Genomic DNA, 58,839 nt, shown 5'->3' with positions numbered 1-58,839 from the left:
GATTATAAATGAATGCAAACAACCATTATTTTTCTAAGTTCATTCACATTGGGATTCTTGCCATCAATGTGTTTTCATGTTGTTCAATGCTATTTTAAACTGATTATCACTGTTGGAAATAAACCCGCTTTGTTTTTCTGGAAAGCTCACTACACTCTTTTTCAACCCTGAAGCTACTTGGCTCTAAAATTCACTGCACCTGCAGATTTCAAGGAGAAGGTGCGCTAAGATAAACACTCAGTATATTTAAATTTCAAGATCTCATTCATTTCCACATACATTGAGAGGTTGTGCATGAAAAGCTCTGGACTACACAGCTGCAACACGACAACAAACGATGACTGACCTTTACACACTACTTCTTATGCCCTGGCATTGATGGTTTGCCAATACCAGCCCTTAAGAGTAGTTAATTTACAGAATGGTCTTACCCAAATCAACATAAAACCAGTAACAGAGAGGGCACTTATGGACCAAACTGTACCTGCACACCAGTTTTTAGAGTTGTAACAACTCCTTTGGCATAGCCAGAGCGAAGAGAAATAACAATTTTACCTTCCTTTGACAAAGAGAAGGAAAAGGTTTGCAGTAGTAATATAGACAGACAGCACAAACTGTATTGACAAAGAACACCAATGCTGCATTAGATTGGTTGGTTTGTAGTGAAGGAGAAAATGAGTATTGTCTGAAAGTAAAAACTGAGGAATGCCTATTAAAGTATCGCTGTATTGTTCTGTGAGTAAAACTTGTTAAAAATCCACACATGAAACTCCATTTCAAAGTCTCTTTTATAAAGGCTGGGCCAACAAATTAAGATTTACAAGAGAAATCTTCCACCCAATTTTATAGGAATAAATTTTTAAAAAAAGCTGTGAACAGACTTGCATCCTGGGATTGCCAGATGTCAGGTAATCCCAGGTAAGAAACTGCAGAAAAATAAAGGCTAAGGTAAAAGTCAAAACCACTTTTCACACCCATTATTACTTCAAGAATGCTTTAGACTTAAAGGTCATGTATTAAATAGACTAAATTACATGTTATTTTCCATGCTCACAGAGAGCATAAAGGCCACAGATAGTTCTGAGATTATTTGTATGCAACAGATTCAATTCCATAATTTCGGTTTTCTAAAAAATAGTAAGATTTGTTAAGACAGTTAAAAATAACATAATGAGAGCATTCTACAGCTTCTTCCAAACATTTTTTCTACATATCCTTTAAGGAAGACATCCAGTAATTGCTCTTTTGGTAAAGCATAAGTTGGCTGATCTCTGAGCTGCTTTATTTAACGTCATTCTGTAATTTCACACATGGAGAGATTTGGGGGAAATTAATTTGACTTTTACTGGTAACAGCTAAAACAAATTTTAAACAAAAAGTACAAATATTTTATTTACTTGCAACTGATATTAAATTTTTATGTCTTTATTGAATAAAGATATTTTTTAGAACTTAAATTTTATGTTATTTACAAGAAAATATACAAGGCAAGGTTAAAATGTCACATGTCCATTACAAAAGTGCACAGCAGATGCTACTGGGTGTCCAGCAAGGTCCCTTCACTCACATCCAACTTGACACAGAGCTCGTTTCCTTCGGACCCTGTTAAACAATAAGGGCGAAAAAATTTACTTTCTAGGTTTGAAAACACATATTTACATAGAAAAGACTGAATTGAGCTGCAATCATTAATGGTATTTGAAAACATCCACTTGAAAACAGAGTTAAGAGAAAGGACGGCTACTGGGTTTTAATACTATTTGTCAAAATAGGTATTTTCTTTTCCCTCTGGAAGTTCCACCTCTCCCACTCCTAACTGCTAAATACAGTTTTCTTAACAGAGCAGTTTTCTGCTCTGTAAATGGTAGCGGAGCGATGTTTTTTCAAGTGGATTTCTTTCCTTCCTCTGCTAGGAATGCTTCTCCCCTCTCAGCTGTCCTTTTCCTTGCATCCTGTCTGACGGACTTCCAAGGGACCGACTGCACATTGTATCAGAGTTTTTCGGCTCTTATCCTTCGACCTTGCTCGCTTACGCATGCTGCCATCAAACACATCAAGTGATCCAGCATGTATCCGTGCTGGTACGTGTAGCAGGAAATACCTCTGAGATACCAATCTCAAGAGTGGAAGCAGATGGACATCCCTGCTAATGACAATTTTCCCATTTCTCCCATCGCAGTTTTCTCTGCCAAAAGAGCAGTGCTTGAAACAAAACTTCCAGGATGCTCAGTTTTCCCTTTAAATGATGACTGACCTGAAATATTTTTTTGTTCTTCACTATAACTACAAACACATTTTGGCATGAAGCAACTCAAAAAGGACTAGTCTCTGCTGAATAGAGAGGACAGGCATTGATTCCCCCCCCTGCAATATAACAGATAGCTAAGTAAGAACCAGTCATTACTTTTAAACTTCCCTGTTACAATCGTTAGAAGGAGAAAATTCTCTTTCTAAATGGCTTTACAGTCTGTTTGCAGTGATTTTGGGGAAACATTTTCCAGGGCTCTAGATGAAAACCACTGCCACTCCTCCATCCATACCCTCTCCACCTTGCATTTCCCTTTTCAGTCCTGGTCCCACTGCCAAACATCACAGATGCAGCACTTTGTTCTGTGTTGCTCTCAGTACATCCGAAATAGGAAAACAGCTGAAGTTCCTAGTTGAAGTATTTTTCTTCCTTTCCTCTACTGAAATCTGGGCCAGTGATTCCCTTGCTCTGTTCCCACCAGCTTCAGGCATAAGGAAAGGGGAAGCCCAGCCCTCAACTCTGCTGTTTCACCAGGAGCAAAGGTGGTATTAAAGGTCCCTCTTCAGCAGGTGGTTATGAAACACTGCAGAGCAGTCAGGCAGTGTCACAATTACACAGAAAAAAAGAATGGATTAAGAAGTACAAAACTTGATCTTGATTTGCATTAAATAGTCTTTTCTTGATTTGTTTTTGAAGAAAAAATATTTTACCTCGTTAAATATACACAGTTATGGAATCACAGCAGGGTTAGGGTTGGAAGGTGCCTCTAGAGGTCACTTGGTCTAGACCTCAAGCAGAGCTACCTAGAGATGGTTGCCCAGGACCATGTTCAGACAGCTTTTGAACGTCTCCAAGGATGAACACTCCACAGCATACCCAGGGCAACCTGTGACAGTGCTTGGTCACCTTCACAGTGAAAAAGTGTTTCCTGATGTTTAGAGGGAACCTCTTGTGTTTCAGTTTGTGCCTGTTGCCTCTGGTCCAGTTACTGGGCACCACTGGTTCTGTCCTCTCTGTACCATACCCTCAGGGATTTACATAGATAAGATCCTCTGAGCTTTCTCTTCTCCAGGCTGAACAGTTCCCACCTCTCTCAGCCTCTTCTCATTGGAGAGATGCTCCAGTTCCTTCATCATCCTCATGGCCCTCCACTGAACTCTCTCCAGTATGTCCAGGTCTCTCTTGTACTGGGGAGCCCAGTCCTGCACACAATATTTCCCGATGTGGCCTCACCAGCACTGAGCAGAGGGGCAGAATCACCTTCCTCAACCTGCTGGTAACACTCCTGATGCAGCCCAGGATACTGTCAGTCTTCTGTTCAACTTTGTGTCTATCAGGACACCCTGGTCCTTTTCTGCAAAGCTGCTTTCCAGCTGCGTAGCCCCCAGCCCATCCTGGGGTTGTTCTTCCCCAGGAGCATGACTTTGCACTTCCCTTTGTCGAAGTTCCTGAGGTTCAGGAGGTTCCTGTAAGCCTGTTTCTCCAGCCTGTTTAGGTCCCTCTGGATAGCAGCAGGACCCTCTTGTGTATCAGTCACTCTTCCCAGTTTTGTGTCATCATCAGCCTGTCCCATCATCCAGAGCATTAATGAAGATGTTAAACAGGACTGGAGCCACAACAAATACCTCCCTAGGTACTGGCTTGCCTCCAATTAGACTTCATTCCATTGATCACCAGCCTCTGGGCCTGACCAGTGCTTTAAATGCCACTTGTTTTTTTCCATCATCAAGTGATGAAAGACCAGTGTTCCTATATATATATGTATATATATACACATACACTATTAGCTGCTGTATCTATTAGTGGACACAAAACCCATTCAGCAGAGTAAAACAGTAAGTCTAAGGTCTTTTTTTCAGCACGCAAGTTTCCAGGCTACTTCCTTGTTCCCTTGGTCAGCTGGGAAACAAAGCTGGGAAACAAGCTCTTTTGCTTGTTTTTAACTGTCTGAACACTGGCATGAGGAGGGCAGCTACAAAGTAGGTCAAACATGCTGAGCCAGCCTCATTTCAGTGGAAACAATGGAAGGTGTCCTGGCTTGTTCCGATACCTAATATTTGTTTCTGTTTATCATGCAAAACACATCACTGCTGGCACTTTGCAGTTTTCAGACACAGGATTCATGCAACCAACATTTATTGTTAGTGAGGCATTTTTTTATTTGTTGGGTTATTTTTTTTCTGTCTAGCTAACTAGCAAATATCTCCTGCTTACTATGAAGACCAAACTGTAAAATTGCTATGTAAAACCCTGTAAAGGTTTGATATACATAAGTACAAATAGGAGATGGATCCCAAACCTAGTGATATGCATTTATATAGCAATTTCTCTTGTGCAAATTCTGTCTCCTTTATCTGGAAAGTTGGAGTTAACATTGCAGTGACCAAACTAGGGCTAAGACATCCTCCTGCCAAACATTCTCAAGAAAAATGCTGCAGCTTGACATGAGCTCTGCATGCAGAATTCCCTTCCTGAATTGGGAAATGCACAAAATCGAGTGGAGACAAATCAGTCAAAGAGAAACGCACAGAGATCTCGACCACTGATTGCTCTGTTGAATTCTACTGAAAGACAGCTCATACTTGCTGTATGCTTGACAAACGGCCCTGGGCTGATTTGGAAAGAGCTAATTAACAAAATGTAAGTAACCCAGATTCAAATACTAGAAAAACACAGATTCCCCCCAAATTTAAAATTATTATTACAAGGGAACAACAGCCAAAATGCACCAGTGACCAGACTCAATAGCAGCTAGAAGAATCCTGCAGTTCTTGAACAGAGTTAGCACATACCTTACTCAGCTCTGGAAAGAGTTCTAGAATCCCAATGTCCAGCAGAACATAGGTTAACTAAAAGAAAACAAATAAAACTAAGGACACTTCAAGGCAACACTACTGCTTCTTATTTTTAACTCTGAATTAGAGCCCACTCCTCTGCTATACCAAACATTCACTTCAGGAAATCCTGTGCCAAAAGGCAAGTTTCTCACATGTTATGAGTTACCTGTTTGTTGAGCACTGGTTGCTGCAGTCCATCAAACAGAAGCCTGATGCCTTCATATTTAGCCTCTTCCCCAATGCACTTCCCTATTAAATCTAGACCAAATTCCAAAGCCAAAATATACAAGTCACGAGGAAGCACTGTAAAACAGCTGTATGATGCAATTATGGTAGTCCAGTAATTATCAACAAAAACCCCCCAGTTTAAATTAAATAAAGAGTTCAAGTTTTATCTATCTCAAATGGTAAATGGAAAAACAAACACACTTTTGGTTCATCTTTTTTTCCTCCCTTTTCTTCAGGGCTGCACACCTAAGTAATTATTACACTTTTTATAAATCTATTGTCCTAATGCATGGTTTAATAAAACACAATCTGATTTTTTAAAGTTACATTCTGATTAAATGGGCTTCTCTCCCCTCGTCTATACAGTGTAAGGAGAGCTCAGATGTACCTTCTGGCTTCATGGTGTGCCTTTTTTAACCCATTTTTCATCTCGATAAAATACAAAACATAGGAACATTCTAAAGATGAAGAAATTATGATATTAAGTACATTTGTAAAGCTCTTGATTTCCATCAGCATGTCTTTATTAATTACTATGCTACAACTTAGTCAGCAACATTTAAATGACTAAACGAACTGCTGGTTTTTTACACCTAGTATTCTGATCAACTCAAATCTCAGCAGCCCAAGTATTATTTGATTTGGGAAGGTAATGTGACTGTATTTGGGTTATATATCTGCCTGAACAATTAACCACACTTATACAGACAGTCATGAAATAGAGAACCTGGAATGTATCTCATCATTTCTTCAAAAGTCTGCTTTGCTCGCCTCTGTTTATCCTGGAGAGAGCGAGGCTCAGTGTTCTCACAGAACACGGCATCTGCAGCAAAAAACACATTGAAAAGAAGTCTTTAGGCAGCTACACATCACTGACATATAAATGTGTTTTGGATTGTGGCTTCAAAATTGAGTATCTTTTCTGTATGACCTTGATTGGAAGGAAATTCTAGCCTTGCCAGATCATAGTCTTTTGCTTACATTACCCTGATCAAATCCAGAATCCCTGCTCCTATGGAGGTCAATCATCTTTTCACAATTTGTTTCCATTCTTTTATAAATTTTAAAGCACTATCTTATAAGTTTGGATCAATTCTACTTTAGGTTAGTTATGATCTCCTAACTCACAATTTCCCTTATGCTTTCAAACATATAAGCAGTATCCACACTTTGTGCCAAAAACACTGTCTGGAACTGTCAAAAATTTCAGATTTACCTATGAACAAGAAAGCAAGAACCGCTGTTCATCAGAAATAACAGGTGCTCAGTTTTGGTTTTAGGCTCTGAAAGACTTACTCCTGTCTTTTTTTGTCTTTCACAAGTTTTCCTTTTGGCTTGATAAGAACAGAGCTGCCTTAATGCCAGAGCTTCTGCAAGATTGTGGTATTTATTTAAATCAGACTGCACTCAGGTGGAGTTGTGTGGACATTTTTTAGATTTTTTTAACCTCTTTCCCCTTTCCTTATTCGAAGGTCAAGAACAGTTAAGCCCTCTCAAAAGCCCACGACAACAAAGGGAACAAATAAAAGAAGAAACAATAAAGGACTGTGATGTAGCACAGAAGTGAAGTAACTTAAAAGACTGCATAAAACATTCATGCTGTGATACATTAAACAACCTTTATTTTGTTTTTGTTGTTCCTTGCACAGCTTAGCAAATTACTACTCATAATACTTTTTTCTGTAATCATCACTAACAGACAACATGGCTGACTCAGCATCTTTCCACAATGAGCTTTTGCAGTCTTTTTATAGGCACACTTGATTTTTAAAACTCCACTAGCTTAGTAAGCTTTGCAGAGTTTAGTACTTGGAAACTTCAAAGAAAGGATTTCAAATATCAAACTGAAGCAGTACTTTTACACCAGAGATTTAACTATTACTAACCTCTCAGCAGTGTTATCAGAGAAACCAACCGGTGCTCCTCAAATAGTTGTTCTAATTTGTAATGCAAGTAATAGTCTGTGTACAGTTCCAAGGTATTTTTGAAGAGAATTCTTCCTCCCATCAAGAGATGATGCAGCCAGTCAGGAATGCGGAAAACTACCCTACCTGCAATGTTACAGAGACAAATATATATGAGGCTCTCCTGATACTCTTGACAAAGGAATCATTTATTCAAAAGTAAAAAACAATGATTGCAAGCAAGCAATATTTTAGTTTTGTTAGTGCAACGCTGAAAAAACTGGTATTCTCCACAGTGCTTATCAAATACTTCCTTTAGCTATTTTTATTAATTAAATCATTCCCATTCCCAGAGTGTATGAGCAGCCTAGGCACACCTGAGAAAAGCGAAGGGACCTACTCCCATAAGCTCATAATACTGAGATACAGAAAGAAAGAGACATAACAAAACAATTAAGCAATAATGAATGATAAAAAAAATGACATTCTCGCACCACAGTAAAGTCTTCTAAGGAATGACTGTGTCACTAAGTTGTATACTGATATGCTTGAAAGTGCTGAGCTATATATGAGTCCTACAATAGAATTTGATTGCTTACCAAAGAACTTCACATTTGGCATGAAGTATATGAATAATTAAGAGAAATCACTTCTTACCAACATACATGAGGTAGTCATAGACTCCTTCTACAGTCATCATTTCCATGAAGTAGTTCTGATTTTGTCGCCTTTCTGTATTCTCAGACCGGTTTGCATTATTCTTGAATAAATCATTAAAAAGCTAAAAATAGAAACATAAGACTGACATCATTTGCATTCAAAGGCAAAAGGATAGCAATCAGTCCTTTGGGTTGTTTTTTTAAAAAGGAGAAGCTTCTTTCCAGAGCTTTCAAAGAACTAATCACAGGCGTCAATTCGTTTCATTGTTTCTGGGTTTGTTTTTCTGAATTCTTCACTTTCCAATAAAGAGCATGGCACATGTTGCCAAGTTACACAACCAAAATACCTGGGTTCGGAACAAATCAGCAGGGTGTCTGAGACATTAATTCATGAGTCTTTTTGTTCCTGCTACCTTCTTCCAACCTAAACGATTCTGATCCTATGACACTGAAGTATTTCTAAAAGTTCCTGTTGGCTACCATTTTGAAATAAATACAATGGTTTCTGGACAAAATATACAATTTTTTTTATGTAGAGAAATACCTTTTCTCCCTGCCAGCTTGATTATTTACAGCAAAAACTTCATAAATCTTTTTAAGTTACTAAAGTTTGGGTTTCTTTACATTTATATAATTTCTCAATTAATATTCCTTTAGCCTTCTATTTTCCAATGTCATTACACCCCTCCCTGATCCCTCTATTTCCTTGTTTTTGGTTCTTTCTTAAAAGATATTATAATCCTCGCAATACCCCAAGAGGCTCTTCCCTGAACACCATAAGGGGTCCCATACCACCTAGGCAGTACTCCTTGCCCCCTCTGCCCTCAAGTCTGTGCATTCCAGCAGCTGTAAAGGAAAAACTCTTGGAATCCTGACGCTTTTCATATTTAATACCTAGCAATCTCTATTAACAGTTTATTTTAAATTATCTTATCCCAAAAATAGTTGATCTAAAGATAAAATAGTATTTATACAAAATACTCTGTATTACAAAAAGAAAGTTCAAAAGTTTATGCCAAGGTCCTAAAAAAAATATTCCAGAACTAGAAGCAAAGGCAACATAATCATAGCATTCCTGTGTTGAGATGATTGCCACTGTCACAGGTTTTTCTTTATCGCTCCCAAATTAAAATTAGTTCCAAAGAACAGGAAGTAATTTGCTTATATGTGGTTCACTTTCTGTACAGCAATTCTCCCTGAAATAAATAAAGCCATAAAACATGCAAATCACAAGCTCTGAATCATGCAAGTCTCTAAACAGAATGCTCTGCACTCTTAGGAAAAACTACATCAGGACATCTGGCAAGACTCAGGTTATGACCTGTACTTCTTCAGGCCCTCTCTTTTGTTAAGTGCTAAGCTGCTGGTATTATCTTCAGAAGGTTCACTCAAACTAAACAACACCAGGTTATTATATAAATTACATGAAAGGGCAAATATGGTTAATGCACTGGGGGATGACTGGTATCCAGGAACGCAACAAACCTACAAAGAACACGTAATTATTCACGCCTACTGTATGAAAGCGTCCCTGGTATGTTGTTTAAAAAACCCTGTATAAACTGAAGTCTATATCCTCCTCAATATTGAAAAAATCTAGCTGAATTATGGTAACTTAAACAAGAGCCTCCTTTATTTTTTAGATAGACCCCATGACCTGACAGAGGCAATACAGAGCCAACTCAAAGCAGCCCATTGTGCAATGTAGACACAGGTTCAGGAGTGTCTGGAGGCCAAGCTAAATCATTAACAGCAACCTGGTAGGTGACCTATAAAAAAAATCAAACATGAAGGCCAGCTTAGGGCAAAGCTTTTAGACTTCCAAACGCTATTTCATCCCAAACCAGAAGCAGCATCTTTTGAATGATGCATGTATCTCTGCACATGGATAATCTGTCTTGCACCTTAAATATAAGGTTCCTTGATCAGAGTCAAGCTTTGAAAGCTCTGACTCTTGCATGTGGCATTTCAGAACGTAACAGCAGTACAAGGCATGGCAAAACAGCCGAGCCAATGACCAATTTTTATAAAGTACATTTTTTATACTATTCCAGTGAAAGTGAATATTCTATAGTCATTTGCAATGCACGGCAGCAGCCATAACACAAAGTGGCATTACATCTCTACTTCTACGTTTTGTGCTTTCCAGAATTTCGCTTCTGAGGAAATTCAAGTGAAAAATATAACAACTGGTTATCTAACACAAAAGTTGAGATTACATTCACAATTCAGATAAGCACAGGATTTTGCCTTGAATGTTTCTCTGCATGCTAATATTTGAGACTGGCAAGACAAGCCTCAATGCTATCATTATTCACAAGTATCTTTAAGATTAAATAGTAATTGCAATTATAACCATGAAATATCTTAAAAGTCGTTGGATGAGGAAATTCCATGAATTGGTATTGATTAATAATGGGAGTCAAGCTCTTGAAGCAAGTGAAAGATATTAAGAAAAAGACCAAAGCAACCCCTTGTACAATAGGCTATCGCACCTTGATGGGAAAAACGAGGAAAGTAAGCATGAATGCTCACATAAAGTGCCTCACAGGAAAAAAAGAAGTTACGCAACGGTTAGCAAGCACATATGCAAACATACACCCGTATACATTCCAGCACAGGTGAGGTGTATAAAAGCAATACCATGACTATGAACAATACCCACAGCCATTGGCATGAACCTCTCCCCTATTTTTCCTGCTCATTTGCAAAGTACAGAGGATTATAACAAAATGGTAAGAAGAAACAATGTATGTAGTGCCTGAATCACATCAGTCAGCATACGGAAAGGCAATCATGTCTTCCCCCAAGTAACTATGCATAAACATACATTATACTATCGGTGTTCCAAAAGCAGATTTTATTGCTGTTGGCAGGCCATCACAAGACAGCAGAACAATGCCTTTGTAAGTGTATTTTGCAAAGTCTGTATCACCTGAGAAGTTCTGACCTATTCTAGAAAGTATGACAAAAGTATCTTCAAAAGATGCTCAAGCTTCTTACAGACCTTCTGAACAGAAACATGGCTGGGATAGCCAGAAACACTGTTAGTGCCTGTAGGAAGGGAGAGTAGGGGTTTCTGTTTGCTTAGTTTTTTTTAACCAGGCAGTTGGTACCTCTTTCAATTTAGTGGATCTGATAAAGGATAAAATCCAATTGCTCCCAGCTATACTATGGTTGACTATCCACATTCATTGTGTATTTTTAACAAGGAGTCTTTTCACCAATATTTAAAACACACAAACATACAGAGGCACCAGGAATATTCAAAAGGAAGCAGCATGCAGAAAATCTGACAGAGCACTAACAAGATTTCTGACTGAACTCAAGCTTTCACCTGCCCTGACAGACCTTCAGGCATTTCTTATTCAGCCTGCTGAGGTAGCCTGGGTGTACCCTACTCATGGCAACAGAGTTGGCAGCACCAGCACTGGGGAAATGTGCATTGTATTCTCAGCAGATTCCAACATGTTGAAACTGGAATAAACAGATCTGCTTCAGACAAGGTATAGGAGAACACTGTGGCAATAAAAGCATCAGCTGGAAAGCGACTCTACCATTTACCAAAAAACCGAAGAACTTTCTTACTATGAGATAACATGCTTTTCTCACAGATGGGCACTCAAAAAGACCAAAACTTTTGTCTCTCTGGCTGCCTGCCAGATCCCCTCATTGACTCCATACAGGTAGTTCACACAGTCCTGGTAAAGACATCCACCTCCATCACCAGGAGTGAGGGTGCCTGGCTACTGCACAGCACTTATGTCAGAGAATCACAGAATGGTCTGGGTTGGAAGGGACCTCGAAGTTCATCTAGCTCAAACCCCCCTGACATGGGCAGGGACACCTTCCACTGCACCGGGTTGCTCCAACCTGCCATTTAACAATTCCAGGGATGGGGATTCCACAGCCTCTATGGGCAACCTGTTTCAGCATCTAACCACCCTCACAATGAAGAATTTTTTCCTAATATCTATTCTAAACCTACTGTCTTTCAGTTTGAAACTATTTCCCCTTGTCTTGTCACTAAACGCTCTTGTAAAAGCCTCTCTCCAGCTTTCCCTTCAGGAATTGGAAGGCCACACATCTTCACAAAGGTGTCATGTTCTACCAACAGAAGTGAACTGCAGAACTGAACAGGTAAAGTCTATGCCAAACATATTTGGGGAGTAGGGAGGGGTGCTACTCCAGCCTAGCTCTGGTCTGGCCTTTGAACTGAACACCCTTGGTGCCTGCATTCCTAGTCAGAATTTTCCAGTTTAGTTGCATCTGAAGTAAATTCAGTTAATGAGTTCTAAGACAGCTTCCTAGTATGAGAAGAAGTGTGACATGCAGAGGTGATCAGGAGATTTACTTCCAAAAAGCATCATTGATACAAACTAAAGTGGTCTGGCAGATGAAACCAGTGTTGCTTAAAAATCAAATCCAGGAAGTGACAAGGTGTAAATGGCCCAGTGTCCTGGCACCCAGCACAAATCTTTTCCCACGTGTGGGCTGACTTGAGAAAGAGAAAACTATCTTCCAAAGAAGGCACGAGCACCCCAGCAAATCAGCAAGAGGGATGAATTTCAAATGTGCATGGGAAAACTCAGCAGAGACCATAACCCAGCATAACCTGGTTTATCAGATCTCTAATAATTACCATTAATTGTGTGAGTGTGTGCACCCTGGCTGAACTGATAGATGGCAAATTAATGAGAAAGTAGATGGCACATGAATACCTCATGCATACTCGCCTCTGCTGGTCAAAGTTAGTACTATAATTTGAGCACAGATATTCAGCATCTGATCACAGAACTGTCTTGCAGCCTCCCCCAAGGCAAAGTGTCTTGAGTGCCCATCATTAAATAATAATCACAGCTCTGCAGGAGATACACTGAAGTGTGAAAGTTTCCATCCATTTACAGCAAATGGCTCCCCAAAACAAAACAGATTTCTTCTGGGAAAGAAAAAAAATATTAAAAAACATATGCAGAACCAATTATTCATGAAAGAGCTAATTAGAATAAAGGTGCTTAGAAAAACAGTGAACTCACTCTGACCACAGAAGGTGAGAAGGAATGGAGAGCTGGAGCTAGCCTCATCTTTTTTGCTCTGTGCAAAGAAACTCATATCCTGTGACAAGAGCATCTGCTACAGGCTAAGCAGCACTGCCAGCAACAACTTGGCCTCAGAATCTACAAACTTGTGTCTCCAATGAACTGCATACACGGCCACTTGGTCAGCAGTGATACAGAGGTTTCTCCCACAATGATATTTCTGAAAATGACACCCAAAACCAGAAAGCAGTAAAGATCTATGTTTTGCTTAAGGAAACTTCAGTATTCCAAAAGAAAAGCCAAAGTACAGATAGCTCTTTGCTCTCCTGGGATCATCATGGTTGAAAACCATTGGGAAAACCTCATTTCAGAGCCTGAATTTCCGTACACATGTTCTTTTACAAGAATAACATGCTGACACTTCAAAGAATGTGTTTACATTTTAACAGAGCAATGCTTCAAAATGCAAAGTTGGTAGCTCAGGTATTTAAGTATGTTAAACATATTAAAACTGCTAACTTCTACAGTTCTTGTCAGATCACAATAAAAAAATTATCTGATTGTTCATCCTCTGCTGTAGCGTGCTGTCAGCTGTTTTATAAAGAACATTTGAATTATTTATGCATGTACCCTGTTTCTAGCACAAGTCAAAAACTCTACATCCGATTTTTAAGACTGCTGATACATTTATACCCCTCTGAATAGAGAGCAATAGCAAAATATCTTAACCTTGGAAATAGTGTCCAAGATGAGAAAGAACTTGAAATGAAGGATACTAATTTTGTGTATATGCACATGTAAGCTAACACTAAATATTGGCTGTAGTAATTCAGCCTTCATGTTCAGAAGATGAAACCCAAACAAATTAATAGATTTAACTGCTATTGAACTTAATCAGTATAAACATTTTGTGGCTGTAAATTCTGTAAGTGTCATAACACTATAAAAATGTCCATAGTGAAGGAGATCAAAAGGTCCATTTTTTCAACAGCCCATCACTACCAAGAACCATAAATGGATCCTGGGAACAATCATCCCAGACAGTACTTTTCACCAAATTCTTCCAGTCTCCAATTGTTTTCAACTAAAAAAAAAAAGTTCAAGAGCTGGATTCAGTCTCTCTATAGGTATTCACCCCAAATACATTCCCTTTTTGTGAATTTGTCCTGTCTCACTGCATAGTTGTTTAACCTTCAAGTATTCACAAAATCTTTTTGCAAGGAGTTCCACAAATTTACTAACCATTGCAAGAGCTACCACTTTTTGTTTTGAACACAACTCCTACCACCTTCATTTAGCGCCTCTTAGTTTTTGCAGTAGAGAAGAGAGGGAAAGAAAATCCACCCCAACCTTTATCCCCTGTCCTCTCACGCTAAGCATTAGACTTCAGACTATCATACATTTCCCACTTATCACTTTGCAAAATGAAGTGTCCCAGCTGACACTTAGTCATAGAAATATTTAGGTTGAAAAAGACCTCTAAGATCATTAAGTCCAACCGTTAACCCAATACTGCCAAGCCCAACACTAAACTATGTGCCACATCTACACATCTTTTACATACCCCTAGGGATGGTGGCTCCATCACTTCCCTGGGTAGCCTCTTCCAATCCTTGACAACCCTTTCCAGCATGAGATTTTTTTCCTGATGTCCAAACTAAACCTTCCCCGGAACAACATGAGGCCATTTTCTCTCTTCCTATCCCTTGTTACTTGGAAAAAGAGACTGGGACCTGTGTAGTCCAGTCTCATATGTAATTCAACTCCTCTTCCCAAGCAAATGAGATAGCAGGAAAGCACATACTACTGAGCTTTCCTTTAGAACCTCTCACATGGTGAAGTGTATGCACATTCCATATTTTGTCCTGAACCACAACAGCTCTGTAGCACTGAGTTTGGGTCTTTGAAATCTGAGACCAGAAACAATATTCCTCTCTAAATTCCACAAATACACGATCACTCTAACGCAGTCCAACACAGAAATATGAAGACTAGTGTCTTTCTAAAGCCCCTGAAGCTAGCAGAAATCTTTACATTACGTTTTACCAGGCTCTAACTACAAATACAGGAAAACAAAGAAAGGAACTATCTTTACCTGCAGACAAGTAAAAGATTGAAACTGGTAAGTGCTAAACTTTCACTGTGCCAATGTTAGAAAAAGTAACTATGCACGAAGTGATACAGTTAACCTATTATGAATGTCAGACAAGGATGAACACTTTGAAGGCAGATAAACAGGTACCTTGACAATTTGGCTTGTAGCACTTCGACAAGTCACATTTTCATCAAACACTCAAGCACTTCACTTTGAAAAGGAAGCTTCCTAAAGACACCAAAACATTCCCTGTTTTACACCTTTGCTTTCCCCCCTTCTTCTCCTCTCTGTACTTCACAGGCTCTCTACTTTGTTTCCTCATCTCCAAATATACCAAGATGTAAAAAACAACAGCAACAACAAAACTACAAAACTTGCCCACAAACCTCAAAAATCATTCAAAGGTATTTATACATCAGACGATGACAAAAGATCTCTCTGCTACTATTCTCTCTCTTGTATGAAATGGCAACACAAAATAGGTAAATTTTTATATTTATGAGAGGTTTTTTTGTTTATTCTTTCCATTTTCATGGTATGGTCAGTCTTCCCCACTCCTATGAAGTGGGAAAGGAACATGACTTACTATACCTTCTTATTATTTTCAGAAGTGGGACTCAAAATGGTAAGTTCAGGCCTACTTGGTTTAGGCTTGGGAGATTCACAGGAGTTGATAAAATTCATGATGAATGGCTCCAAATGTTGACCTTTCTGAAAAAAAAGATACGAGTGACCTGTCACTTGAATAATTATAGGAAAATGAAAACTAAACAAGAAAAGCATTTTCAAACAAAGTGTTGGATAGCCTGTAAGTTAGTAATCTTGTAAAATTAGTTACTGAAGTTATTTAGTTATTATTATGTTGGCAACCTGAAAGAATTACTCACCTCTTTCATGAGTTTTCCTGGAACAGATTTTATGATTTTACCTATAATTAGAAATAAACAAAAACTTTGTTATCACTGTCTGATTTGAAAGACCTTTTTCTCTGCTACATTTTAAGTACTTACTGTCTAGTCATTACTTAAAAACACAATAATATTTTAAAATCTGATTTTTTTTTATTTGGCACAAAAAGCTAAGAAAATAGTCTTGTGCATAACCATCTTGTAACTTACTGCTTAGTATTCTTCAAGAAAAGATACTTAAAATATTAAAAATATACAGATTATTATCTGAGTACTTAAAAAAAGCTCTTGCAATAAAGTATTGTAAGTCTACCTTTTAATTTTTTTAGAGGCTTAAACATAAATATCTATATATGCATATATATATTTATATACATGCATATTTTTTTTATATATATGTGGTATATATAAAAATAGCAGCGTAACAGCAGTACTACTACAACACCAGGTACAGGTAAAATTCCCTGTCCTTAATTCTTCATAGAATCATAAACACTCATCACAGAAGAAATCAAGATAATCAAGATTCTCCTCTTTCCATGAAAAGATCAGCTAATCTGGAGGGATTCTGGGGAGATTCAGCCTCAAAAACCCTTCTGAGTAAAATTTTATAAATTGGACAGGCTACACCTGTGGCCTTAAAAATCAGCTCTTCTGTCCTGATAAGGCTATCAGGATATGGCACAGTAACTTGGAATACTGAAAAATGAAAGTGTCCAGGACTAGTTTTATTTTAAGCATTACATTTACTGTAATACTTTTTTATCTACATGTCATTAAATTTGAAATTTATATCGGAAAGTATGTAAAATGATCAGATGATAATAATAAACACTCTCATCCTCATAAAAAGCCCTACTGAAATGCCAAGACTTGTTATAGTGTTGTTTATGGAAGTGAAGCACAGTGTCAGGCAGGAAATGCATTACAGTAAACACCATAATTATAAGCTTTTTTTAAACAATGTATGGTTGGATCTAGAAGAGAGGTCTGAAACAAAAACAAAACCTTTCAACTGGATGATGAAAAGTAAAATCTCATTCAACAACTCAAAAAGCACATTAAGCCCCAGCAGGTTCACACTAGGACTAGGAGATGCAGAAATGCAGTGACAGTTCAGACATGGCTTTTGGTACCACACCAGTGCCAGAACAATAAGTGGTACAAGACATGACATTGACCTCACCAGCTAAGGCCCACTATTCTGAGACAGCTACACTCCAGTCAAGCTGTAAAGTCACACTGCAGTCTACTTTTTTCATTTATTATGAACTCTTACATTAGATATCACAAATCTTGCAACTTCTCAATTTCCATTTGACCTGCCTACATCACACACACACACCACTGCCTCAAATCTATTAACTAGTTCATGTTAAAAAAGATCTTAACATTACCTAAGACTAGAAATATCAAATATGGTAGCTTTCAGAATAAAATAAACAGATTTTAATCAACTAAAATCCAAAGACAGTTTTATATTAAAATTCTTCATACCATCTCATCTGTAAACAATGACTGACTCATGCAGATTTGACTTGTGACAATGCCATAAATCTTCCTGAATGATGAAATTTATTAAGAGAAATCTTATCATCTTGCTTTCTGACACAAAAATTCAAAAGCAACCACAAACACCTTTCTTCATAATTTCAAAAAGGTCTTTTTTCTTCAAGAAAGAAGTATCAGCATATCTTCCTTGCTGAGCTGTAATTTTAGGGGCTGTGAAGGAGCAGAGTTCTTATTTTCCACATCCACAAGAATTATCTATTCATTACTACTATCATTCAGAGAATCACAGAATTCAATCACAGCATCCACAGTATTCCTATTTGTCAGCATAAACAAGTAGTATATTACATACCAAGATTCACATCAGGCAACATTTTATCAAGAAACTGAGTCTCTCCTCCATTAGGGGACAGGAAATCAGCTAAAAGCTGGCTGTTACTCAGTTCTGGATGTTGTAGAAGTTTCTTTGAGACAGAAGGAAACAGAGAAGTACTTTAGTCTCTAAAAATCAGTTTCTCTATAGCAAAAATATATTCAAAGAGCATTATATTGCCATAGATATCGTCATTTGCAATAGATTTCTGTTTTCAGTCACTTTAACAAGTTTTATTTGCCCAGCTGAACCCTTGGGCAAACTCTGTAACTGAAGTTCTTGGAAACAAACAAAAGAAGCAGATATTCTTTTACTAGTTTTGTATCATTAGTTTCAGAATATTCTTTAGTCCAAATGTTTTTTTGATACCTGCAGATATTCCTGAAACTCCTCTCTCTTGGATTTTAAGAACTCATAGTTCTTGGGGCCAATGATTCGCTTTGAGGGAAGTTGAGCATCAGGAAACGTACCTAACAGAGATAAACTATTCTTGTAATGCAATAAACACTGGTTTCATTGTACCACATGATAATCATAAGGAATGATAATCACAGCAGGGGAAAAGTGGCTTTCCAGATGACGGAGAACATACCATGAAATTCTGTAAGCTTCGACTCAAGCACATAAAATTCTAGATACCTCCTGTAGACAGACCAGTGTTCAGGTTCATGTCCAACTGGGGAAAAAAAAGTTAAAAACCAGGTTTTATGCCACCAGAGAGACAAATTAGCAAAAGGAACCGTATGATGGATTATTACAGGAAAAATCTCAGTGCCCTTAGTCCCCTATATTGTAGTAACAAACTTTAAGATACTTTTAGTGTTAAACTGAAATGCATAACTAGACAGATAGATGTGGTAGACAGATATGGTACTAGCAAGGCAACTATCACATCATTTAGGGGATTCCTAAAATCTAAACAACTAAGTGCTCCATAACTTCAAAATTTATGTGGGATACTATGTTAGATCTATTTTCAAACTTTTAACCAAATTATTTACAGAAATAGTACTTGTTGAATGCAGTCCTCTGTATCATCAGCTTGAACATTGATCATTCTTAATCCTGGAAGATATCACTAAATAACTCTTAAATACTTTCTGCTTATTGTGCTACTTATTAGTCTCACTAACACAAATCCACACAGCCTCTGGATGATGCTGTTTTCCCTCACTTCATATGGATACATTGCTGTCTAGATACTGATAAATTAACTGCAAGCCAGGACGGTTCCTAATAAGCAAAACATTTTAATTTTCTAAGAACTATATTTTAAGGTTATATAAAAAGTTATTTATTTCTCATTATTCCAAAGTTCAGAGTAGGTGAAATAAAAATAAGCCAGGTGCCTGTTAATGTGAACTGTAGGATAAATATTTTTGGAAAGAGAACATCTCGAACTCTGGCACAGAGTCTAAATAGAACTGATTCATGCTGAGGAATCAGTTCTCAGCTTGCAAAAACGAAATGTGATCATTTATTTCTCAAACACATTTCCTCAAAACTTTCAAGCCATTATTTCAAAATCAGAACACATATGCAAAGCACACTGCAAGAGCTATCAGAGGAGAGCATGCTATAATAATTTCGAGTTCACTTTTAAATGACACTGTTTTTCCACAACATTGCATACCTGCCCTTCTATCATTTCTCTCTACATCAATGCAGAATACAGGAATTCTCTCCTTTCTGTCTTTTCTTTCCAGGGAGGGATCATCAAAAAAATCTACATATGGGATGCTAATTTTCCATGCAGCAAGGTTGCGGGGTGTATTTGGGGTAGTGACAGCCTCCTCAGGAGAATCATCTTCCATCACCATAACGCCTTCTTCAATCTGTAAAGATTCAAACACAAAGATCTCTATTTTAAACACAAAGATTTCCGTTTTAAACACACAGATTTTCTACTTTAACTGGTACAAGCAACCTCTCCAAAACTTCTATAAGGTAATGAAACATAAATCAAGTTTCAAGTATGTGTCACTAAGTAATAAAAGAAAAGGAAATCATTTCATTAATGGAGTTCCCATGTAGATTAATTTCTGGGTTTAGATCTGCTGTAAATTAATTTGAAATTAGCAACTTTTAGTGAGATCAGAAAATTTTTACAGTGCTATCAAGTTCCACAGACGATACTTCAGGAAGAGGGAGTGGGACACAGAAGTACTAAAGGAGAGACAGTTGGAAGAAAAAAAAACAAATCTATCTAGAGTTCTAAATTGTCGAGTGCTCTCACCTTCTTCTGAAAACAATTCTGAACCAGGTGAATAATACAAACTCACATCTACACTTTTACCTTCAGGCTAATAAGCATGGGAAATAAGCTAGCAGTTTATCAAGGTGACGAACACTTAAATGTTTTGGTTGTTAGGAACAGCTCAAAAGATTGAACCGACAGACACTCTGTAAAAAATAGGTGGCTACCTACAGCTTCTGACCAATTCCTTCCTCTTGCCTTTTAAAATTTTCCATTTGTCCCCCAATTGTGCTTCAGATAACAATGTCCCATGCAATAAATTCTACCATTGGCTCTACTCATGGCTGTTTACATGGAAGAAAAGCATTGAGGGAGACACCCAAGACAAATGAGAAAGGACTGCTGGCTCCTGTCCTTCAGAGAAAAAGCTGCACAGACTAACTTGACAGCAATTTCTCCACTGCTTTATGGTTTTAAGGTCTTGTAGCAAACTTCAGAAGAGCCACGTATGCAATCCTACACATGCCATTTTATAAATGTAGGTAATAAGGCATGGTAAGTTTTTAGAGAAAAATTCATTTCCTACAAAAAATGTCTGACTGCTACTTTAAATAATTCTATGTACTAAGGCAATAAGCTCAGAGGTACACTAACTGGGAATGTGGCCTGGCCTTTGAATGAATACGGGGAATACAAAGCAATTTAATCAGAAGCCAGCACATGAAAACTTTGTAGTGAGGATGGCAGAAACTTAACATTTTCAAATAAAAAAGGAAAAAAACCAAACCACCCCAAATCAACAAAGACACTTTTACTCACAAAGTCATCTTCTCCTTCATTTAAGTTATAGTTCGGCAACATTGCTCCTTCCATTGCTGAACTCTTGAATACACCTTTTATTTTGTTCCCTATTTTGCTGATTCCAAATGATTCTCCTCTCTTCTGTGTGGTCCTAGAATCATATAAGCCACAGTTCACAACACAAGGCATATTATTACACAGCTGCTCAGTAGGCCATTGCACACCATTTGCAGATAAGACAAACAACTCTATAAACAAGTAGACAATATATTTACAGTTCCACTTAGGTTAAAATTTATTTATTTATAATTCTGTTCTCTGATCAATCAGCAAAATTTCTTGATTACACTTTTAGAGAGACGGGATTTCCATATGTTTAACCACAAGAAAACTCTTGGAATAGTATCCTAGGAATTCAGGACATAGAATAAACAATTAGCTAGGTAAAACAACTTTGTTTTGACAGCAGAAACTGTGGTATTGCTACAGGCATGCACATCGAGAAGGTCATTAACTTTGTCCTTTTCCATGTACTCATATTTAAATATTTATCCACTCCTGCCAAGTACTTTAAATGCTGCAGTTAGATGAACTTTCTTAATGGAATTTTACAAACAGGTATCATTCAAGACAGATCTCAATTTTTAAGCAGTAAGGACAGACAAAAGGAATGTTCAAGGAGCAAGACTCAGCATGAGAGAAAACAGATGCAACTGAAGAATCTTGGCTTGAAGAGACAGTCTGACTGAAAGATGAAGACTTTGTAAAGTCTTGTCACTTATGACAAAGCATCCAAAAAGCAACAAACAAAAGTACAGAAAAAGAAAGGTACTTGGGTAGGAAGCACACTCCTTACGGAGAGAACAGATTTTGTAGCATTCTTATGCCTTACACGAGTCCTGACACCAAAGATTACTTCTTGTGTAGAAATACTAGTAATTCTGGAAAGAAAAAAGTTTCTGTTGAATATGGAATCAGCTGGTGGTTACTTAGGGTGATTCAATATATGCAGTTGACAGGCAAGTTAAAAATCGATGCAGTGAACTGCAGAATCAAAGATTCAGAAGAAATGTATAGACTGATATTAAAAACACAATTGGTACTTTGGAGGACAAAAAAATATCTTGTTTCTTTTTCCTTTAAAACAAAAAATTACTGACTACTGAACAGTAGTACAAACAGAACAGTAGTGATCAGCGGATAAAAAAATCTTCACTGCCTATAAAACCCTGCAGACAAGATCAACTGCTGACTCCAAACATACGTGTGTGTTACTAATGATCTTCCTGTTTATAATTTTACACACACTGTGTACTTGACTAAAATTGCGTAATTTCCAAATCTTTTGCTTTTTGTATCTCATATTATCATGGGCTCCAAAGCAGACTGGAACCATCTATCTTACTTATCTCTGCTATGCAAAGATAAGGTTGCTTGGCTGCTTGTAGTCTAAATCCATGCTTGAACAACTTTACTCAATTTTTAAACACCCTGTACTACACACATTACCGTGCTGAACTGAACTGTTTCATGTTGCTACTTGACTCTTGTTCAAGTGCTTCAACACTGGGTTAGAAAATACAAATCTCAATCAGACAAAACTAGTTTTTCTGGAAGGTTAACAATTAAGACCTCTGTGTTGACTCTTAAAGGAAGTTTTCATCATTCCTGTGAAAACCTGTGCAATTCTCAAGAGCTTCAGCAAAAACATTAATTTGCACAAGCTCTGTGATTTGATAGGAGTACTCCAGGCTCAAAGCAGTTTTCCCACACTGATCATGCTCCAGCTGAAGGCAGCATACACCTGTGCCTGTACTGAGCTGCATGGGGCCAGGACTCACCCTGACAGCTAGGAAACCAACACTTCAGCCCCAGTGCTGAGCCCAAAGATTACACCAAGTGAATAAAGAGCAATCACTGAACTGGACAAGTGTAAAGTAACAAACTAGGATGGGACTCCCTTCACAGGAAGAGATAAACTCAGAACAAACACTGGTGAGTAAGAGGGTACACGGAAATTCTCCATATACAGAGAGAACATAGGAGTGGTTTGGTAAAAGTCCTTGAGCAAGCACACAGAGCACAAACCACATTAGTTGAACATGGCAAAAAATCTGTGGATGTTGGATATGGACAGACAGCAGGATGACTGACATTTTGAAGAAATGGAGCAAGAAAAAAAAATATATACCAAAAACAGGCATTAGGATGAAAATCTAATATATTCACCGGCTAAGCAGAAATAGGAGAAAGAACTTGATGCTAGGCAGGAGGAAAGAGATGGGACTAGGATGGGGCAGGCTCAAGACATGAGGGACCAAAGAGGACAGCAGGTAGCTAGTTTAGAATAGAGATTAGAATTTTTAAGACCTGTCAACTCTGCTACTGTCAACAAATGTTATACAAAACTCGCTGGAAAGAGTATCCCACTCCCTCTGGTGCTAATCCACGTAATAGCATTATTAGATGGTCATTCTATAGTTTGCTTTCTTGGCAGGGCCCTCTGTGGAGACCCTAAACGTTCCAAAATTCCTGATGAATGTTGGAATATGATGACAACAAAATATTGGAATACTTTTTTTTTTTAAACATTTCAGGAGTCACATATACCTAACATTAAAAAAATTAAAATTATTGTTCACTCTATAAGTGGGAAATGCAGACCAAAGATTGCAGTACTGCCACTAAGCACTATGGCATTCTTTAATCATGGATGGTTGCCAAACTATTTTCCCACAGGATACCTCCCTCATTCAGTGCATCAAACAGATCTTGGTAAGTGATGAGCCAGGGCTACACAGATGAAGAATGCTGTTAGGAGCCTCTCTGGGTCAAAAAGTACCAGACCAGTTGTATATACCAGATGGGCTAGATATTAATATGCATGTGAAATCAGAGTACCATTTCTTTTTGGCTGACTAAAACCCCTACACCCAATGAGGAGAAATGCTGAGCACATATTGCCACACTTGAAAAATCAATGAGCTGCATTTACATCTCAAGTACTCCTTATTGCTCAACAATCTAGCAAGTTATAACTCAACACACTGAACTGGAACATAAAATATAAAAGCATCTAATTACCTTGATTCCTAACCTGAAAAATGAAGTTGAAAGATACTCATACTAGTCTTGAGGGAAATTTATGACATACTGATGCTCTGATAAATTCCAAGGAAAAGTCCATTAAGAAGTTTGGATAGCGTGTATTTGAAGAGGCACAAATAATGAGAAAACAAACCACTGAACAGCTATTAAGGCATTATTAAGTGGTCACAGTCTACCTACAGCCAATTATAAAAAATTGCATATATTCTCATCAAACCTGTAACAGGTACAAGACAAGCTGCAGAGAGAACTAATTTGGGGAACTGTTGTTTTTGAGTGCTTGATAATAATAATAAAATGGTTATATATGCATGCGATGTTAGACAACGATCACCCCGAATACAGCTGTGCAAGATAAAACAAGCACTTAAGTGGATAAAATCTCAAACAGGATCTGGAAATACGACATGGAGTAAAGGAAATTTTGGGGCAGTTAGCAGTCACAGGTCAAAAAAAAAAAGCTTCAAATATATTTCACAACAAACGACAACGGACGAACTGTTAACAGCAAACAATGTTAATGTATTGTAAACTCGTGAAATTAGTAATTAAGCAATTTCTGAACACTTGTGAAGAGGACATGGGGAGTAAAGCTTTTTGTGAGGAGAAATGCACTTTAGCCTAAAGAAGACATTCACATGTTTTTTACATAAAAAGTTAACTACTGTTATAAAGGCTGTGTGATGAAGTCACAAGAGATGCAGCGTAACTAACACACATTGAGTGTTAGACAGACTTACCGTAAGTCATCCAAACTCAGGCTACTTCTGCAACAACAGGCACATAAATTACCTCCAGAGCCCAGCAGAAAATAATGTTAAAATCAAAAAACAAGCCCACCAAAAAAACCCCAAAAACCAAACCAACCACATTTGAGATATCTATCCCAACAAAACTGAACCAGCTCTGACCATCACCATGGATTAACAAAAAAGGTGATACAATTAGGAGTTTCTGACCTAAAATCCTAAGAAAGTGAAATGTGAACAGTACCTGCACATTTCATCACCACAATCTTGGCCTTTGAATTTAAAACCTCAGTTACTAAAACTGTCTTCACTGACATTCACAGAAGCAAACGACAATTTACAGATAACAACTTTCATTCTTTCAGCTATCTGTAATGCCAAACAGGCAGCTAACTTTTTCTATAACCTATGTACAGAAGTCATGTAGGAATCTAGTTAATTTGGGTAATACAATGAAAAGGCCGTGGATTTATTTTATGTAATAATACACCTCATACCCCTCTTTGTATTAGATATAGTAAAAGCCACTATTAAAAATTAAAATATCTTTTTTCAATTTTTATTCCACAGATTTTACAAATTGTCATGTATTTTTGACATTCTACATAATCTGGTAACATTCTACATTAACATTGTCACTAAACATGGGATTTTAATTCTCCAGAGCTACTGAATTCTGGACAAACTGATAGGGGATTAAAATACTAAAATTTTAGATTTTGTTTTGCAGAAGGGTCTGATTGTAAGATATCTTACACTGTCTTTAGCCATGTTAACTGCAAAACTGGAAACATAACCTACCAAGTTAGAAATTATGGTGACTATTACACTGCACAGAACTGTTCACAGACTTAAATCCACGGGTTTTACTCCTAACCACTCCCTGAAATTGTTAGCATCTTTTCTACTTGGCCCTTTAAATTCAAGAACATTAATTTCATTGCTATCCCAATGATGAGAAATCAGCATGCATCTATTTCTATTTGTGGTCACGGCATGTAGAAAATCAAGACAGATATACAGCTATCCAGAATCTGTGTGCTTATATTACATGACAGCTTTTCTTTTTTCGTTAGACTTCCAACCCAGAATACCTTTAAGTAATGTAGTAATATATTATAAATACATAACCGTGAGAGGGGGAGAGGGAATACTTGTTGTCTCTCACTCTATCCAAACTAAGGCAACAGAACTGGACCTTAGAGCACCAGTTATCACTGGCCACACACATTAGACATCAGGTAGAAAACATCGTTATGGAGTTAAAACTGTTGACAACTACAGCTAGTTATCAAGTTGTCAGAATATTCTCAATGTGAGTTCTTCAGATTCCAGAAACACTTGAGATTTCCCACCTATTGCCTTAGGAGTTTTCATAGCACACATTATTTGTCCTATCTGTATGCAAAAAGCTATGATTATTTTGTACAGTTCAAAGAAATGATTCAAACAAAAAATTACACAGTCACTTCTTCCTACCTTCCCACCAGTATTTTCTAGAAACTCCACAATTTTCTTGTCTTACAACAAGTGAAATGTTTCAGTACATTACTCACATGCACATTCCACCAGGATTTCATACCTACTCCTCGATTTGATTTTTCAACCAGCAGTATCTGTGCAATATACACACAGTACCCACACGAAAGCATCAAAGATATGGGAAAAAAACCTCATCTCCTTGCATGTGATTTCTTTCAAGTGGAAATAATAACAGAAAAGGGAAGAGAAGGCAGGACAAAGTGTATGGAATAACATCTGGAATAATTCCATGAGTATGGAATGTTATTTTGTTATGATGGAATTTCCCCCTCCTTGGCAATGACTGTACCAAATTCTGCAGAGGGAAACTCCAAAGCAACAGGCAAACTACTTGCAGATAGGATCTGTGTTTCATGGAAATAATCACTGAAGTACCACTTCAGGAATATAATCTAGTATCATAAATAAGCATATATACTGAGGGCATTCTGATTGTTCCAAAATGTAAACCAGACACATTTTCACTAATGCTGTAACAGTCCCCAAATAAAATTCACTTATTTTGTAGCCAGAGAAGTATTTCAAAAACTCCAGGTAGAGACTGCCTATAATTTCACCCTTTCTATTTTTAAAAGCAAAGCACCAAGGAAGCGACCTAAATGTTTTCATACTTTAACTAGATTTAAGAAGTGTATGATGGGATACTTCCAACCCCTGACATGAATAATTTTGGGAAAGAAACCAGAAAGCAGCTTTAAATGTCTAGATGAAACCCTGTAGCCATTTTCAACAGAAGGTGAAGTGTGTTTTAAGTTCACCATCCCTAGTGGAGTACCCTGTAGGAAAGAAATGCAGTTTAGTCTAGCTGCATTCCATGCCTCTTTGCTAAGAAACAGAAGCTTCCCAGCACCAGTGTGAGAAAGCACTGCACTAAAGCTCCAGTCCTGGATCTACAAGAACTACAAAGACTACATGAAGGACGTCACCAATGGAGATATATTAAAGAGAACAACCATGTAGTTTTTGAAGAACAGGAGCAGGGAAGAAAGATATGTCCCAGTAATACATCTCATGGTAGGCTGCAAACCAAGGGAGCTGCTGTTAGGTGTATCTCTATTGAAAGCACAAAAGGTAAAATAAATTGCTGTTACTCCTCTAGAGTTTACCATCTAAGATTATGAACACTAGCATTTTCCATTATACCACAGATCTTACTTCATACTAAGAAAGAAAGCCCATCCAAATTAAAGATTGAAGTTTTCCTTCTTTTGGCTAGGCCATAAGAGCAATTCAGTTGGGCTAGTCTATGACATTCAATATAAAATGAAAGACAAGAACAACAGGTTGGTTGTAAGTACCTGTCCCTTTAACATCTGAAATCCCAGAAGACCCAGCTTTGCACCACTAAAAAGTTATTACATATACTCAGTCAATTAAACCACAACTATATTTCTACATTATCTTATTCTCACTGTACAATTATTTTCCCCTTCCCTCTTCTCAAATGTTGAGGTCTAAATCACATTTTAAATTCTTTATGTAAAACACTTCAAAGTGAAGAGATATCTTGTATAATATTGCTTGCTCCTTTAATATGTAATTTGTTCATTTAAAAACAAAAAAGCTGCGCTAAAAATTTAGTCAAATTAATATCAGGCAGTAGCAAAATTTCTATGGTTTAATATTCTGATGCTTTTAACTAACAACCAAAGAAAAACACTTAAAAACTCTACCATACCTACCTGTTAAACTTTGAATTGCGTGTTGGTGACTCTGCTCCTCTTAAAAGGTGTCTGAAGTACTGTAGTAGACAAATAAGGTATCAAAGAAAACAGTGGATTAATTGAAGTAAAGCCTACTATGCAACAACATTGAAAAATTTAGGAAACAAGAACAGAAGTAATAGGCAAGCTGACCATAATCACACAAATTGTTCTGTGATGTTGCACTGAACTAGAACAAATTCAGTTTTCCTACTGAGATTGGCCCAGCTCTGGAATGCTAACTGAAGTGGAAAATGAAGCCATATTTTTGAGTTCTACAAATGCATGACTGTTGTAAACAGCGTTATCCTAAAAAAACACAAACTTGCTTTTAAGACTACTCTTCAAATCTTTCACACTTACCTCATCACTGTGACAGAACATTGGAGTAAAAACATTCTCAAGCAGAGAAAGTACGTGCTCATAAGCTTCAAAAAGACACCGCATAGTTTGAAGTTTCACAACATCCATATATGGACCTTCAGCAACTATAAAAAAATTACAAGTATGAATAGAGAGGGATATATATACAGACATAAAAAGTTCATAGGTTTTTTTCCTGGTCTGAGCTTGTGATTACTTTGCAAGGTACTACAAGTTTTACAAATAAAAAATAGAAATAAACTGACAAATCAAGGATTAAGCACAGTATAGCAAGGGGATCATAATTTTTAAAACTGACAATGGTTAGATAAATTTTTCTTCACTTTACTACAAAATGCTGCTTAAATTCCAATGCACATTATTCCTTTCAAATTCAAACTTACTTCTTTGAATTTCTTCCACTATGAAAGGGTCAAATCTAATTTTGTCAATGCTTTCATCCAAACAGTAAGTTTTGTAAATTTTCTGTACTTCCTCGTGAAGAGACATCTTTTCAGTATCCGACAGTTCTGGTCGCAAAATTCGGTCATTGAATTCCTCTGGGAAGTAAAGGAAAGAAAAAGCATTTCTTGATCAATTTGGCGAACAAATATCATCTTGAAGAACCCTAAAATATCAACTCATCTTCCAGCAGACAGAGCAATTTGTAAAACTTCAAAGTTAATAGAAGCACAAGGCAGCTCAAAATCTTAGGTAATAAGGTAGCTGCCTTCTTATTAACTATAATTCAGATTTGTTAATAAAATTACTAAAAATACATTGCAATTAAACCAAATTATTCCTTATCACAGCAAGCATAAATCCATTAAATCATTCTGGCATAAAAATGAATCAGAATAATGATTTTTTTTCTTTCTAAATTACCAAATTTAAAATTGTAGTTTTCTTTTAGCATAATTTCCAGTTCATGCTAAATGCACACACATACAGAGGTCCAACAGCCCTTTATACTAATCATCTGCCCATCTGCCTATTCTGCTATTTCATTCCTAAGACCTAATCCATTGTAATAATTTCCATATATTTATTACTGTGCAATTCTACTTGATTTTTTTTTATTATTTTCCTCAGTAAGTGCTTCTTACCCAAAATATATCTATCAAGTGAAAAACCATCTACCGTAGACAATTTGGGACAGCATAGCTGGAGGCCCCTAAACCTCATGCTTTTCTTTTATAAGCTAAGACACAGATTTGCCACCTATGAGAATGCAAGAGAAGTTTACAAGGAAGAAAATGCTGAGGTTTGCCCAGAAAAAGATTAATCATGGGCAACAGAGTAAACTCACTGCTAAAGGATTATGGGCACATAAGAAGCACAGAGATTATTTGTATTTCTCTTCTGCAATGATTAATGATTTCTGCAGTATTTTATGAGATTAAGTGTGTCTAAATTAATTTCAAATCTTCCCACTATATGTATGTGCTTGGGACAAAAAGGCACATCCATTATGTCCTATGAAACATGAAAATACCTATTTACCAAAACCAAAAAGCAACATTATTTTGGTAAGCCAGTAATTATTTGTTGTCCAAAAAACTTGAAATAATCCACTCAAATTTGTAGAAGCTTCACAGAAAATCTTAACATTGGAAAGTAGAAGGCTTTTCAAACAACACCTGTGCAATGCTAAAACCAAACATATGCCTCATAACCAAGGTACAGGTTACTGAATACAACATTTCAACACCTTTAATGTTATGTTTCTGTTCTTTACAGAAATCAGAATTTTACAGCTAAATGAACATGAGAAGCTTTTAATGCTGAACATTTCATTTTAGAAATACTTTAGTAACCACATATCAAAAAAAAGGCATTTGTACTTTGTATCAGTTGCCAGAATTTTTTTTCTTAAAATATTCTATTTTAAAGTGTGTAACTTTTATCAATAAACAGAAATACACTTAAGCCCTACAGTCCACATCAACATCAATGTTGCCAAGATTAGCACTGAAGAACTGGGACACATTAAAGTAAGTGAACACAGATTCTGAAAGGTAATCTTTTGCTAAATAATGCTGCTGACTTCTGAGACTAAATATTCACTTCAACCTGCAAATGCTTAACGATAATCAAACAACTTGAGCACACGTATGCAATCTTACCTACAGTCAGGCAGAACTGCAGCACATGTACTGCCCCTTCCTGTTTCAGGAAGTTCATAAACCGAAATAAAAGGTCTTGTTGATCTCTGATCTCCTTTAGCTCCAGTTTCAGCACCTGAGTAAGTTAAAAATGCAGTCAGTCAATTTTCAAACTTGCAGAGAGTACATAAATAATACAAAGAGTTGGAGAACAAAAACAGCAGGTAAAGCAAAACACTTATTCAAAACAGGAAAGGAAATAAATGTTGCCCTTGCTTACAGATGGTTTTTTATTTCTTGGCTCCGCAAATTTCTGAAGGAATGGAACCAGTGAAGAAGTAGGCTCAGTTGCTATCTCAGGCTGCAGAAAAAAAATTACAATTGTTAAGAAAGCTTCCTTAACAGGTGAACAAATCACTACTCCTTTGTCAGTACTTACTGGACTATCATCAATGAAGATCAGCAGCAAATGGTTGACAGTGTCCTGCAGGAAAATACAATATAAAATTAATATTAAAGAAACTCAACAAAATAGATGAAAATCATTTCAATACTATGTTATGCCCCAGTTTAAGTCTATGACTATATTTAATACTTTTTAAAAAGCAAAGTCTGGAAACACATGTCTGAGAATCGACCTTCAGTGGTCTCTTCAAGGTTTTACAAGTCAGGGAATTTCTGAAGAGACCTGCACAGAAACATTCTTTACCAGCGGAAGAAAGCTCTACAAAGTACTTTTACTGTAAGCACAGATCTAATGAACTAATACTTCCACAGCTACAGTACTTTCTGTTTGCAGCTAGGTGATGCCTGCATAAGTATTGCAATTTTGCCTACTAAAATACATGCATAAACAAAATCAAAGATGGGAGTGTTTCATCTTTAGAAATAAATGCCCTTTTATTGGCAGAATTAAGGACAAAAGTGTTGATTTCAATATAGCTGCAAAAAAGGTTGTTTCACTCAGACTGCTATAAAGATCTACATAACTAGAGTTCAAGTACTCCAGCCCTTGTTTAAATATAGCAACAGCAATTTGAAGATGTTTACACTAGCACAGCATTCTCCCATTTAACAAGAGTTGTAGTTCTTCATTAAAAATACATTCTTAAGAGATCACACCAATACTGTTATTTTAGTCAGTTCAGTGAGTTAAATACTCAAACCAGTTACATGAACAAACGAAACCATTGGCCACAAGATTCCTTTATCTTTTATGCAGTCAAAATGCACAGCAAGTAAGTCATTCTGCATCATTTGCTTTACCCACAACGTACTTAGCAGGAAAACAGCAATACTGAATAAATTAACATTATTTTTGTGCTCCAAAGTCTTACAGGATCAGCTAAGAAATCCATTGAGGGGAGGAAAACAGAACCAGGAAGAATCTCTCTTATCAGAAGAGCCAGGGATCTGGAAAGAAAAGAAAATAAAAATCCAAACCAGTATTAGATTACATAATTTTCTAAGTGAAGTTTCTAATGCTGTTATATACTACTGGGAAATATTTTAGGATTAAATAATATCGTAAGCATGTTATTTTAAAGACAAATGAAAAAAATCATAAACAAAGGGATAAGAAGGAGGGATGAGGAGAATCACTTTGGAGTTCATTCTTTCATTTCCTAAAATTACTGTACTACATAATATGAAGATACTTTAAAAAATACAATTCTAAATAAATTCTATACCTGCACTCTGTTGACTTTGGGGGCAAAATATAAGGAAAAAGAAGTTCAGTAAGTTTTCTTAAGTAGTGAAGTTCATCTCTTCGGCTTCTCAAAGCAACATGGAGTTCTGGTCCATATTCTTCTAAAGCAGCCTGCTGCAAAAATTCTGCATTTTTTACTGAAAGTAAAAAACAGTATTACAAGTAGTTTCAGCTTTTTCTTACTGTGAAACAAAAGGTAATTGCTTTCCATTTGAGCTAAAAAGTAAATAGTACATATACAACTGCCAAAGGGATAAAATGTTGAAACTTTTCGAAAGAACCTTGGCTTAGACTTTGAAGCCTGGGTATGTAAAAATAAATCCTCACACTAAAATAAGAATTCCTTCACCAAACAATTGCAGTTTGCATGGTATCCAGAATGCTTACTCATCTATAATTATCAAAAAACTCATTTTCAGCTGCTATTTCACACCTCAGCCCTTAGGAAACAAGTCTTTTCCTTTAAAACACTGATGAAAATGGCTATGTTTTCAATGCCGTACATTTAAAATACAGTTCTTTGCTGCTAAAGAAAAATGTTTCCCACTCCTTGGTAGAAATCAAAGGAAACATGAAATTTGGCGTAAACAGCACCACCAGATTATCTAGTAGTATCATTGTTGTGCCATGAAAGATATCCGACATAATTATGCTACGTCTCATTATTCATGTTATTCATTACCCACTACTCACAGGACCAATAGCATATATTTATGGATATCAAGCAGAAGTTTTGAGGGAAGGAAGAAAAGTTCATGACTCCAGTTAAAGTAAACATCTATGCTTAAAAGTTGAATGAAACCACATTTAGTAGATACGGCATTGTGGAACACAGCCAGTGAAAAAAATGAAGATAACAACAGCAAGTGTTTTCACATATTCCTTCAACATGCAGTTTTAATACAATTTTTACATTAGACTTGTAAAGATACTTTTACTTGGATAATAATTAAATATACTACTGGGCAAAGTCTCTCCATGGCTTACAAACATGAACCTAACTTTTCGAGATACTGATCAACTCCACTAATGCAGATGTGAAATCATTCTATCTATGAGTCAGAGTTACAGTACAGTGCACAGACGTACAAATCCTTTCATCTATAACTGCTCATCTGGAATATAAAGGGAAAACTTAAAGAAGCACTGGTAAATGATCTTGAATGCTCTAAATAAACAAAAACATTCCTGTTTACCATAAAGAGACAGAAATTTAGTATTTTCAATGTGGGGAAATAAAACTCAAAACAGAGAGTACAAATATGTACTGCAATTTTTTCCCTATCAGTCTTTGCAATCATCGGAAGAAAAATGCAAGAGGATCACTATTTTATTTTAAAAGAGGGCATAAGGATGAAAAGATGTAGCAATATAATCAATCTCAAACATGCATAAAGAAACATTCAAACTTGCCCTTTGAAACTGGCAATGTATTAGGTCTTTACACTACCTTTTTGCCTGGCCTTGGCTATCACTTCAATGTGTTTCATTGCTGCCTTGAGCATCTTCTTTGTTACAACAGTTGGAATATCCACCTAAAGAACAGTTTAAAAATAAAACCAAAATTGTTCTATTTTTTTCCTCAAAATTTATTACAGACAACTAGCATAATAATTATTATTATTACAGACAACAAACATAATAATTTGCTTCAGTGTCCCCATTCTAAGCAAAGAACAAATCATCAAGAAACAATTCATGAATTCTCTAGATGAACTGACAGTATGCTCATTCTTCTGGGCAAAGTACAAACAGCATGCAGAACTAAATGCCATAAATGACACTGTTAACATATTTATTGTCAATTCATTCCTATTATAATTCTTCCATTGCTATACACACAGTGTGATTTCCACGTCACAGTATATGAAGCCTAGTTCTGTGTGAGGATTTGACCACCAACAAAAGCAACAAGTTAACTATGCTCTGCTTCTAGTACTTCTGTACCTTAACACTATGCAATTGTGTCCACAAGGACTAAAAGCAAAGAGAAACCCTCCTACACATGCAGAAAAAATGTCACACCTCAGGTGATAGCAGAACCAAAAGATAATTTGAGTTACAGAGTTAGGATGACCATTGCTGCCAACAATGATACCTTGGGATCATAAGCCAAAAACCATGTATGATTTAATCAAGGATTGTATTACAGTCCTGCATTTAAATTTTCTTTGATGGCTAAGAAAAAGAAAGGAGAATTATAGATCAAGTCAGGCACAAATGGACCTTGGCCCTTAGCCCTACTCCAAGCAGGCTCTGATTAGGTGCTCAGGGCTCTATCAATCCTAGTGCTGAAAACCTCCAGGGATGAAGATAGTCACCTCCTCCAGCCTCAGTCATCTTGGTGGCTCCTTGGTTGAACCTGTTCTGCTCTCTTGTAAAGAGGAGCCCAAAACTGGATCAGTATCCTCGATATCATCCAAAGAGCATCAAGTAAAGCCAGATAATCACTTTCCTTGACTGACTATCTCTGCTCCTGTTAATACAGCCCAGGATGCTGTTGGCATCGTCAGCTGCCACTGACAGCTCATATTCAGCTTACAGCCTACCATGGGCACCAGGTCCTTTGCAGCAAGCAGAGCTTCTCTCGGCAGCCAGTCAGTCCCCAACCTGTACAGCTTCAAGGGATTTTTCTTTATCCACTGCAGCAGTTTTCACAGAAACTCATCTAGAAATGGATTTACACTTTGCATGCTCTTTATTTTAAGCAAAAGACATCTCAGAGATGTAAAAACATACACTTGTAAATGTTCAAAATCTAAGACTTTTGAATAAGTTTCTTTCCTAATGGAATTTGTCCCTCCTCCATACAGCATAAAAGTACTTCTTACCAGACAAGGAAGGAGACAGTGCAATTCCAAAGGCCTCCAGAGCTGAGAGAAAAGCTGGGAGTTTATTCAATTGTACAAGGAGAATATTACATATTCCTGCACATTCCCCTGTAATATTTGAGGTGAACAGCTTTGATCTGGCCTGGCCAGCCCAGACAAGCCAGTACAATTGATTAGAACTGCCTAAAAGTAAGGTCAACCTCCTACTTACAAGCAGGAAAGGAGGAACTTCTGCTTATCAATGGAAAATCCCTGTCTGTTGTGCCTCACATTTCAACAGTAATTTCTATAAGTCAAGAGTCTCCTATGGAACATAGGGATAGGGCAGTGTTTACTCCTGCAGAAGTAAGTCAAAGAGCACAGCAAGCAAATTATTATTGACACTGCAGTAGACACTGAGGACGTTTGACAAAAGCTTCAATCAGACACGGGGCTACCTACACCACACCGTACAAAGGGAAACCCTTTCCTTTCCCTTCAAAATCCATAACCAACCCAGAAATGGCCACAACAAGGAAAATCCAGATTTGAATTATTTCAGTATACACTTAAGAGCTGACTGATCTAAGGTGCTTGTTACCTCATTCAACAACCATGCCTCAAAAAAATCCACCTAGGCAGCTTTAAACAGAAACAAAAGCATGCGTTTCACTGAAGCAACCCATAATTTTACATCTCAATTCAAAAGCAGATTTTTTGGCAAAAAAAAAAAAAAAAGATATAACCTAAAAAGAGGAAAAACAGACTGTTTTTTCTTTCACAATTCTTCCTTGATTTCAACACTTCATCTCTATTAGCTAGAACTATTGCTTACAAGCATTTAGTAATAAATCCACATCAAAGTATAGCTGCTTAGCAAAGGTATATAACTATTTTATTTTGCAACTAGTGATGAATTTCTCCTCAAATGAGGCTATAAAGAACAGTATATCAGAGCTGAAAGGCTATATAAAACATTGCCATAACCCTTCTGAGCTAACTACTGAAGTTTTAAACTAGGAATTCTGAAATGACACAAAGTTGGTACTTTATTTGCAACTTGCCTATCAACTCTAGTTTATACTCACAACATTTTTCGTAGTATATGCAGCACAACTGTTAATTGAAGCTGTCTGAATCTGTATGTGGGTGTGTGCATAAACAAAAACACTTATGCAGCAGGAAAAAAGCATGAGCTGAAAAATATAGCATAGCATGAGACACCACGCTCCCCTGCATAGCTAAGCATGCCAAGTTTCAATTTTGTTCCAAAACACAAACTTTCCATGAGTACATTTTTGCTTGAGGAATCCATACCACTTCACACAAAGAGACAAAATAGATTATATTATTCTGTAGAATGCATACAAATAAATTTAACCATTTGTAAAGAACAATGCATTTCTGCAGTTATTTTGTAGGTCCCCGGACAGTGCTTAATACTTGCACATATCTTGAGTTTTTGTAGCGCATATACAATACCAATATACATAGTATTGAAGATATTACATTTAAATCATTACTGTCAAAGGCAGATATGGTAAATTAACACTCTACTTAAAGAAGCTGTAGCTGATCTAACACTATTAATACCTTATTACATAATTTTCTGAGTCAACAACAGATCCACAAACAGTGCAACTAATACAGGCATGTACTACAACTGCAAACTGAATTTTAAGACCCTGGTCCAAATTTTCACTTTGAAAGATCTACTCCACTTCCACAACTGCACACACTATCTTTGCTACACAGACATTTCCTGATCTTCTCTCATGTTCACTTTAAAAAGCAACATGCCTGAGTTAGAGTAAACAAGAAAGTCATCTGGATTTGATATATAACAACGACAAAATCAAGCTGTTAATCAATTATGACAGAGTACATGTACAACTTGTAGCTCAGGAAATATTGCTGTTACTAGGGTGGGGGAAAAAAGACACACATTTATAGTAGTGGCTCCAACAGATAGGCCAGCACTGAATAATTCTGGAAACTCAGTTACCAATTCTTATTGCTTAGAACAGCCAGAAAGTCAGAAGCAGTTTGGGTAAAACAGAGTTGAAGCACTTTACCAGAAAAGAGAATGTATGTGCTAATAGATTAAACATAGCAAACAAAAACTTTTGTATTCAGGATGTTTCTTAAGAATTGCATTAATATAAGAACGATATCTGTTTTAATTCTTCTAGTAAGCTGTTCACCTAATGACAGTCTATTCTTTATAGACAACATAAGGACCTTATCTGCATTTTAATAAGTCAAGCAAGCAGAAGCTACAAGACAGGTACACTGCTAACCATTTTCTAATCAGTCTTTTTCAATAATTTTCAAAATTGTTTTCACTTGCATTAAGTCACTAAAAGAGAGCTAAAAGATCATCACAAGGTTTTAATAATGCCTTGCCCTGGTGTAAGAAATATACCCATTTTCAAGAACTGGAGAATGGTTTGGGTTGCAAGGGACCTTCACAGATCACTTATTCCAACCCCCTGCCATGGCAGGGACATCTTTCACTGGAACAGATTTGTCAAAGCCATGTCCAAACGGATGTTGAGCACTTCCAATGATGAATCTTCAGAGATGGCTTACAACCAGGAATGGGATAAGCTCCAGAAGGAGGGAGCAGATACCACAAAGACCTAACTCAGGTGGTTAGAAGCTGTCAACACTGTCTGTAAGACTGACTTTGAAATCACCATTTAAAAAAATTAAAGAACTCAGTACAGATAGATGATGGAATGCTGATTACTTCTGATGGAAAAACCAACATGGAAACCTTTAAGTTGCCTTACCTTGTGAATTCTCCGAACTAACACGGATGCAAAAAACCGCAGAGTGCCTCTCAGTTCATCCACTGAGGACTCATCATCAGTAATATTTCTGCAGTGTTGTAAAGCACGTCATGTAAGAAAACAGAATAAAATACATTTTTATTAATCCAACCACAAAAGATTCGGCACTAATAAAAGCAGTTTCTACATATGTAAACATATCTTTATTCAGGGGCATAAAGGAAACTGAATTGAAATTATTTAAAGTGGTTTCTGCTTGGAAACAAAGAAGAGTTTAAATAGATTTCTGGTTCACCCTTCAGGATCATTTTGTCAAAATATCATCTGAACTTTTTATCCAGCTTGCCAGTTTCCATATGCTGCAACAACGTGTGATCAGTGACAAATCACGGCAAAAATAATTCAAAGCTGATTAAGGAAGAAAAATACCTAACTTCATGACTTTTTTGGGGAAACTGAATGAAAACGAGAAATACGCTGAGTCTTAGATGCAGAAAATGCAACTAAACAGAGTGGAAAAAAAGACCGGATAAAAGCATTCCACAAAATGCAAGTGAAAATCCAAAAATCTACCAGCAATTAACATGAACATTAGAGTAGGACTAAAGATATCGGTGAAACTGCAGTATAACAGCTATTAACAGCTGAGTAATGACACAACAAAGAAAGTCACATCCAGTTTTACTTAATGACCGTATGCAAGAATCATCACATTTTTTGGTAATGACTGCATATGTAGTAAGCACAAATATTATCTGCATAAAAAAATCACCACAAGAAAAACTAGGACATTAAAAATTTTTTAAAAATATGCACAAAACATCATTTTACTTTATTCAGCATCCAATTTTTTAAAGCAGTGTTAGGCTGGGTTATATAGCATTCAAATACATGTTGAAGATTAACTGTTAGGTACAGATACCAGTGACCTGACAGTCAAACTATGCAACTAATTGCATGAAAAGACACCTCAAAGAAAGCAGTCTGGCATAAGAAACACAACCATCCTCCAACAGCTAATCATATGCAGATAAGAATACTGTAGGGGAAAGTCTGGTTTGCTTTAAGATCAACAGCTGACATTTTAGAAGCAACATGGTTAGCACTGTCAAAGGGATTAGCACCACCAAGGGATTAGCAAACAAACTGTATTACTATATTACCAGTATTTGACAGACAACAAGATACATGAAGTAATTTGGACTAAAAAGTTGATATTTTATTGACACTTGGATAACCAGTATCTTGGCTGACTCTACTTGGACATGACTTTATGTCACGTACTCTCACAACGTGCCATAGGTTTCCAAAGACTTTCTTTTAATCACCAGCAAACTAAAGACTGGTGAAAAAAACATCATGAACCTGTAAAACCTCAAATCTCTAGTGACACAGAGGAAGGTCCAAATAACTTGCTTGGAAACATTTTAAAAATTGGCTGCATTTTCCCAGAACTTTAGAAATAATTTAAAAACACAGCTGTCAGTGTAGCGGAGAGATGTGCTAAAAGAAAAGGTGTCAATCTTAATTGTAAACAGCTACAGAGTCTAATGCCTCAGGAGAGATACATCCAACTGCTATTGCATGCAAAGTCTTACAGGATCTACTCATAAATGAAAGTCATATATAAATACTGAAGCAATTTTTTTTCTCTGTGTGCCAATTATTCTTACAAAATTTGGCTACCTCATATCAAAAAGATGTAGAAAATAAGTTGCAAGCTAGTAAAAATGTAAAGCTATGGTTTGTAACTCAACAAAAATTCTGAACTTTTCTTGCATTACTTGCATTTAAAATATAAAGAGCTCCATATATGACAACACTAGGTTTAGTCACTATCAAATAAAAATGTTTTTATAGTAATGTGTTACAAAAATGTGGTAATTACTGAGTTCTATCCTAATCTGAAAGGAGTTGCAATAGCATCAATGACCAAAAAATTCACTAAGCATAGAATGACTCTTTCAAACTTGACACTCTCCTATTTAAAATGAGGTTGGTATTAGCAAGATATTATGGAGTCTTACTGTATAGCATAGAGCATAAACAATAAACTCAGACCAGTGTTTTGTAGCTCTACAAACTTGGATTACTATGCTCTATTCCTCTCATATAGTTGAAAAAAATTCTTAAAACAAATATTTAAATATAACCAGTATGAATACTTTGACAAATACCAAACAAAAATGCACAGAGGTATAACCACCTGTTTCAGTAGAGTTCACTGGATTTTAAGTACTAATTCTCACTCCCCTAAAGTGATCCAAATTTAGGAATGTTTCCCTCTAAACTCTGAGCTGGTAATAAAATATTACAAATTCTTGCACAGTTAATTAATGGAACAAACATAAAACAGCTTTTTTCTGATATAGCACTTTATTTCCTGAGCAATAAATCTGTGATTTTATCTTGCAACATAGGCTTCTGGCAAACATTACACTTGCCAGGCTTCTGAGTGAGATGTATCCTGATAACACTGATGCCAAGAGAGTGCTAGGTGCTGCAAGACAGCACCAGTTGGCACAGTACCAAAAATACCCACCCTATATATATATATATATATATATATATAAAAAAAAAAAAAAAGGTAGCTTCTGCACAAATTCCATTCATGTGAAAGGGGGACAATTAGCATAAGGAATTATGCCCAGACTTTTTTGCAAGGGAAAGCAGCAAACTGTTTTACCAGCTGAAAAGTATGAATTGCCTGATGGTGGTTACCCAACTGCACTGCTAAATAAGGATAGTCTGGATGCAAAGGCTTCTGATTTGGCTCTGTGAAGAATTATGCTGAGTCAGTGAGGTTTGTTAGCTCAGAAAAAACATGTCCTGAATGCAAGAGTCCTTTGTCCTGGGTGAGCCAAGCTTTGCAAACAGTGCAGGTACTGCTAAGCAGAAAAATTCAGAACTGACATGCTCTACAAGCCAGATCTCAAACAGTGGCACACAGACACACAGTTCAGGCCTCCCTGCACAACTGTTGCTGGAAACACCGAAGCACAGAAACACCTGAACATCTAAATGAAACAGGACCAGATCTGGCATTACTACTGGTAAACTGAAACCAGTAAGCCTTTCAGGACCAAGTTGTTTCCTCTAGAATTAGTCGGATATCACTGCACTCACTATAGCTCACTGAACTTCCAATACTTCAGATTCATGGGAAGCTTAGTAGGTTTAATCAGCACAGTGTGATTTTATGTAGCTAGCTCAAAATCTGGAGGTGCAGCCAGGCAAAACTAAAGACAGTGCAGAAACACCTGTACGGGTCACCAGAGGGCAAGATGTAGCAGAATCCAGGAGGATTGGCTCCATATCTAGTATATTTTACACTGCACTTCTAACTGTGCAGATTACTACTCCACCAGATGATGTATTCCAGATTTCCACTGTCTTGGGTGTCAGAGAGGTAAGTAATTGATGGAAGCCAAGTCTCCTTCTCAGTCCATAACAAAGACATTGAAGACACCTTCCACCAGCCAAGAAAAAACTATTTTCAAATTATGAAATACAGAAGATGGCTGCCTCACATTTGTTACTTTATCAAACAACTCAGTTTTCAAATACAGTTTTCTGTACTTGAAAGTTTAAAACCTTGAGGTTTCCAGCTTGAAGATTCACATACACGGTGCTAAAGCTCCCTCTGCTGTTTGCATTAGCAGTGAAATTTTACACTTCGGCACATTCATCGCACCAAGTTAGAAGTGAGGCATGCAGGTATTGGCCACGATCAAAAACCAAAGAGGCAAGTAAGTCTGCCCAGAAAATTTCAGATCCCAGAGACAGGAAAAAAAAAAATTAAAATAAAAGAAAGTATATATTTTTTTAGCACAAACTGAACATTTCCATCCAATGAAAAAGTCACATTCCGAATTAAGGCAAGATGTTGTTTTAACACATTAATCCCAGCATGACCAATTAGAAGTATTTTAATATCTTCTTACAAAGTACTGCAAAGCATTAATTACAAAGGTACAAGGAAAAAATCCCTCAAAATAAAACCCCCCCGAAAAATAATTAGCCATAGTCTTTTCTTTATTCACTATTTTAAAGCTATTTACACAGTACTATTCTATTCAGCCAACATAACCACCCAGTCTTTAAAACTCAGGAAATCACCAGATGATCTCCAAAAACTTGGCCACAGGTATTCAAAATACCTTTTCTATATTGATTAGAGGTGGAATTTTTGCCTTTTTAAAAACCTTGTGAAGTACTTTATTTATTTTTTAAAGCAATATGATAGATCAGTATGCTTCTAATCTGGAAGTAAATTTCAGAGGGAGGTCTTGAGTTTTTACAGAGATTTTAATCAATCCATACTTGCTTCCAAGTGAGAGTTATTAGAAAATGAACATATAAAAGTAAACACTACGAAAGGGTTTTTAGGATGAAATACAAATTTTAGATGCACTTCTAACATACCTAAATTGTTAAAAGATCTGTTCTACTCTGCTAAGAGACAAAAAAATGATGAAACTGTAGCACTCACAAGTATGCTTTATATTTCACTAAAGAATGGGAATATTTATTTTCAGGTGACTATTTCTTAAAAAGGCTGACAAATATTTATCATATTAAAAAATAGTAAGTTTTAGGTAAAGCTCCTACCTGTACCATGGATAAATAAAGTTTTCCAGCACCAACTCAAGTACCTGTGCAGAACAAAGACAACCATGGTTCAAAATGAACAGTTTACTATAAATCCCTGTTAGAAGAGTTAAAACCACAAATACCTTCCAAAACTCACAGAGTGTAATTCATACATCATAAAACTTTAACATACAAATGTGTAAGTTGCGATTTTATTGTGAAATCAACTACTTTGCATCATAATCAGTACATTGGGCAAATAGCAACAAAGTGATAGTTTCATCAGATATCAAGAAACATCTACCACTAGTACTATCAGTAACATGAAGCACAGTGCCATGGCTGCCGTCAGGCAAATGCTATGAAACACGTAATCTTACCTCAAACAGCCCTTCCCTAATTTTTCAGATCAGTCCCCGTTCTTTTCTGATGTAGCATAGAGTGTCCCTCAGGCACAGTTACCCATCCTACACTAACACATCTCCACTCTTTTTCATCCAAACCTCTACCTTTTCCAGCTCTCTCCCACCCTCAGTGTAGGACAAGTCAATCCTGTATGCTCACTGCTCAAAGAAAGCAAAAGAAGGGTCATAAAAAGCAATTCCTATGAAAGTCATCCGCCTTTCTCCATATCCTGTATCACAGCTTTTGACAAAGCCTGCCTTATGATCCAGTCATCACCTGAAGTCCTAATCAGAGCATTTTTCAAAGTCCTTGTCCTACATGCATCCTCATGGCTTCCCTCCATCCTGTTCCTAGCCCCTGTATATCCCACCTACATGGATCTCTGTAGATAAATCTTTTCCAACCTTTCCATCAAACCTGTTCAACACAGGTCAAGCCTGTGGTTGCCTTTTCCATGACAGAAAAACCTGGGTTTATCAGGAAGAATCACAATTATTGCAATCACGTCACAGGCATGCCCTGGTTCAGCTTGGCTTTCAATGTGACAGAAGAAAGGGGCAGAAGAGGTGACAGTCCCTGTTCAACCAACAGGTTGCCGCCACCACCACATACACCAGGTGTACTGCTCACAGGACTGCAGCTTTGACACCTCTCCTTACATCTACACACAAGCTTCAAGTATCGGTTACAGTCCTTGCACCATGATTAATAAAATGAAAACTCTACAAGGGAAGGAAAATCATCAGACAGTGTAAAGGAAAAAAAACATGAGGAAGCAGAGGGAAGGATGAAATTTTCTTGAGATTTCCCCTCCTTCACTATAACTCCAAGATATCGCCCACACTACCTCCTCCTGTTGCAACCTACCCCTTAATCTGAATCACTGCTTTAGAGATCAGTTTGTCCCCAGCAGCAACAATGCTGATCAGGGTAGTAAGACAGAATATATGTGTTGCTATGTGAGGCTGCTGTGCCACATTCTATAAAAGGAAAGGTTCTGCAAAGCCACTGTGTACAGAGAAAAATGTAAAATCTGTTTGAAAGAAAAGCTGAATGTAACAGCTGATATACAAGTGTCATTTATGAGAATAAGTGTTACTGTTCTTACAAGATCTGCTGTTGCACTCATTCACACAGTATGCACTGCAAAAATTCAAGACTTTCTAAATTTATGCTACCTTTAGGGCACTACATGACTCTGCTTCTCTCACGATTATAAAAGCACACTCAATAAAAAGCACACCCCAGCCTTTTTAATCACTCTCAATTCTTCAGACTTGAGCAGCTCATGAAAGAATACTCTTTTTCTGTCTTCACTATTAAGAATATCACCTACTCACATTTGATAAGACACTCTCTTTTTTCCAGTTGTTCCATTTCATTGTTCCTCCCTCTTTCTAGAGAAATGTTTTCCAGCTTGGGATAACTTCAGATATCTGTGTTGTGGACCATACAAAGTCATCAATGCCTTTCGTCCTATATGCTTTATTATCCTATATTATGTGCTATAGCAGTAATAGATCTTGAAGCTGTAATACCATCATGTGTTAATGACAGATGGCTAAGTGAAATGTTGTGTCATGTTGTCCTGTGTCATCCTCCCCCTGCCCAATCTCATATTTCCATTAAAAGCAGGGTGGAAAGGTGGGGGGGAAGATGACAACCTTCTTTGGAAGTTAATCTTCAGACAACAGGAAGGAGATCACATCCAGCTCCAGTCAGCAATCACAGGCCACTAGCCTTAAGAACACATTAGGCCACTCAAATGAATTTCCCTGATGCTTTCCATAGCACTGCCAGTACATCAGCCACCAATTTACTCCACACAAATCTCAGTCTCGCAGGTATTGCAATATTATTTTTGTTCATGCAGAGTTTCTAACAAAATAAACCTCTTTCAGGGCTCAAAATGCAGACTCTTTAAAAAATGTACCCTACAAATGCAAAGGCCTGCAAAAAAATCCATACTATGCATGTAAGCATTAAAGGAGCCCTTTTCTTTCTTCCTCCACTTTTGCTCTGTGCCTCCCCCTCAGGAGCAACAGCAGCAGAGCATCTTCTGTTTGGAGCAGAAAGTGCACTTGAACAGCCCTCAAGCACAAGACTGTACTCTAAGGGAATACAGTGCACTCATCTTGAAACAGCTTTCTTCATCCATGACCACTGCTTTGGAACTGAAAGCCTGTCCATCAAGCTTTACACACATGTGTCACTGCAATTTCAGTTCATCAGCTTCCAACATAACTTACTTCCCTTTCTTCCCCTGCAGTTAAGAGGCCTCTGAAGCCACTAGCAGAATTGTTTCCAACAGTGAGAGATCTCATCCTTAGTGCCAGCTATGCAAAACACACGTGGTTGAGATTCATCTTCCCATGGTTATTAAATAAGCAAGAAAAATAAAACAAGCTCATGACCCTTCCCACTCTGGACAAAGTCTCCTTGAGAGAGGAGATGTTTGTAGTAACTGAGTTCCAGTTGAACCATTTTACAGACTTCTCTTCCACATCCACACTGTAAGGGCAGGCTTTATGGTACTGCTTCCACAGGACAAGGCCATGCAGATAATCCCACTAGACAAAGACCCAGAGACAGCATGCACAGAAACAGACAACTAACTCAAAATGCACTTGGAGTCCACCTATCCCTGGTCATGATAGAAGGCAAGACACATTCTATTAGAACTCACGGTATCTACATGGCCTTAAAAAAAATGTGTGGACACACAGAAAGCAGCCCCTCTTTGCACATTTACTAAACACATGGCATGGCAGAAGCAGTTATGTATAATGCTCCGTTGCACCAAGGTGCTGTACATAAGTTAAAAGAGAGCTATGGAGTGAAATCACCCTGACTGCAAAATACAAACACTCAAGGAATAATAAGCCACTGACTGCCACTAACTGGATTTCAAGGCATGCAGTCCATACTGTTTTCCCTTGAGCATTCCAGACTCTATCAGTGTGATTCTGTAAGACAGAAAAAAAACTGTCACGTTATCCACTGCACTTTCATAAAGCATTGGGAAAGCAGGACACGTGCACCCACTTCAATTCTAGCATCACCAACAATATTATTCAAGCTCAATTGCTCATACTACACCATGCCAATAAAGTAGATGGGACATCTCTAAGAATGACAGCTAATGATAAGCCATTTCCCTGTCTGTAAATTATTACTCTCAAGTTTTAAATATAAATGATGAGTCATTTCATTTAAAGCCAACCTATTTTCAAGCATTTTACAAAATTACTGTTTCTACTTTGCGTGGGCAGCTTTGAATTGGAAAGACAGAACAAGTGTAAAAGCAAATGCAGCAGGTAACAATATAAGCAGCAGCTGCAGTAAAAAAAGAGAAATTATTTTCTAGAATGCCCTGCAACACTGCAAGCTAGTCAGTCTTTGCTGCTGAGACAAGCTTTCTGGGAACTGCCATACAACTGACCCCAGCTATCAGGAGGCGGAACTGTAGAGCAGAGTGATGACTGAGTCAGTAGCAGGTCAAAACTACCAGGCCAAATTAGAGTGGGAAGGAGCAATAAACCACAATGACAATTATAAATCCTTAAAAGGCAGTCCAACTAGATAGCTGAGACCACTTCCTGAGAGTAGAACAGGCCATTCCCAACAAGAAAGCATGCAGCCCATTGTGCTGCTACAAGAGGTCAGGAATGGCAAAGAGCACGTTCAGACAGTAACTGATTTCTTGTCTTGCATTTGTCCATTTCTATCTTTTGGAAAAGCAAAAAAAAATTCTAGTCCCATAATCAAATCAAGAACCTGACAAGCTAAGAATATAAAAAAAAAAATAAAAAATTGTGAAATAAAAGACAGCAGCACCTTGATCCAATAGGGCATTTATTTCATGATGCCAATCAAGAGTAGCTGAGCAACTTTCTACAAATTTTACTACAAACATCCCTCACACAGCAACAATAAGATTGTAAGGAAAAAGATGACTTCATTAACAGAACAACAGAATTAAATTCTCCTCTATGCAATCTGCAGCACCTGGACAACATACAACATAAAACTGACCAACAGAGATCATGTCCTTATTCAAAAAGAAAGAAAACATTGAAGAAACTAACATAACGTAAAATGGATTAGAAACTGGAAATAAAATTACACTTTGGTCATTGCATTATTTTTGTGCAGGGTATAGCCCATGCTATACAATATTGGTAGATGCATGGTTGAGACAGTTTAGAGTTCAACTGTGGAGGAGGAACATCTAAGCACAGGTTTTTCTTATTCTTCTAAACCACGTACAGCAGCTAGATAGCCTAAAGGTTGCAAAAGATTAAGAATTTGCAAAGTGCAACAAACTGCCATCAAAATTCAAGGAGAAAAAAATCCATATTTGTGAGAAAAACCTGGATTTCTTCTGATTTGAGTGTGTACTAAATTGTTCTGAAAACACTTCAAAATACAAGCTTAAAGGTTATACAACTGGTTCAAATTAGAAACATTTGGAAATGAGAATATTGCCAAAATTCTTCAACCTACAAAAGAAGAACTAGAAAAACTAATACATAATAAAAAAATCCCAGAATTATTCCAAGTATTTGAAGAATCTGCTTTTTAAAAGCAGGCTGCAGTGGGCACTCCTTCAGAATCTAATTAATCCTAATTCAGTTCACACTGTATCAGCTTCTCTCTAATGTATGACTAACCCACAAAAGAAAATAAGAGCAGTCTCTCCTTCCAACCTGAAGCAGGCTATCTAATTCCAGGTCAGCACTGCATACTGCATCCTCGGAGCAGACGGCCAAGAGGAATACAGTGTGGGCAGAACCCTTGCTATCCTTTTAACCAGTAGAGAAGAGCTGCAGTGAGGAACAATGCAATGAGATTTCTCATTCCAAACAGTATCTGCCATACACAGCTGATAATGGTGGCTCAGACTGCTTTTTATGGTACATTGAAGAGGATTATCCTGGTTCTCTGCCCTGGGGAAGGCACAGAACTCTGGTCTGGTACTTCCCTCTAGTTAAGCACACAAAGATAAAGGGATGACAAACACAGCATAGATACACAAAAACCACGTTTACAGTGCTAAATAAAAAGGGCTAATAAACAAAAAGTGCTAATAAAGCAGGGCCTGGGACATGCCACCTAAGTATGAAGTAACAATAAAGAAAAGCTCACTGCTTTGGTAAAGGCAGAATTACAGCAACAGCAATCAAATACAAAATGCCAAGGTGTAGCAACACATTTTAAAGATCAGTCTTAGAAGACAACTACGGTTATCTACTCATATCCTTTATGAATAAGATACTACAAAGAACCTCTTTAGTATTAAATTCCCATTTAAGCTAAAGAGGAAAATTTCCAGTTATTCAGCATTTTACCACATCCTTTGGTACACTGTCACATCTATTTGGTACCCAAAATTCTAAAAATGTTACATGCACAGAACTGTTTATTTTATATTTCATTATTCAAATAAGAGCCTATTGAAATGGTATTCAGCAATACTGTCATTTTAATACACTTAAACTTATTTAAAAAAAGTAATAGATTAAGTCATTTAAAAAAATAAATGGTCACTTCTGAAATGGCAGAGGAAGTCACTTCATTAAACTAAAGGAAGTCAGCAAGTTGCTATATGTTCTTTTTTAAAAGCATTCCTCAACTGTCCATCCTCCTTTCCTTCAAGGTTTTTATTCTTCTTCTATTTCTGCAGTGGTCCATGCCTGAGACTCCACCAGGCAGAGCTGAACTAAAGTGATAGCTTATATCACAAGCACATATAGCTCTGACTCCATAAACCATGTTGTTAATTGCAAGGACTGACATGCAAAAATCTTATTGCTTCTAGTGTGCTAATTGTTCATCCTCCTGCCACAGAACTCCAAAGCTGGAATTCTAAATAAATGGATATTAAGGGACATAAGTGCTTGTGTATTTTCCTAGCTTCAAAAAACAACTAAAGCTTATCTGTTTAGCTGCCAGTATATTCCATCAATTACTAATCAAGGGGAAAAACCCCCAAACACATGCCCAAAGAAAAACTGCTCTTCAGATAGCTTCTTTTTAAGAGATTAGAACAAAATAAAATTCCTGATTTACAGCCTTATTAAAAATATACCTATGCTATTCTTCCTTGAGTAAATCCACTAATTTCTTTTTTTAGACAGATTTTGTTACTGCTTTGCCTAATCATTTTGAATAAATGGAGAGAATCACAGAATGGTCTGGTCTGAAAGGGACCTTAAAGATCATCTAGTTCCAACCTCCCTGTCATGGGCAGGAACACCTGCCCACCGCTACGTGAGGTTGCTAAGAGCTCCACCCATCCTGGCCTTAAACACCTCCAGGGATGGGGCATCCCCAGCTTCTGAGGGCAACCTGTTCCAGTGCCTCACCACCCTTACAGTAAAGAATTTCTTCCTAATATCTAATCTAAACCTATCCTCTTCCAGTTTGAATCCACTCCTCCTTGTCTTGTCACTACACGCTCTTGTAAACAGCCTCTTTCCACCTTTCTTTTAGTCTCCCTACCTCAAATCATCATCTTCATTACAGAAATTTTGTAGCTGGAGCAAATCATCTCTTATCATCTACTCCAACAAACCAAGCAGAGCAAAATTCTCAACTTTTCAAGAATCGTACATGTTCAATTAATAACTGTTCTTATCAATATTCTTCTAAATTTAAACAGACATTTCTTCTATGCTCTAGGTGCACTACCGCACAAGCAGTCACATCCTTGTTAACAAGCAGGCCACCTCGCCTCTCTGCTCCTGGCACATATCCTTTTGATTTGACTTTCACATGAAGAAGTTAAAATACCTGGGAAGTACATCTGAGCTATCTACTGAACCAGAACTAAAAGGTCTAAAAGACATATAATAAAACCCCACAGAACTGTAAGGTACTAAAGAAATGATGCACCAATTACCTCTGAGAGTGACGCATCAACCTTGGAAGGCACTTTCAGATCCAACCATGGCTGATAGTTTTCCAGAAGCAACGTAGGTCTACAGAAGAGCATGGAAAAGCTTAAGCAACAATAAGTAATTGAAAGTTTCCTACCATGATGTATAAAATGTCAGCAATACTAAGCTTACCGGTGCCACAGATTTAATTTACCTGTGCCTCTTGCATTTGACCTTGCCACATACAGCACAACTGTGACCGTGGGGAAACAGCTCCGGCAATTCCAACTGCTAAGAGAAGATACTTGGACAAGTTTACGTTCTTCAAAATGATAACTCTATTAATATATCAACACATTTGTGAATTTCCTTTTGGAGTATATTACTACAGAGAACTGAATAAAACAATGTTGTTCTCCCAGCGGGAAAACAAGATAACAAGGCACAGTAAGAGAAAAAACTGAACCAAACAGAAAAATTGCTTCCACTGAAACAAAGTGTGAGGAGACAGATATCCTTTCATATCTCATCTCCCCATACATCAGTCAGTCTAATAAACAGACCAGCTGGGTTTTCTGCAAAACTTGCCTTACTCATAGCCTTGAACTACTGCAACCATAACTTTTTAGCCCTATGAAATTCTATGCAAAACCATTTTAAGCTATAAAACAGCAGTTTGCTTTGGGAATGTTTTTCTCTTTGAAATGCAGCACTGGCTTGCCAAAGGCTTCTTTAGAAAACAAAAAGCCCCAGTAAAAGAGCAAACAACTACATAATTTCTCCACTGCCTGCTACTCAAACGCTCAAAATGTATCGATTTACAATTACTCAAAACGTAAAATGAGCAAAGTACTAAACAACATATATAAACGCTCCCAACAACTGGTTTTGCAGCCATACCTAGATTTGATGGGGCTATGCAAAAACGTGTGAAAAATCCAAAGTCTTAATCATCACCTATTTTCTATAAAACACCTATCGGGAGGAGGATGTAAGTTGTACTGATGTATATTATTTCTGAATGCAGCTAGAATTAGACAAGAATTGCTACCCAATATAAATTCTTATCTTTAACGACTGGTTAGACATATTTACCTTGGGTTTATATTTTATTGTGAACAGAATATTGGGCAAGAGGGAATCCGGTCCTAAGGAACAGTAGAAGGTGACGACACCAGCCACGAACGACCAGAAGATCATTAAGACGTGAAGATACCTTACAAACACACAGGAAGGAAACATTACTGCATGAGGGGCAGCGCCGCGCCGGGCCCGGCTCCCCCGCCGCGCCCACCCGGTTACCGGTTGAGGAGGAGGGTGGCGGCGCCCAGCCCCAGGAGGAGGCAGCAGGAGAGCGGGTACTGCCGGCAGGTCTCCCGCACCACCTCGGCGCCCCGCAGCCGCCGCCGCAGCCGCCGCCCGGCCGCCCCCAGCCAGCCCATGGCGGCCGTGCCCGCACGGGCCGGGCAGGCGGGGCCGCTTCCGCTGCCGGCGCCCTGTGATGGCGGCGGCGTGACGGGCACACGTCAGCGCGCGCGGCCGCCCCGGCGCGGCCGTGGGGGCGGCGAGAGCGGCGCGACGGCGGAGCCGCGGCCCCGCGGCGGGCCGGGCCCCGCTCCTCTGCGGGGACAGGGGGAGCGCAGGGGGAGCGAGCTCCCGTGTCGGATCCGCGGGAGAACTTGCCAGCAGCCCCCCCCCGGTGGCATTTGGAGCTCTCCGTCTAACATAGCGTGCCAAGCCCTGTAAATAGGAGATCTCTGATGACGGAAAGCTTACCTAGTTATAAATACTTGGGTTCTGGACGGCAAGGGGCTCCCAGAGCCAAGCGGACAGAAACTGCTGCATCTGATTAAATGTTCTATATTTAGATGATGACTGAACTAAATCGTTCAGTGACTGAGACGCTAAAACCGTATAAACACCTCTGAAAGCTTTGTAATTGGTTGTAAAGAAAAGGAATAGGGTAGGGAATGTAACAAGATCCCACCTTAACAGCAGTAGTGTACAAGGGTGAGACACTGAAAACAGAGGTCTGGAATGTAGTTTATTGCTAGTGAGAACGATTTAAAGCCGAACCTCACATGAATAATGCCTTCAGTTATACTGCAAGTCACAAGCTTTCAAACCACTTGAGTGCCTTCCAGCAGCTCTGCAGTTACTCAGTCTTATGAAACTCAAGGCCGTGTTAATAGGACACTACTGGTTATGGGGAATACCAGTTCGATGGCCAAAATAAAATGACTTCTGGGAAGTCCTACTGATGAAAGGGCTTCTAAGTGGCAAATACGAAAGATACCTGCTCAGGGAGAGGTGCCTGCTTTTGAGCTCTTCCAAAAAGTTATGTTGCCTTGTACGTTCATTTGTACTAGCCCCATGCAGGCACATTTGAGCACATTCAGTAGGCAAGAGCACATGGAACACTTCCGTTCAGAAGAATCGTGTTTACAAATTGTCAGCGAGAACTCCAAGGATGCTGTTAAGGAAAAGATGGTATCTGGAAGGTGAGTCAATATCTAGAAATTAAAAGCTGAAAACAGCTTTCAGAATCTTTGCTCAGATGTTGTGTCAGGCAACACTTCCCTTGACCTCTCAAGCAGGTGAAATGCTGCAGTTTGACTTCAGTATGTTGACCTTTCTCAGAGAGCTTGGCAAAAGCCCAGAGTCAGCTTGAATTTCTTTAAGAGCCTCTGCAAAGTATTATTTCATGTCAGTCCATGTTTTCTGTTAAAAAAAACAAGGTGCATTCACACAGCAGATCTCCATACAGTCTATTCAGAGTAAATTAATTTTCCTAAGATGCACTTTTCTTGCCACTTGCTTACTTTATTTTCAGCTTTCCTGCTTGTGATTTTTAGTCACTTATCTTGCATCTTTTTAAAGAAAAATTATACTATTTCATGAAGACGGCACAGCATCACATAGGAATAGGAACATAGGAAGTGGCCTGCACAGCAAACCAGCAGGAGCTTAGGTCAAACTTCTGCTTCCATTTGTATTCTCTACTTCAGGTTAAGTTTCTTTAATTTGTAGCTTCATCGTTGAGGATTATAATTACTCTAAAACTGCCACATTCACATTTGGCAGTAATTGTACATTATTATCTGAGAAGCTGTGGAATTTCCTTCAGTTTACAGACTTTACATCTGCTGGGCAGACGAAACCACCACCTGCTTTACACCGTTCTGGTCTGCTGGAGACAGCAGCATTAGCATTGCCCATCACACTGTCATCATGGCCCCTGGATTGTTTTGGTCCACTGAAAGACACCGCTGACATCTATTTTCCAATGAAATAAAAGTGTAGATGAACAAAAGGGAAATACTGACAATACCAAGCTTTTCAAAATTCTGAGAGAAATAAGAACTTTATCCATTCTTTAGCAATAGCAAGTATTTCTCACTTCACATAAATGTTTACAAAGATTCTGTGGTCAACTGGAGAACTGCCAGGGAAAAGCATGCATCTGGAGATGGGGCCTGAAGGAACATGTCCAGGACTGGGTTATTCTGGATAGATTTTATTTTAGCAGTTAAAATGTAAATGGATCTTTCACTGATCATACAGGTCATCGCATAGAGCCAGTTCTTCCTGTTTTGGGGTTCACAGGGGGAGGGAGGGTTAATGGCAACAGAAGCTTGTATATTCTACCATTCAAAAATATATTAGTATAGATTTTCAACAATTTAAAATATAAACCTACAGTTGTTGACTAATATAAGTTATAAGGCTGAGATTATTTTATTATTTACCTTCAAAAATGCCATTTTTAAATAAACCAGGCAGTGAACTGTAATAGACAGATTCTCACCAGCTGATTGCATTTAATTTACTCTGCAAGTCTGCTTTTGCTCTTTTCAAGGCATTATATATTTATCTCTTTCAAGGATACAGTTGTCAAGGCTAACTGACAATAGCTAATCCTTCATATTTACCCAACGAGGAATTAATTTTCCATTATAATTATTCCCCACAAGTCCCTGTTCATTTTGTGGGCCCTTTCCAGAAGTTTAAATAGAAGGCTTTATATTAACCTTTAACTTACGCTATTTAGCAGAAAACTTTAGAGAACATCCATTTTTAATATTCAGCAAATAGCTAAGCTTAAATAAAGAAGTGAAACTGAAGTTGGCCAGTCAGATTGCCCGAAAGTTAAGCACTTGGACTTGACTTCTTCAAGTTCAAAACTTAAAGGACACCCATCAACAGTAACTGGTTTCAGTGCGAGATCACTCAGGTGTATGCAACAAACCTGAGGTGAAAGCTGCTGTTTAGTAGTGCTTCTTCGTCTTTAAGGGAACACTGAAACTTTGGGGGAGAAGACAGCTGACTGTGTGATATACATTTCTGGTTTGGGTAGGTGGATAATTATTAGCACTTTGGCAAGCAAAATTAGCTTTACTGCTATAAATAGTCATATTAATTTGTTTATGTGTTAATAAACTGGAAATCATCAAGATTTATGGCATTTGGGGTCAGCTCTCTATGGCATCCATACAGACCTGTGCTTGTCAGCTGTATGGAATGTGTGCTGCCCATGGTTGTTGGTAATTGTATTTGCTTCCTGGATCACACATTGACCCTCAGTATGACAAGATTAAAGCAAACTGGGTGAGGAACTGATAACCTGGGGCCAAAAGTATTTGCTTGATACAGCAACAGGGGGCTTTGGATTCCTGGATAAAATCCCACACAAGCTGTCTTTTAGACGAATGGGGGAGCTCATCTGCTCCAGAGCAGTAAGGAACTAAACAGCCGGTGGGAGAGAGAAACGGTTTAAGAAAAGATGTGCGAAATACTTTTTAAAAGATCACTGCAGGGAATGAATTGCCAAGAGACCTGACACAGACTTCAATATTTTGTTGTTTGTTTAGAAACAGATTCAGCAGGCAATTGAAGCTTAAGGGAAGGGGGCTAAGAAGTTTCAGTTGTAACATGCCACTCAAAATTCATCATTCCTTCCCCCCCCCCCCCCCCCCCGTGAAATACAGGTCAATTAGAAAACCTGAAAATACCTACCAGGCTGCATTTAGGACTGAAACTGACTGACACCGGGCAAAATAAAGACTTGCAGGGGAATAAAAAGACAGGGAGACCGTTCTGATAAAGAAATTCAAGTAAAAGAACCCACTTCAAGTGGACAGTTTCCAGATGGTCAGTTTAGAATGCCCAACAGGAATGATGCTGGGGCAAACCCAGAGGTGCTGAGGAGCAAAGAATGTGTTAGAATTTCACTGGGACAAACAAGGTCCATTTGGGAAGAAATAAAAACCAAAAGAAACAGGCAGTGTGCTAGAACCAGTTTTGCCTTGAAAAAATTTTAACTCTCAAGGAGAAAGTAAAAAGTGTCAAAGCAACACTAGTATGGAGAGAGCTTTTTTTCATGACTTTTCTGAAGAAATTCTTTCACAGACTAGAAAATTCTCCACCGATCCCCATTCAGCTTGGATATGGTAAACTGCAGACCAAGTACTAAGGTATCACTATAGTGTGGTGTATTGTCTACACCCAGTGTGTTTCTGGGATAGATTATGGTCAAGAAACTTGGAATATCAGTCAGTCTCAATTCTGAAAAGCCCATGTATCTGGTGCCTTCCTGGACCACTGCCCAGCTTTATGCTCCCCTCTGTTTTCCTCTTCAGTTGTTTGTTAGGTCTGTAGAAGTCAAGCCACCTATGCAGTAATGACTCTCTTTCCCTGAAACCCACGGGCAAAAAGAAAGGACTAGAACTGAAATCATATTATCTGGAGGAACAGTCTTGGAAGTGAGGAGACATACAGTTAGTACATTTAGTCCAAGGTGCTTTAACTCAAAGCTGCTCACCTGAGTTTCACAAAGAACTTAGAATATGCACCTATCTCCATCAGCTAATTGTTTTGCATTACTTTTACTGTCAGGTAAGTTCCCATTTCGCACTGAGTTTCAGAGATGCTGTTCTCACCATACTCACACCTGCAGCGAAAATGACAACTTTTCCCTACTGAAATCTGTCTATGAAAACAAATGCTTCTGTATATCTTGAGCACCGATGAACAACATACAAAGATCTATCCTCTTTTAACTCAAGAGGTAGAGACCATGCTGGTAAACTAAAATTTCCGAGTGTATTCTACCTTACGACGTTCCTTCTTCAGCCTCCTCCTAAATTCTGATCTGATACGGGCTTTTACATTTGATAGCCTTAGAATAAAATTCCTTTTGTTCATTAACAAAGTGTATTTTCTTACATTAAGACATGTAGCCTGAACTCAGGTAAACAGAACATCTTCAGACAAAGTTCAGCAACCTTCATATTGGGTCTTAAGTCTTCATCTCTTAGGGTCCCAGATGTCCGTTTCCAAGCATGTACTGTTAATTTTAAGCAGCTTAGTTTCTGAGCAAAAGATGATCACCTTCAGCGATCATACAGCTGCACGGGCTCCTTCCACCACCAGGTCTTTAATGAATTAAAGTCCTGGCCTAGTCCCAAGAGAAGATCAGCCACCTCTCTCTCTCAGGATGCTGGATTTGTATTCAATGCCTTTCAAGAACAAATACAACTCTGTACAAGACGCTGGTGTACCTGGGGGCTCTCTGGGCCCATCCTGAATTTGAAATCTGCAAAGGGGCTGCTGAGTTGGCACTGATTCACACCAGCTTTACAAGTGGAACACCTATTCTCATTTTGTGCCCTGCATCACGTCATTCAAAGGAAGACTTTGCATGCAAGCTTTGCTACTAACTCAGCATTCCCTCAAGCATCACTCAATTATGGGGCATCAATGGGGCATCATCAGCCTTTTTGTTTTGCTCAACTACCCTATTTTTATCCACCTTTTAAGGGATTATTAAGAGCAATGAGTAGCAAATGTTATAGCATTAAAAAGAGATGGGGGGAAAAAGGTCCATATTTGGAACATGTGGGATTTTTGTACTTTACTGTGTTTAAAACCTCCTCCCTTATAGGGATACAATTTTCTTTGGAAATTTATATCAAGATAAAGTGGCCCTGATGATTATAACAGCCAGGATAGGATATTCTTACCTTTTGACACGTAATCCAAGGACCCTGTGTCTGCTTTTGACCTGATGTTTCAATCTGGCCAAGATCCATTACCTGACATTCCCCTCACATCATGCTATGGCTGCTACATGGTGCCTGGCTTGGAGTGTACCTACCTTTCACAGGAAAAGGACAGACGGATTAGAGGCAGGAAAGATCCTACAAAGATGTAACACAGCTAAATGAAGTTGTTCTACACTGTGGTTTTCCAGGTTGTTTCCCTATATATTTTGTTTCATGATATATTTATTTCATTACCTTACATTTTCTCAGGGAGCAAATAATATGCTTTGTTAAGAGCTTTCCCAGGTGGGGAGTGTTTTTGGTGTGACCACTCCTTGGTCAAACTGTTAAAATACAAGACGAACTCCTTCGTATTCCTCTGAGGATGAACTTCCCTAGTCATCACAGCTTTAGAAAGAACAGAGGTATTTACAGAAGACCCTGTAATTTTTCCTTTTCACAGGGACACTTTTAGACCTTCAAAATGTCCAAGTCAAGACATGCCTGTTCTTTTTTCATTTGAAAATTAACCATAATTTTAAGTAATTTGTGAAACCTGACATCCCTCTACATCATTTTTACTATGTGGCTGAGAGGCAGAAGTTCCAAGATTACCACATTAATCTCACCTGTCCCATATCTAAGAATTCAACACCTATCACCTATTTAACTTACATACACTTAGAAAGTACTGCATATTCGATTCTCTTCCAAAACATCTTTCAGAGTCAGAGGACAAGAGTGTTGGAGGTTTGCTTTGGTTCTTGTGGGCTGGTTTTGGTACCCTCTCCCCCTGCCCAGTATATGCATTTTTGCTAGCTACAGGGATTCTAAGTTAGACTGAATCTGTTTAACAGCAGGGCCTTTCTTTACAGAGTCAAAAAAGTCACTGTGATTCTAAAATATATGCCTCAATTACTGGGCTCTAACTACACCCGGCCATCTGAACTTAAAATCAGAATTGCTAAGTTACTGTGGCATTGTATCTTTTAACTGCATAAAGAATTTCAATCTTACATGTATTAAAGCAGAAAAGGGTCGCGTCCCAAGGATGTAGGAACATGCAATACACATTATGCAAGACTGTCTCATGTTCTTCCGGAGACTACAAAAATCAGACTACAATAATTGATCATCATCTACCTATGCTCCACAGTAAAACTACAGAAGCATTTTCATGTACTTTGGTACCACATGCTCTGCTTTGGCACAGGCCATTCCTGAAGGTACTATGAGCCAACCTTGCTGAGATGTGACCACTACCTGATATACCTCAATGCCATCTGTACTTGTATAGCAAGTACACCTTCATGCACCTCAAAGTGCATTACACACTGGCAGGCTTCACTTGCCAAAAAGCTTAGTCAGCAATACTTTTTCACTATTCATCTGTATATTCTTCCTCACTTATTGCTCAGTGAAAGCAGTACCCTTTAGAAATGTTACACTTAAGCCAATAAACTGTGAAAGTTTAGATACTGCCATCAAGAAAACAAAACTCTGTTCTTTCTGCCAGAAACCTGTACTGACTTCAACAGTTAACCTAAGACCAGCTACTTCAAATGAACAACTGCTGGGTCTGAGACTTAGTTCATGACATGCAAATATTAAGATCATTTTCTGGGATAGAAACATGACCACCTGAATGGCTCAGAACATCAATGAACCAAACTTCAAGTTAGTGTAGCATTAAACAAAAATGAAAAGTGTCATTTATTACACCATTCCCATTGTAAGACTGATGGAAATCCAAGAGGCAAACACCACACCTGTTACTTTAAATCCAATGGATTTAAGACCTTCCAGACCCTTTTTAACAGGAAGATCAATCTCACTGGAATTAATCCCATAACGAGATTTTTTTTTTTTCCAGAGAGGTTGTGTTAACATTATTATGAAAACATAGCGGAGCAAGGCAGCAGTGATTATTCAACTGCATGAACCCAGCTTCCATTGTACTCACTACTAATGCTTGAAGCCACCTACAGCTTGTTGTAACCTCAGATCTTCCAATGAGAGGAAGTTATGACCTCCCACCCCTTTACATCCAAGCCTAGTCTTCTCTTAGCATGAAACCCGCAGCATATTTCTTAATCTGCCAATTCTGACAGATTTTAACAAAGTATATGTCAGTTTTCTTCAAAGTAGTTTTTAAGCACCCACCTAATTCAAAAGCAAATGTGAACTAACATACTTCTGTAAAAGTGTAGATAACCTGAATAAAAGGACA

General features: G+C 37.8%; 1 protein-coding gene across 4 annotated transcripts; it reads right to left on the bottom strand.

Annotated features, from left to right (window-relative positions):
* Nucleotides 1-1,409: 1,409 nt before the first annotated feature.
* On the bottom strand, nucleotides 1,410-51,063 carry SNX14 (sorting nexin 14). Of its 4 annotated transcripts, none has more exons than XM_064650034.1 (29): nucleotides 50,869-51,040; nucleotides 50,662-50,782; nucleotides 49,781-49,857; nucleotides 49,590-49,668; nucleotides 42,299-42,342; nucleotides 37,688-37,775; nucleotides 33,533-33,617; nucleotides 32,063-32,219; nucleotides 31,709-31,784; nucleotides 30,811-30,855; nucleotides 30,652-30,732; nucleotides 30,393-30,507; nucleotides 28,671-28,826; nucleotides 28,267-28,391; nucleotides 27,883-27,941; nucleotides 24,650-24,676; nucleotides 20,820-20,952; nucleotides 19,437-19,638; nucleotides 18,396-18,479; nucleotides 18,173-18,273; nucleotides 17,783-17,894; nucleotides 15,898-15,938; nucleotides 15,602-15,721; nucleotides 7,875-7,998; nucleotides 7,200-7,364; nucleotides 6,041-6,136; nucleotides 5,252-5,343; nucleotides 5,041-5,097; nucleotides 1,410-1,602 (listed from the first exon to the last, which is right to left on the bottom strand). In XM_064650034.1, exons 1-29 carry the CDS (start codon nucleotides 51,006-51,008, stop codon nucleotides 1,564-1,566), a joined length of 2,841 nt encoding a protein of 946 aa, XP_064506104.1. In that variant the 5' UTR covers nucleotides 51,009-51,040; the 3' UTR covers nucleotides 1,410-1,563. The 4 variants fall into 4 exon arrangements, with proteins under 4 accessions (XP_064506104.1, XP_064506105.1, XP_064506106.1 ...); XM_064650035.1 differs by having other exon boundaries at nucleotides 49,781-49,854; nucleotides 50,869-51,026; XM_064650036.1 differs by lacking the exon at nucleotides 24,650-24,676 and having other exon boundaries at nucleotides 50,869-51,063.
* Nucleotides 51,064-58,839: the final 7,776 nt, after the last annotated feature.

Source organism: Pseudopipra pipra, chromosome 3 (assembly GCF_036250125.1).
Source record: "Pseudopipra pipra isolate bDixPip1 chromosome 3, bDixPip1.hap1, whole genome shotgun sequence".
NCBI classification, from domain to species: domain Eukaryota; kingdom Metazoa; phylum Chordata; class Aves; order Passeriformes; family Pipridae; genus Pseudopipra; species Pseudopipra pipra.
This window is presented reverse-complemented; position numbering and strand designations above follow the sequence as displayed.

Excerpts from the sequence above, each read along its gene's own strand:
- SNX14 (XM_064650034.1), bottom strand. The coding sequence starts at position 51,008 with ATGGGCTGGCTGGGGGCGGCCGGGCGGCGGCTGCGGCGGCGGCTGCGG. Across the intron at positions 49,858-50,661 it reads CAATAAAATATAAACCCAAG|CAGTTGGAATTGCCGGAGCT; the intron begins GTAAATATGTCT and ends ATCTTCTCTTAG. Across the intron at positions 33,618-37,687 it reads TAGTTCGGAGAATTCACAAG|GTGGATATTCCAACTGTTGT; the intron begins GTAAGGCAACTT and ends ACTGTTCTTTAG.